Source organism: Eucalyptus grandis, chromosome 7 (genome assembly GCF_016545825.1).
Source record: "Eucalyptus grandis isolate ANBG69807.140 chromosome 7, ASM1654582v1, whole genome shotgun sequence".
NCBI classification, from domain to species: Eukaryota; Viridiplantae; Streptophyta; class Magnoliopsida; order Myrtales; family Myrtaceae; genus Eucalyptus; species Eucalyptus grandis.
This window is the reverse complement of record NC_052618.1, coordinates 502,679-569,326: the sequence shown is the minus strand read 5'-3', so window position 1 is coordinate 569,326 and position 66,648 is coordinate 502,679. Positions and strand designations below refer to the sequence as shown.

Here is a 66,648-nt window from a genome sequence, read left to right as displayed (position 1 = left end):
TTTCTGAAACAGAAATCCGTTTGATAATAGAACAAAATTTCTATTTCTAGCAATAGAAATTAATTAGATAACAACATAGGAAATCCTCAAATACAAAATAATAGTTGAAATAATACTAATACATTACAAAAGTTGAAAATACAATTTCATGGAATTTCCGGCATATTATTATCCCTTGCCATTTTATTAGCAATTATTTTCCTAAGCGTATTTATTTGGTTTCCCTCCTTGGTCAATGTATCGTTTGCAAGCTCATCCCGCATAGGTTCAGACAAGTACTGCGGAAGCATGAATATGGGTGCCATCAATGACGCTTATACAGCTTTGTCATTTTATCAAAAACTTGTATTATACAAGATTATCAACAAAATAAAATTAATGGTGTAAATGAATATATAAGAATTCTACCTTAAAGTAACGTTGTTGGTTAGGAACCAATTAGGGGAAGGTCGGTTTGTTTTGATTCTCGAATAGAATCAGTCCAGTTGCTCATCCCTAATTTCTTTATTGTTGCTCAATGAACCTTTAATAGCCCTTGCATAGCAAAGAGAGAAATTCTCTTGAATCTATTGCCTTTGAATTAAAATTCAAGATTGTGTAACAATCTAATTATTTTGATTTTGCAAGAATTTTGAATCCGTAAAAAAATAAGGTTAAATTTCTAGGCACGTTTTTTATTTATCTATTACGTAAGAACTTTTTCTTCAATTGGCCATGCGCGTGCCTTTTCTATGAGGAAATAACCCCATTGTTTTTAAGTAAGCATTTAAAAACTTTGGTCGTTTTTGAAAATTGGGAACCCATTCGATTGCCTTTCATCCTAAAGAGGAAGTTATCAAAAAAAAAAAAAAAAAACAAAAAAAAATGCAAAAAAAAAAAAAAAAAAAAGTAAAATAAGAAAAAGAAAATTAGCAATAATTTGTGAAGTTGTGGTTATGAGTGAATTAAGTTAGCAAGAAAGCGCAAGGTTCTTTTATATAGTTTGATTTCAGTTTCTATTTCTATTTCAGAAACCGATAAGTTAAAATTCAGCTTTTTGATTTCTTCAATTTCTCTATTTCTGGAATAGAAATCTGTTTCAAAAATAGAGAAATCAAATTGCGTTACCAAACGGATTTCTGTTCCAAACCTATTCCGGGGAACAGAGAAACAGAGAAATCGAGAAACAGAAATTTTGTCATGCACGCCCCTAGTGATACACTAATTATTCCTCTTCCTTCTTCGTCATCATCATCTCCTCTTTTCCTTTAAGACCCAACAATGGATGGAGATTTTTTTAGCACTCAACTGATTTTTTGAGATTTGAAAATTAATTTAAAATAAATACAGTACGAGTTCACCAATTTTCAATTTAAGATTTGTTGTGACATTAATTCAAAATTATGAGAAAATAATTTACCCTATAGTAATTAGGCTAGTGTAGAGTTTCTTTTGATGTACATGATTGTGAAAGGATTCCTGCATAATAATAAGTGAGGGAAAATGATTTAAAAAAAAAAAAAACCTAAACTTAGTGTATTGATGCAAACTTAATTAGAAATATTTTAATTTGATTAATTTAATTCGAATCCTTTTAATTGAAAATCATCGACGTAGATGCTAACTGTTCTACGTGATATAGTAATGCTAACAAGAACAAATTTTAAATTTTTTGAGTATTTTTCTTCTTTCTTTGTCATCGCCGTCTACTGGCAAGGGTGGTGGCCCTCGCCCAAGGCCTCTTCTTACATAGGCCACGACCATTCACATCTGCATTACCAAAAAATTATTTACATCAATGCCAACCGTATGAAGTCATGTTTCCTCTAGAGCAATCTATTTAATTTATTAAAGGGAGATTCTGGTGCAATCATTCACCTCATTGGGAAGCATGCGAATCTTATTCATTCGGTAGGTTTGCGCATGCTCGAATAAAGTCGAACATATGATCCCATGAGTTTCTGGACACTACTAATGCCTCGCATACTAAAAGGGGAATCCTGAATAATGAAACATTAATGCATTCCGTTCCTCGAGGAGGGAAATCGCACCCATATCTAAAAAATTTCAAGATTCGTAATTTGGAACAATTCAATTATAAGTCATGGTATATACGTGGAATAAAATGACTTAATCTTATAGGTTAAAATCACAAAAAAAAAAATCGCCCTTCCCTTACTCTATATTATGTATTATTTTTCCTTGGATTCTAAAAGTGAGAAGTGCAGATTTATTAAATTTTGTCGTACAAAGAAGTGATTTGTGTGCTGAGAAAATAATTCGGAATGTTGCATATTATTTAAAAAAAAAAAAATTAGAAAATAAAAACGTAAGCTCATAGAGGAATACGTGAATGGACTGGGCCAGGCCGAACCGATCAGTAGAAGATCGAAAGTAAAGGAAATAAAGCTTGAAAGTGGATCGTGAAATAAGGCTTTGGTTGTTTGGCGTTAAAAAAAAAAATTAAATATTTTCTTTAAAATGATAATTTATCTTGATCAAAATAATTATTCAATGAAATATATATTTATTATTGACGACGACATATGTATAAATATTTTTTGGACAATGTAAATTTTTTCGTTCATTCATTTTTGTAAGTGACATAAATGATTATTTTTAAAGAAATGATTTCCAATTATTCATTTTTCCACAAAACAAATTGAGTTTGAGATTAGGTAGATGGGCAAGTGGCATCGGAACCCCCTCTCCCTTATTTTGGTCAATCGACCCATTTTAATGATATAGAGATGTATACAAAACAAATCTACGTATTGCAAATTACATTGCCACACACACTTATGCCCAACAAAATGCTTCTATAGTGATCATTTTGGACATAAACATAATTAATTGAACAATGTTACAAAAAGGTCGGATTTGAACTTAGATGCCCGTACGTCAAAGGACAAAACAAGAAAATATTTTGGATCTTTACAATAAAATCAAAGAACATGAAGTACACTGAGATGACTAGTATGTTAAAATGGGGAAATACAAGAAGAGAATGATAGAGAGGGATTTTGGGAATACATCTTGCCTTTGGCTATACACGAATGGACAGCTAAAACAATGCACATAGACAAACTGCTGATCCCAAATAGGGTCGAAGCATTGATCAGAACCCCAATCGTTATGCACCAAACCACGCATGTTACACATTGGCATTTCCATCGTATTCTTGTTACCATTGCTTGTATGAGAGCTCGAAATGACCTTATGCCAAGCACATTTTCATGCTTGAGTAGTGTCGTAATCAACACGTTCTATTCTCTTGATTCGAACAAGAAAATTCTTCCAAAAGATCAAACAAATTTGTGTATGTACCTTTTGCCTACCACGAATGTCTATAGTCACCTCGATCTAGGTCGCAGTTCAATTTGAGTCATTTTGGATTGCATCATCATTCATATCCTATGACGAACAATCTATGATGGAGATGCTAATGTGAAGCATGCATGATTTCAATGCCCAAGAGAAAAAGGAATGAAATTCGAAACTATGAGTCACAAATTAGAATCAAACCCGACTTCTCAAAACACCAAATCACGCTTGCTACACATTAGCATTTCCATCGCATTCTTTTCGCCACGGCTCGCATGAGAGTTTGACATGACATTTAAGTAATTTCAAAATAGATTATAAGCAATGACAGAAAATGTTATTGAGACACTTATGTGAAGCATGCATGGTTTGATATGCCGAACGAGAGAGAGAGAGAGAGAACGTAATAAAAACAGCCGTCCAGAACTAAAAAATGTGTTCTCAATGGTCGAGAATGACGTCGCTATATCTTGAACGTTGTACTAGTAAGCGGTCGGCTGCTTAGACTATCTCGGATCGTTCTAAAAATTCACTACCATGTCCATAGGCTTCCCAGGTTGCTTCATCTCTCTATGAACATATATGAAGAAATCAACTGTTTTATATAATGGAGAGAACATAACAAAAAGGGCAAGAAGCATTCAAGGTGTGACATAAGGCAATAATGGCGATATTCCTGTCGTAAAAACATTGCCATGAAACCAAGATTATGTAGATTTTTTTATTGCTTGGATTCACGCGAAATGATTATTGAAAATGTGAACAAATTCGATTATGGTGGATCAGATCGTGGGAATTTCAAATGAATGAAATCAACGTAGTAAATTTGCAAAATATCGTGCTAACAATCGTGGACCACCCCAGGAATCTCAACAGCAAGTATTCTCAAGTTATTACTTCTTTTGCCAAATTGGTAATAACACAAAATGAAACCATCCAGATGGAAAAAGTATTACTTCAGGGAGATTGATATAATTAATAATTACAGCACTAGTATAATTAATAATGATTCACACCAAAATATATACGTATATATGTGTGTGTTTTAAATTTTGCCTTGAATTGTTATGTAAACTTTGCTAATTAGAGAAAATCTCATGTCTAATATTTTCATTGATATTTTTATGCACAAAGCTAATTATTTTGTTCATTTATTTATTTGACCTAAAATATTAATGTTCATGTCATATTCATTATTTGATTAAAACAAATCCACTTACTTGATTTAATATCGCATTTCGTCTTTCGAAGTGATAACGATATAAGTGATATTTTTTTATTCATTCATTTCTGGATATTTTATTTTAAAATTTTTTATTATTTATATTTTGTGAAGTAAATGGAGAGTAGATATTCATAAGAATTTGTCGGTTGCAAAGCCAGGCCTTTTGCCGGTTTGAAGTAGTAAATTCAGGCTGCGAAAATCCTCGAATTTTAATTATTTTATTTCCATTCAACCGTCGAAAATATGATATATAAAAAGTACTGAATCGAACATTCAAAATCAACATTTGCATGTTATAGCCAACAAAGATGCCGCTAACTGATACTTCTGATGACCGAAAAATGAGCGGTCGTGAAGATCTAATTTCTCGGGGACAACTGGCGTTGGTTTTATTAGAGACCAGTTCGCTCAACGAAATTGCCATATTCGGTCTCAAGAAAAATAAAATTGTTGCGGCTAAAATTTCGTTAAATTTAGGCACAAAATCGAGAGGATTGAATTCATTCAACACCCACAAAAGGAAGGGGCCGACGACACTTGTTAGCATCCCCTTGGCCCCCTCTTTGGACCGTTCTATTAATGGGGTTTTCGTTGGTGATGTACGTGAAAGGAGCGATTCGTTCCTCGATCACACGCTAACAAGTTACAACTCTCCTCTTTCTCTCTCTCTCTATCTATATCTCTCCCTCTCTCTCTCTCGCTGTGAGACGTTCGTACTCTTGACAGGAAGAAATGGAAGCCCTGAGGAGTCAACAGCTTTCATTTATGTTCGTCGCCGCGATGCTCGCCAACAATGCATGGAAGGTCGCGGTGGATCCGCGACCTTCCCTGAATCCCGCCTTCGCCGTCAACACGACGGCGTTGGCTTCTTCTCTCTCTGCCATTTCTTTGCTGTTCATTGGGCTCCTGTCGAGAAGACAAGTCTATACGTCAATTGCATATTGGCTCAATTGCACGGCCATACTTTCTTCCGCCCTCACTTTTTCCCACCTGGTAAAAGCCAACTTAGGGGATTCTGGGTACAAAATTGAAATTATCATCAAGGCCTGGGTGTGCCTGATGATTCTGTTTTTGGGGGCGGTAAATACTATTTGGAGGGTCTGATGATTCTGTCTTGGCTTTTTCTTTTGGTTTTTGCACTTAATGATGGCTATTTGAGTGGAATGGATGGGATGTGAAATCGTATATTGTAATTCCTATCATTTTGCAATGAAATGTTTTGTTCATCCGGTATGATATTTGTTTACTATTGTAGATTTTTATTGCATTGCAATGAACTAGACTAATTTCACTGTTTATTAAAATCGAGGCTCGTTCTCTACTTCAAGTGCGGAAGCAATGGATAGGTTAAGAAATAGCCAAAAACTCAAATAGGAGGTTGCAAACAACCTTCAATTCATTCCCATATTGTATATCAAGACAAGAAAAGGACTGGCTCATGAACTTCTTCCTCATATTGTAACCTGTTCTGAATAAAGGATGGCAGATTCTGTTGTGTCACCATGCTCATGTTGAATTTCATTTTGTTTTGTGTCATTGCATAAATAGCTCAAATTTTGACCCATGTGATATTAATATGATTTTCAACAAGATAGGTCGAAACATTTTCAGGTGTCAATTTGTAGTCATTCATGTTCATGTCATGCGGACTTTAAATTTCTCTCAGTAACTTGCAATTGCGGTGAATTGTGTTCAAGTTGTCTCTTCAATCCTTCCGAAATGCTACCCAAAACGTGTTAATAGAAGATTGATAGGACACAAATAGCAGGGATACTACTGATGGAGCACCTATATGGTGACATGCTGCTACAAAGGATAAGCACGCTGAAAACCAGCAAATTCAACAAGGATCAAACACCTTAGAGGATGATTTGAGCAGAGAAACTAGCCCATTCTTTGAAATTAATTACCAAAGGGGTGAAACCATGGCTTTTCACCATGATGGGTTTCCACTAGAACAACATCAAAATTATCGGGCATGATTTTATACTTTCTTCAAGGGTAACAAAAGGTAAAAGCTACTTAAGGAACCAATATGAAGATAACAAACAGTAGACTACTTCTGTTTTCAATATCACCCAAAGAAATCAGGAGACGTTTGATAATTTGAAGTAAATATGGAACGTTAAACTCAATGCAGCTAAACTGTCAATATGTAGATGAGGTAAAGAAGCAAGTTTTCCCAGCAAAAAGACCATAGACTTAGAACTATAGTTTCATTATGCAGTTAAATCTGAATTTGCGGTAGATGGAAAAGCTTATAGCATGAAAATCTAAATGAACCTGAAAGCGCAATAGTTACTCAAGGAGTGCAAGAATTCCTCGCTTGCATTTTCCGTTATCATCTTAGACATAGCATCAGGATTGGGATTGAGGATCTGCACAAGGAAAGCAGAAAGAGGTTGAATTCTGACAGTGTCACTCAATTATGCACACACCAAATTCACAATAACTACAACTGCTCAGCTAAATGAAATCGAGACCTCGTTTGTTTCATGGAAAATGAATAATATGGAAAACATTCCTACAAGTAATTGCTTATATTGCTTAAAATAATTAGTCATGACAACAATTTATGTCTAAACATTTCCATGGATGATAAAAATATTGTTTTGCACATTCACTTTTGTAAGAGATACAAGCAATCGATTTAGGAAAATATTATCGAAATTATTCATTTTATGCATCTCTAATGTAAAGAGGAGCAAGAGGAAATCATAGCCGTTAGGACATGTTATTAACATTGAAAGAACTACAAACTGTCACTTGTAACAGAACCTGAGGTATGCATCCGACGATCCGTTCGAGTTTGATATCGTTATCTCTACAATAAGATAGTAGATCAGATTCGTGAAACTCCACTCTGTCCAACAAAGTTTTCCCCTCACTGTCGTATATAGGTTGACCCTTCTCATCCAAAGCATTCAGATATAAGTTTATCCAAGAAATCTTCACTGCTCTAGGATTAATATCAAGACCATACACCTGCATTACAATCATAGACAAACTTCAGATCAGATTGTAAACTGAAACTTCTGAACAAAGAGGACCAAAAACTACGCTAACACATCACAAGGATATTTTGCAGCAACATCCACACATATAAACCAACTTCTTTTGCTTATAAAAGTTAATCTGGGATCCTAGAAGCTAGAACATCTACAAGTGCATTCTAAAATCCAAATATAACAAGAATAGCAAAAAGGAGAACTCTCTGTATGAAGTACGGTGGAAGAAAAGAAAATCACCTTCATGGGTGACCATTTTGCAGCAGTTGCAATAGTAATCCACCCCTTGCCACAGCCAAGCTCAGCAACAGTCTTATCTTTAAAGATCGAATCTCGATGTCTATTTAGTCCTTCATAAAAGGTGAATGACCAGTCTTCTGGGACGAAAATGCTAGGAATTATCATCATTGTCAGCTTCTTCCTTCCCTGATAACCTGCAAAAATTGTCTAGTGGAGCTGACTTCACAGAAAGATGATAAGTGGTAAACCACTCGGTGCTCCATGAAATCCTAATAATCTGGAAAAGCAACAAGTTACATATAAATACTTGGAGATCCATGAAATCCTAATTAGCCGGGAAAGTAACTGGTTATGTATGAATACTGCTCCTTGGGAATCAGAACTAGTTTCAATTCCATTGATGATCAGCATAAGTTCTAGGTAACTGACCACTCCTGTTATAGTACATCCTGAAAGCAAGACTTAGCCACAGAGATAGTAAAGTTTGGAAGGCTGATACATCAAGAAAATGCTACAATTTTACTTATTAGTTTGGAATGTATATGTACGGAGCTTCATGATAGATCCGATTTGGTTCCAATACTATGAAAATGTGATTACATTTGAGGTGAAGAAAGAGCAAAAGGAAAATTTATATGCTGAGGTACCAAAATATATCTCTCCCTTAAGTCATCAGTCTTCTATAAACTAAAATATCAAAGAAAGCTTCTCTGATCCTGCAGAAATTTTGGAAAATATATCTTCATTTTCGTCTTCTACTCATCAACTAGCACTGGGAAAGTGGAACCAGTACTGTGCTCGTTCAAAGGGAATGCTTACCCTGATCTGTTCCGTTTCCACCGTGGGTAGCTACAAAAGAGACATGGGTAAACGCCATTAGCCCGTTGCAGTACCATATGGTCTCTCACCCACACCTGGATGGGGATTTTGCCCAATTCACACATCAAAATTAGCTCACGGACCGCCATGAAATTGTCTCCACTTCTTTTCATGCTTACAGCTAGCTACCTATGGTTTAGTATATTTCAGGACGAATCGAAAGGGTGCTCATGTTCAACAGCCAAGAAAATGGCGTCCTCTCCAAAATCGACTATATTCATAAAAATTTCTGCTTCCGCCTTGGGCAGAAACGAGACACCATATCTAATGATCTAGCAGTTTGAACTGTTTTTGTCCAAGACAAGTCCGACTAAGTACACCGCTGAACATCTTTTTGTCCAGTCTTCAATCCTACTTCACCTTTTCTTTTCTCGTGAAAACAACAGACAATTAATCCATGCACCACACATAGTATTTCAAAGCTGACTTCATCCCTCCGCATCGTCTCCCTCCGAATCGAACCTCAACATAAAAGCGACAAAAAAAATAAAAAATCAACTTTGGAGCAATGCCGTCGCAGCTCATCGGTTCTTTCTTCTTCACATTCGCACAAGAAATCACGAAAAAAAAAAAAAAAAGCTCCAATCGACGAAAGCGATATTCCGATCATTTCAGCGCGATTCGCCGATTCAGATTACGATCCATTCATCGCATTCCGAGAAAGCTCCCTCATCGGAGGCTTCCGACACCGCGCCACACCGGCGGCTCCGAACACGAGACGACGAGAAGAGACTGAGAGTTTCACCTTGGTACTGGTCGAGGACGATCTCCTCGATCTGGAAGTGGAACCGGTCGAAGCACTGCTCGGAGGCGGGCGGCCGGGCGCCTTCGCCGCCGCTGGAGCTAGGACAGGAAGGCCCGCGCCCCGGCCCGGGTGGCCGGGTCCTCGAGGCGCTCCAGGACCTCCAGGAAGGCGGCGAAGGCGGCGTCCCCGGACCGCTCGCATTCCGCCAGGAACTCCTCCACCGAGCCGCACGCGCCGGCGCCGTCCGCCATTGTCGGACCTCGGAAGAACGGAGGTGGTGGTGGTGGTGGTGGTTCGGGTTCGGGATTTCGCTTCGGAGTTCGGGTCGGAGAAGGAAGGAAAGAAGAAGAAGCCGCGAACGACGTACTCGTGGAGTTGAACGGTTCCTTTGAGCGGGGTTCTAGGGAGACGACCCCCCGGGGCTTTCCACGTGGCGGGATGTCCGTTCGCCACTTGTTATTCCTAGTGGTACACTAGTTATTCCTCCTCCGCCGTCATCATCATCTCCTCTTTTCCTTTAAAGACCTAACAATGGATGGAGATTTTTTGAGCACTCAACTGATTTTTTGAGATGTGAAAATTAATTTAAAATAAATATAGTACAAGTTCACCAATTTTCAATTTAAGGTTTGTTGTGACATTAATCCAAAATTATAAGAAAAGAATTTACCCTATACTAATTAGGCTAGTGTAGAGTTTCTTTTGATATACATGATTGTGAAGGGATTCATGCATAATAATAAGTGAGGGAAAATTATTTAAAAAAAAATCCTAAATTTAGTGTATTGATGCCAACTAAATTATAAATATTTTAATTTGGGTAATTTGGTCCTATTTTAATTGAAAATCATAGACGTAGATGCTAACTATCCTACATAACATAGCAATGCTTAGATGAACAATTTTTAATTTTTTTTTTAGCATTTTTCTTCTTTCTTTGTCATTGCCGTCCTCTTCTTACTCTTCTCACGTTGGTCACGACTGTCCACATCCGTATTAGTGAAAAATTATTTACATCAATACCAACCGTATAAAGTCATGTTTTGTCTTGAGCAATCTATTAATTTATTAAAGGGAGATTCTTGTGCAATCATTCACCTCATTGGGAAGCATGTGAATCATATTCATTCAGTAGATTTGCACATGCTCGAATAAAGTCGAACATATGATCCGATGAGTTTCTGGACACTACTCTTGCCTCGCATACTAAAAGGGGAATCTTGAATAATTAAGCATTAATGCATTCCGTTCCTCGAGGACGAGAAATCGCACCCATCTCTCGGAAATTTCAAGATTCGTAATTTGGAACAATTCAATTTATAAGTCATAGGAATAAAATGACTTAATCTTACAGGTTAAAATCACAAAAAAAAAAAAAAAATTATCCTTTCCTTGCTCTGTTTTATGTATTATTTTTTCCCTGGATTTCTAAAAGTGAGAAGTGTAGATTTATAGAATTGCGTCGTACAAAGTAGTGCTTTGTGTGCTGAGAAAATCATTCAGAATGGCGCATATTATTTTTTTCTTAAATAAGTAAATTTAAAATTAAAAAAAAAAAAAAAACGTAAGCTCATAGAGGAATGTGTGAATGGGCCGGGCCGATCAGGAGGAGATCAAAAGTAAAAGGAAATAAAGCTTGAAAGTGGAACATGAAGTGAGGCTCCATTTGTTACGCCTAAAATAAACGATTTTTAAAATATTTTCTTTAAAATTGTCAATATATATATATATATATATATATTCTTTAAAATGATTGTCGAAATAATTATTCGATAAAAAATATATTTATTATTGATGACAATATATGTATAAGTATTTTCAGACAATGTAAATATTTTTGTTTGTTCATTTTTGTAAACAACGAAAATAATTATCTTTAGAGAAACGGTTTTTCCATGAAACAAATGGAGCTTGAGATTGGATAGATAAACAAGTAGCACAGGAACCCACTCTCCCTTATGTTGTGGTCATTTGACCCATTTCAGTGATATAGAGATGTATACATAACAAATGTACATAGTACAGATTACATTGCCACGCACATTTATGCCCATGAAACACTTCTATAGTGATCATTTTGGACATAAACATTTCTAATTGAGCAATGTTACAAAAAGGTCGAGGGCTTTTTTTTTTTTTATAGAAAATAGAGATTTGAATTGGATTTGAACTTAGACACCCGTATGCCAACGGACAAAACAAGAAAATATTTTCGATCTTTACAATAAAATCAAAGACCATGAAGTACATTGAGATAACTAGAATGTTAAAATAGGAAAATATAAGAAGAGAATGATAGAGAGAGGGATTTTGGGATTACTTTTTGCCTTTGGCAATACATGAATGGACAGCTAAAACAATGCACATAGACAAATTGTTGATCCAAAATAGGGTTGAAGCATTGATCAGAACCCCAATCGTTATGCACCAAACCACGCATGTTACACATTGGCATTTCCATCGTATTCTTCTTGCCATTGCTTGTATGAGAGCTCGAAATGACTTTATGCCAAGCACATTTTCATGCTCGAGTAGTGTCGTAATCAACACGTTCTATTCTCTTGATTCGAACAAGAAAATTCTTTTGAAATATCAAACAAATTTATGTATATACCTTTTGCCTGCCACGAATGTCTATAGTCACCTCGATCTAGGTCGCAGTTCAATTTGAGTCATTTTGGATTGCTTCATCGTTTATATCCTATGACAAATAAACTGTGACGGAAATGCTAACGTGAAGCATGCATGATTTCAATGCCCAAGAGAAAAAGGAATGAAATTCGAAACCAAGAGTCACGAATTAGAACTGAACCTGACTTCTCAAAACACCAAATTAAGCATGCTACATGTTAGCATTTTTGTCACATTCTTTTCGCCACGGCTCACATGAGAATTTGACATGACATTTAAGTAATTTCAAAACAGATCATAAGTAATGATAGAAAATGTTATCGAGATGCTTATGTGAAGCATGCTTGGTTTGATATGCCCAACGAAAGAGTGAGAGAGAGAGAGAGATCGGTTGCCAACCGATGGTTTTGAGCAATGCTCCAATCACTCTTTCCATGAGAAAACGTAGTATATCAGCCGTCCAGAACTGGAAAATGTGTTCTCAATGGTCGAGAATGACGTCGCTACATCTTGAACGTTGTACTAGTAAGCGATCGGCTGCTCAGACTATTTCGGATCGTTCGCAAAATTCACTGCCATCTCCATAGGCTTCCCGGGCTTCATCTCCATGAACTTATAGGAAGAAATCAACTGTTTTATATAGTGGAGAGAACAGAACAAAAAGGGCAAGGAGCATTCAAGGCATGATATAAGGCAACAATGCCGAGATTCCTGTCGTAAAAACATTGCCATGAAACCAAGATTATGTAGATTTTTCTATTGCTTGGATTCACGCGAAATGATTATTGAAAATATGAACAAATTTGAATTGAAACTGCTAACAAATAAACTTTTTCTTTTTTCCTAAATGATCAATTATGGTGGATCAGATCGTGCGAATGTCACAAGGAATGAAATCAACGTAGCAAATTTGCAAGATATCGTGCCAACAATCGTGGACCACCCCGGGAATCTCAACAGCAAGTTTTCTCAAGTTATTACTTCTTTTTCCAAATTGGTAATAACACGAAATGAAACCATCCGGATGGAAAAAGTATTACTTCAGGGAGATTGATATAATTAATAGTTACAGCACTAGTATAATTAATAATGAATCACACCAAATTATATACGTATATGTGTGTGTGTTTTAAATTTTTCCTTGAATTGTTATGTAAACTTCACTAATTAGAGAAAATCTCATGTCTAACGTTTTCATTGATATTTTTATGCACAAAGCTAATTATTTTGTTCATTTATTTATTTTACCTAAAATATTAATGTTCATGTCATATTCATTATTTGATTAAAATGAATCCACTTACTTGATTTAATATCACATTTCTTCTTTTGAAGTGATAACTTTTCTTAACATCAACGTGGAAGTGAAAACCCATAGAAGGATAAGATGAGTGGACATATTATATTTATGCTCTATCTTTTTCGCACAAAATGAATGATTTGAAGGATAATTTCCTCAAAATGATGACTTACAATACTTGAATTAATTAGCCAAAAAAATAATTTTTATTATAAACAACAATTTGAGTTTCAATATTTTGTAGATGATGAAATTTTTTTATTCATTCATTTTTGCAAAACCATATAAGTGATCTTTTTTAGGATTTTTTTTTAAATTATTCATTTTTGTAAAGTAAACGGACCCTTAAGTTTAGTAGATATTCAAAGTAGTGAAATCAGGCTGCGGAAATCCTAGAATTTTAATAATTTTAATTTCCATTCGATCGTCCAAAATATGATATAAAAAAAAATACTGAATCAAACATTCAAAATCAACCTCTGCATGTCATAGTCAACTGAGATGCCGCTAATTGATACTTCTGGTGACCGAAAAATGAGTGGTCATAAACAACAATTTTCTTTACATCAATGTGGAAGTGAAAACCCATAGAAGGATAAGATGAGTGGACACATTATATTTATGCTCTATCTTTTTCACGGAAAATGAATGATTTAAAGGATAATTTCCTCAAAATGATGACTTATAATACTTGAATTAATTAGCCAAAAAAATAATTTTTATTATAAACAACAATTTGAGTTTCAATATTTTGTAGATGATGAAATTTTTTTTATTCATTCATTTTTGCAAAAACCATATAAGCGATCTCTTTTAGGATTTTTTTTTAAATTATTCATTTTTTTGTAAAGTAAACGGACCCTTAAGTTTAGTAGATATTCATAAGAATTTGTGCGTTGTAAAGCCAGGCCTCTTTGCCGGTTCAAAGTAGTGAAATCAGGCTGCGGAAATCCTAGAATTTTAATAATTTTAATTTCCATTCAATCGTCCAAAATATGATATAAAAAAAATATACTGAATCGAACATTCAAAATCAACCTCTGCATGTCATAGTCAACTAAGATGCCGCTAACTAATACTTCTGGTGACCCAAAAATGAGTGGTCATGAAGATCTAATTTTTCTCGCGAATAACTGGCGTCGGTTTATCAGAGACCAGTTCGCTCAACGAAATTGCCATATTTGGTCTCAAGAAAAATAAAATTGTTGCGGCTAAAATTTCGTTAAATCAAGCACAAAATTGAGAGAAGCGAATTCAACACCCACAAACCAAGGGGCCGATGACACTTGTTAGCATCCCCTTGGCCCCCTCTTTGCACTTGATGATGGCTATTTGAGTGGAATGGATTGGATGTGAAATCCTATATTGTAATCCCTATCATTTTACAATGAAATGTTTTATTCATTCGATATGATGTTTGCTTACTATTGTATATTTTTATTGTATTGCAATGAACTAGTTTTACTGTTTATTAAAATCGAGGCTCATTGTTTGCTTCAAGTGGGGAAGCAATGAATAGGTTAAGAAATACCCAAAAACTCAAATAGGAGGTTGCAAACAACCTTCAATCCATTCCCATAAGAAGATTGTACATACATGTAGTTCATGTGGAAGAATATAGAACATGCTCAAATCCCAGAAGACAACTGCCATCTAAAATTCGCCATCAAAGCCTTCTCCGAAATCCTCAAGCTCCTCTCGCTAGCTAGCCCATGTTCGGTGCTCTCGACGCCTTCACCGCGTGATCTTCAGCTGTTATGGCGGTTTCCCCGGCCGGCTCCGAAGAGATGATGGTCAGCAAGTTCCTCTGCGGCTTCCGGTGGTTCCTCCGCCTCGCCGCGGCAGTGGCGTTCATCCACATCCAGGTGATTCCTTGGTCCCGATTCTCACGCGATCTGTAGAACAAATCAGAAGAGGTTGTTACTTTAGTACTAGATTTCCTATTCCTAGTAATGATGTAGATCGCGGAAGGTCTCGTAACTTCGAATGCCTTAATTATAGATGGCAGTTGTCTTCTGGGCTTTGCTTGTGAGAATAAGAACTTTCACTTCCCTATTTTAGACCAAAGGGGGTATATTGACTATCTCAAATAATTATCTCTATATAATTAAAATGGGCTTTGCTAATACAATAGTCTTTGAACTACTATGATAATAATAATTTGTTATAAGTCACAAATTATTCAAGGAGTATGCTCCACATTAATTTATAATTATTTGTTATTTAATTTTTTATTATTCAAACTAATTCATAATTATTCTAACAATAGATAAAAAAACTGTTATGCAATCTTTTTTTAATTAATATTCCCAAGGTTAATAACTTCAATTCATCCAAATTTTGTCAAGTAAAGCAATCTTTCTGGGTCAAGCACTCTCCATGGAAATTTGGGCCTCCATAGCTCTCGAATGGGCTTGGCCGTACTTTGTGTTCTCGCGGGCGTAGTCCCAAAGATATAATTAAACTCAAAGCATTCCTTCTTAAGTCCATTTAGCATTAGTCCCATTTAATTGTAATTAATGCGGGCGTAATATGTAAATGCAAATGATTTTTGTTTAGGAGTTAGGGCCGACTCCTAATTTTCTTACGTGGTACATGACTAAATAGAGTCGTCAAAATTTATATGTCAATAATAAGTGTGAAACTTGGTGGGTTTCGAATTTGTAGTGCTAGTGTGGTATCCCAAATTAACACCCTAAATTCGTAAGTTTGTAAATAAGTGTCGAGCTAGACCGATTTCGAATTTGTAACGTTGGTGTTGCATCCCGATTCAACACCTTTTAATTTGTAAGTTTGTAAAATAAATTCATTTTGAAAAATCTGGCAAGTATGAGAAAACTAAATAGATAGGAGACGTTCTAAAGTGAACAATACTTTGGGTTCATTGATCAATAGGTTATACTAAAAGCAATCGAGCAATGAGAGATTTGTAATGGCTGTGAGAGGTTCATAACATTCTTTAACCTTGACTTCCTAATAAGGTTCCAGTTCAACCTGAAGAAGCCGAAGATCGTGGGCTGTATTCATCAGAATTGGATACGATACTACCCTTCTAAAAGAGAAGGATAAGGATAAGGAATTGCCATTGTTGTACCATATAAGGATTTACAAAGAACTAATGTACTATGTCATTATCATCCTCTTGGTGAGCAATTTTAATTTCTCATATGCACGTGACTTTTATGAGACAAACGCTTATGCAAAATGGCCTTCAACAAAATGCAATCTGAACCCAAAATGACACAAAATGTACAGCAAATATTTAGCCATTCGAGACAACTTTCTCTATTAAACTCATGGGATCGGAAAGCAGAATGGCTTTCGTTCCTACGCTTGCTCTAGGGATAACTGTTGAGACCTGACTTTTTTGGGCTTTCGGCCCTAGTTAAATCGTGTGGCCCAAGCCTAATTTCACTGTTTGACCCATAGAGCCCACACTTAAATGGCAAATGACCTTAGGCCCATAAGAATCTCAGTCTGCGCGTGGGCTCAACAAAGACGATAAGAATTGATTGAAAAAAGAAGAAGCCCGAAACAGAACGAAAAATGAAATAGAAGGAAGCAAAATGAACATGTAATGGTTCATCAAGACAAATACGGCAAAATGACTGGATTCTGACTATCTATATCGAAACAGAACGAAGCAAGAACGAACATGGAAATTACAATCAAGACATGTTTAACAATCACCATACCTAAAACATTGTTGCACATTTCAACCAACCCACCAAGATAGAAGTACTTAATAGATTTAAACTAACTTAATATCAAGAAACTTCATTTACCTCGACACAATCGCAAATCACTAATTTACCATCATCACCTTCTAGCTCTTGAATTGAAGAGTTTAGCTCAGTAATTTTAGGATTGAATGTGAGAATGCAAGTGTTTTTAAGATTTCTAGAAAGGTTGAAAAGGGTTGTTTTGCCAAAGTAAGAGAGATTTTATAAAGAATTTTACCAAGATAGAAATGGGTATTCGAGTGCTAGGTGTAACTATGCATGACAATCACCAATTTGAGGTAGCACAGATGCAAGAAGAGAGTGACTCACTTAAAGGTAATCATGGCTTAATCTATGTGTCAAAATTAACGTTAAAATCTTGTTTTGAAGAAACACATGGCCATGCAAGAGTTCAAAGACATGTGGCACTTGTAAACTTTACTTCAAATTTGGCGAGCAACTATACTAAGTAAATATAATCCCTCTTCTTTCAACATCATTAACATAAGTAGATCACCGTTATTATTAACAGGAAAACATGCAAAATAAAAGGAGCTAATTTTGAACATTTGACCTGCATTGCAGAATCGTCTTGTAAACTAGTCTTCTTAAAAGCTTGCTGTCATGAAGGGTTCACAACACACATAGGGAGCAAAGCTCGCACTCTATTATCATATTGCAAACCAAATTACTAACATGAATTGAGCCGCTTTCATACATTACGAGATTATTCGGAGAGAATTTTGTCCATGATCTCACGTGGTCTGCACAATGTTTCCAATGGCTTTTCCCTGTGCATTGTCAGCCCTTCAACTTCAACCATGTCGACTTCCTGGTCGCCGATCCTCTTCCACTCAAAGCATTGGATTAGTGAACCCAAAGTCAGGCCCATCATTTTATGAGCTAACGATGCACCAGGGCATGCTCTCCTCCCCAATCCAAAAGGTATTGCCAACCTATTCACATTACCGTCACCGCTTTCAAATCTTTCAGGCTTGAAGCTTGTCGGTTCGGACCATTGTTCGGGGTCTCTGTGAATGGCCCAAGCATTGACTAGTACAATTGTGCCACGCGGCACACTGAAGCCTCCTATTATGCAATCATCGGACGAGCAATGTGGAAGGAGAAGTGGGGCCGGCGGATATAATCGAAGTGTCTCTGAGATAATATTCAGAAGATAAGGCAGTCTTGAAAGATCTGATTCATCAATTAAACGGTTCTGATCAATTTGGGAATCAACCTCTGCTTTAACTTTATCCAAGATAGTAGGATGGTTAAGCAAATTGGCGAGTGCCCACTCCATTGTGGATGCCGCTGTCTCAATTCCAGCAAACAGTATTGACTGCTCATTCAAAAATATTTCAAGTTAACGCCGTGAATTAAGCCTCACATATCAAGGCTGGTTAAAGGATATATCAAGATCATGAATATGATAATACTGGCGGTCAACACTTGCCACAGTAGTTTCAGATGTGTGTGCGCCGGTGTGAGGTTATGTATTTTGATTATAGCGGCATAATATCTATCGCACTACTTAATATCAATTATAGCATATGCAATATGAACCTTGTAGCATCAGAATATCCACTACTCCTTAAGTCAGAATTCCATCGAATATTAATTTGAATAACCTTAGTAATCAATCATGGGCGTAATAATGTATTTTCATTAATGATATTATTAAAATGCATGCGAATATTGATAAGCATGATATAGAAATAACTATATCATTCTATGTTTAAAAAGTATTGATTATAACGACAAAATAATAGTGTTAATTCAGAGTAAACATAGATTCACTATAAAACTATTCTAAAATATTGATTAAACTATTATAATTACACTAGGTATAATATTATTAATAAAATTTTAATTATGGAACATTAGATATTCACATACAATATTTGATCAAACAATCAATAATTACACTAGTCATAATAAACAAAAATTAAGTTGTATTGAAAGTATAAGAATGATTTTTTTACCTAAATAAACGATTTACTCATGGTTAGGGTTAAGTTTGGATACATTAGTCATAATAAACAAAAATTAACTTTTATGAAACAATCATTTTTACCAAATATTATATAATTATCATTAATATATAAATTATATTATTGTTATAGTGATCGGTTCAGTAATTTTCAATCTTTACCATTGGTAGAGCGAGAGCGTGAAGAGATACATGGACATTTCAGGGAAAAAGTACCGAAAAAGTCATAAATATATTATACGGATGCTAATTTAGTTTTAAATCTTTCAATTTGATCAATTTAATCCTAAGCTTTTTGACGATATGTTAATATAGTCATTCTAATCAAATTTGATTAGAAATCGCTGATGTGGACACTTACAATCCTATGTAGCATGACGAGCATTGATATAGACAATTTTCATAATTTTTTATTTTCTTTCTTTGCTTTTCATTGTGGCTCGCGAGGGGGTCATGACCCTCCGTCGAAGCCTTGCTAGCCACAGATAGGACAAGGGCCAAATTTGTAAAGAACAATGTCTATCGTGCCATGTAAGATGACCGACGTACATGTTAGCGATTTCTAACCAAAATTAGTTGAAATGATTATATTAGTAAATCTTCAAAATGTTTAAGTCTAAATTGGCCAAATTGAATGATTTATAATTAAATTGGCATATGTACAATAAATAAATGATTTTTTTTTTTTTTTGTAATTATCCCACATCTTGGGGAACAACTATTATAGCTTGGCTATAATTGTTATTAATAGGAAGTAAATTCTAAATAGTTATTATGTTTTGGCTATAGTAGAGATCACAACATATTATAGTAAACAAACATTGTAATGGTTGCGAAACTTGCAATAGACAATAATGTTAGACTGCAACCAAGTCAACTATAAGACTAATGTTAGGCATTTCAAATCGTTATAGCAAGTGACAATTTCGTCTATTGATGGGTATTTAAATAAGCGGATCACACTAACACTCAAGAAGTTCGTCACATTAAATAATTAGTGCCCTAATGGTGCTTGACAAGATATTTATAAAAAAAATTAGATTTAAGAGTTTATAGTAAAAAGTTATATATAAGGTAAGATGATGATGTGATCACGATGCTGATGATAAAAAAAATTCTTTAATGAAAAACACTTATTGCAAAACCTCCCACATCATTGATCCACAAAAAACCCACATATTATTATTACAATTATAATGATGATGATGATGATGATGATTATAGATATAAGAACATCAATGACAAACACCAATTGCAAAACCTCCCACATGTCTAATGCACGATAATCCATTTATATTTATATATATTTGCGCGCGCGCGTGTATGATTTTATTTGATTTTTGAAATGTCAATTGTGTGCGAATTAGCTAATATAGAATATATCGATTGTCTAACCAATCTTAGAAGAATGCTAATATTCCATCTCGTATGATGTCACCGTCGCCCACTTAATACTTTGCATAAGTACTCAAATATAAAACTCAATTCTTTAGTGAAGTACTCATGAAAACATTTTTCACTAATTTTAAATATAATAAAAGTCAAATTAGCAACCCTCACATGCATTTTTACCTAATTTAAAGAGAATTCTAAGAATTACTGAATAAGAGAAAAATTTGAAAGTTGGCTAGCATGGTAATTAAGTGGGTTTGTATAAAGAAAAAAGCATTGAGGTAAAAAATTTTAATCAAATAAATCCAATATACTTAAATTTTTAGTCACGAGATGATCATAATTTCAATTATTGAGTTAACTTGGATTGTGATTGCTCAAGCATGATTTATTAATGCTTTAAATTATGTAAATTGGGTATTCAACTCTTTATTTTGACAATTGTATTCATTTTGTTGATTGTTGAATATTTTCATTCAAGATTGCAAGTGTGAAAAATGTTTAATCATAGAGTTGTTGTTAATAAAAATCTAACATTTGTTTTGTCTTTAAACCCCTCTTTCTAAATTCTAAGTAAAGGTATTCTATGTCGATGATGATTATAATAACTACCTTTTTCTACTTTTATTTATTTATTGAATTCCACTTGGTGGGACCCACCAAATGGGATCCTAGGTTCTCCAAGAAGTGACGGTGCTGTCACCTTCTCATTTCCCAAAACTTAAGGGGGTCTTTGGCAAATTTTTGTTTCTGTACCTCGGAACATAATTTTTATTCTTTTGTTCCGGAGAACAAAAAAGAATAGAAACACATTTGTTTACACTTTTGTTCACTAGGAACAATTCTAAGAAACATTTTTTTTTCTTCTTTTTACTCTTTCTTTTCTTCTTCTTCTTCTTCTTCTTCTTTCTTTTGCCTGTCACCGGCCTTGGCCAACATCGGCCTCATCTGGCGACCTCGCTAGAGCATCGCCGGCCCCTAGAGAGGCTAAGTCATGGCGAGGCTCATCGGCCCGAGCCTTGTCGTGGCCGCGCGAGGCTCGGCCTTGCCAATGGCTGGGTGAGGTCAGCCTCCCCAACCGGCGTGAGGCCAAGCCTTGCCGAGCCGGGGGCAAGGCTCGACCTCAAGTCGCCTAGGCAAGGTCGAGCCTCGTTGGTGGCCTAGCAAGGCTTGCCTAGCTAACAGTGATCTCGCATGGCCACGGCGAGGCTCCAACGAGCTCACCGGACATCGGGCTGTTGCCGGCAACCGGGCCAAAGAGAAAAAGAAAAAGGAAAAAGAAAAAAATGAAAATATAATAAAAATATTAAAAAATTAAAAGAAACAAAAAATTATACAAATTTACCAAACGTGTTTATGTTCTTTTTCTATACTAGAAACATAAATTTTATACGATTACTAAATGTGTACATTCTTCTATTCAAAAATTGTTTTGGGAATAGAAATAATTTTTTCAATTTTTATTCTCGGGAATAATTTTTGAACACGATATTATCTTTTACCAAAAAAAATAACAATTTTTGGACACGTTACCAAATGCACCCTAAACGTGACAACTGTTGACTGACTAAAGAGGTTGACAGCGGGGTTGCAGTGGGTTTGGTTGGATGTGATCATTAACGCCGTCTTTGTGTGCTTAACATTTTACAAGATCATTAATGCCATCTTTGTGTGCTTAACATTTTTCAAGATCAAGTATAAAAAAGAACAAATCATGAAAGAAAAAGTAAGCGAAGCGAGACAGAGAATGAACACCTGCGCGAACCCCTTGATGATGTCGTCCGTGTAATACTCCGGATCTGACGCCTGCAACGAGAGGAGGTGCTCGATCATGCTCTTCTCCTTCTTCCTGTCGCACTCCACCTCCTTCTTCTTCGTCCTATGCTCGTCGACCAAGCCCTGCAGAATCCTGTCCATCGTCTTCCCGAGCTCGGCCGCCCTCTTCTCATACCCCTGGTAACCAACCCATCTGAGCACCGGCAGAAAATCCCCTGGATACGCCGTCCCCGCGTATTTGAAGACCTCCTCGATCATTTCCTGGAACGCTCTCGCTTCCTCCGCGTCGCTCACGTCCTCCCCGTAGTACCTCTTCCCCGCCGTGATCCTCATCATCACGTTGAACGTCAGCTCGGTGAAAGCGGACTTCATCTCCACCCTCGCGAAGCCGCCGGCCGGCCGCTCGACTGGCTTGAGCAGTCTCCGGAGGAGGCACCTCACCTCGTCTCTCCGGATGTCGAGCAACTCGTCGAGGCGGCGTGAGGAGAAGATCTCGGCAGCACCGATGCGGCGGAGGTTGCGCCAGTGGTCGCCGTAGGGAGCGGATCCGAGGGCGGTGTAGTTGTAGGTGATGTACTCGCCCAGGAGGAACCGGGGGCGGTTAGCAAGGACGACGTCGTTCTGGGTGAAGCATTCATCGGCGAGAGACCTGGAAGAGACGACGACGAAGCGACGGGTGCCGATGCTAAAGGAGATGATGGGGCCGTAGGTCCGGGAGAGGGCGAGGAGGGTGCAGTGGACGGGCTTCTTGAGATGGTGGAGGTGGCCGATAATGGGGAGAGAGGGGGGGCTTGGAGGGAGGTTTTGGTCGGGCTTCCTTGCGATTAACTTTCGAGTTAAGAAGATGATTACAAGGGAGATGATGAATAGCGGTAGCACGCTTTGCTCGTCCATGCTCGTTTGATTTTGGCTTAGTGTAAGATGATTTATGCGGGCAGATGTAGGATAAGAATGGGGAAAAAAACGGCCTTTTTCATCTCAGACGAACGAACGAACTCTGGCTATGGAGTATAGAATCTATCTATTTCCCGTCCATAAGATCGGCTCATTTATAGTGTGGCTGGACTTCCTTACCCTTTTTTTGGGGTATCGACGAATCAGAATCGAGACGCCTAAGATATGACGTTTGATTTTTAATTATTTATTTAATGTCTCTAATATGGGCTCATCAGCATGGCTGGATTTATATTTTATTATCTTTGATTGACATTGACACATTATAGGAGCTTCCGTGTCGTGTCGGACACCTCAAGCAACTCGAACATGTGCAGAGGGTGGAGGCAAGGGCAAGGGCAAGGGCAAGAGAGCGAAGGCAAGGCCACAAGTGATGGCGCCGTCACAATTGCAAGGAGGAGAGCCACGACTACAATGCCGCGATGGAGGATTGGAGGTGAGGCTACAGTTGCAAAGGAAGAAGGGCCGAAGGCGAGGATGCGAGTGATTGCGATAAGGCGAGAGAGCAAAGATCAAGATGAAGAGAATAAGGGGAGGAGGAGGTGCAAAGGAAGGAGGGCCGAAGGCGAGGCTGCGAGCAATTGCGATAAGGCGAGAGAGAGCAAAGATCAAGATGAAGAGAATCAAGCGAGGAGGAGGAAGAGGAGGCCGGGGAGGAGAGTTTTAGCAAGAAAAGTAGGTAAAATTTTAAAATGGGGATTCTAATTTAGGGGGTGGCATGTAAAATTTTAAAATAGGGATTCTGATGGAGGGGGTGAAATGTGGGGGATGACTTCAAGAAGAGTAAGACAAAATTCTAAAATGGGGATGCCGATGTAGAGGGTGGCGTGTGCGGGATTCCACTTTAATTTTCAAGGGAAATGACGGGGAGATGGCAGCCTTGACAGATGATTGGGCTGGCGGTCTTGGTTGCGTGATGTGGTGGGGAGAGAAACGCGGGAGGAAAATATTTGTGAGGGGACGGCAGTTTTTGTTTTTTCCTTGGGTGGGTGGGTGGGGGTTTTAAAAGATTAAAATATTGAATGTTAAATATGATAAATTTTAGTATGAAAAATCATAAATTTATATAAATAAATTGATTCTAATTTTTTGTTAGTAATTAATTTCATTGATCCAAGGAGAAAACTAGGCAGCGGGATTTTATTTTAAAAAATAAATAAGGCAAAAACGTGATTTCAAAAGATTAAAATATTGAATGTTAAATATGATAAATTTTGGTATAAAAAATCATAAATTTATATAAATAAGTTGATTCTAATTTTTTGTTAGTCATTAATTTGATTTATCCAAGGAGAAAACTAGGCAGTGGGATTTTATTTTTAAAAATAAATAAGTAAGGCTAAAAAGTGATTTAAAAAATTTAAAATATTGAATGTTAAATAATGATAAATTTTGGTCATTATAGAATATCATAAATTTATATCAATAAGTTGATTTTAATTTTTTGTTAGTTATTAATTTCATCAATAATATTATTAAAGTTAGAAACATATTCCCAAATATGGGTACGTATTAACTAGGAATGTGTCTTTCAAATTTCTTATGAATAGAAACATATTGTTTGGTCACAATGAATATTTATTTATGAATTTGAATCAAATAAATTAAAAATAAAATATTCAAAAATGAATGTAATGTGTCTCAACATATCGAAATTCTCTATTTTTGAAAAATGACGTAACAAATATGTCGTGTTGTGTTGTATTGTGTATTAGTGTCATGTGTCGATGCTACTTGGCTTGTGGCTTCCCAAGTATTACACGTACAACTGGCTCCGTGACAATCCTGTCTCATCATCTAATGTTATGAGATTAAATAATGAGGGATGACAATCTTCAGACAAGATATAAGTCTCTGTAAAATATTTCTAATGTTGGAAAATTAGCAACGAATAAAATGCTACCTCTAACAAGAGAAAAGATTGACAACTATCAAGGAGAAGCATAAAATGTTTCATCCCAAGATCAAAGGAAATTAATACCAAAAGCATAGTTCCTTCTTTTTCTATATAAAAATAGAACAATTTAAAAAAAATAAAACTATAGTTATGTATTTTTTTTTTAAATAAGCACTTATAAATATGTAAAAATAAAACTATCGAAAATTAACTATCTAAAACTGACCACTACAAAGTTTCAATTATTAGACGAACAAAATTTCAAAGATGTCAATAGCTCTTATTACATCATATGAAAGGATTCTCCATTAATAGCAACGATACTCGACTTTCAGTGAAATTGTAACTTCATCACTCATTAAAACTGCAAATGTACTAAAATCTCTCACCTGTTTTGTAGATCTCTTCATGAATTCGCCAGTCTCTTGTTGTGATGACACCTCACTGTCAATTCCAATTGAAAATCCTTTTTTATGCTTTCAGAATTATTCCGCACTTTCCTTTTGTGATTCTACGATATGTGAGGGATAAAATAAGGATAGCATAAGCATTGCATCTATAACATTGTGCACTTGTCTTTTCTTAAAGTGCATATTTATGAGCACCTTAGTCAATCCATTAAAGTCAGTCGACATATGTACAAGAGCAGCACTTACTACTAAACACAATATAGTTTTTGCCTCAATAACCTTCCGCTACAGCTATTGCAAAAGACGAACAAATGCAGCATCAAACAATTCAAATAATCTGTCAAAAAGTTTAACATTGCACAATGCAGGGGAACAAATGATATGGCTAATCTAGACTTGAATATAACAAGATGGTGCTCAAAGCAATATTTAGCAAAATTTGGAGAATTAAATATGAACACCGAAAGAGAACTCCCAATATATATATATATAATTAACTCTCCATATTACAACCAATTTTAGCTTTGAAAAAAGGCTTGTTGCTTCAGCAACGTGCAATTCACAACTTATTCGTGTACTTTGATTTTGGAAGTAAAAGCTACCACCCATACTAAAAGATGTTTTGATAGTTTCAGTCAAAAATATGCAATCTCTAAGCTATACATATCTCATCCACTCACGTTAGAGCCCAAAACAATCAAATTCCAAGAGAATACAATTTGCATTCCTCCACCTCCGCGCACAAAAAAAAAAAAAAAAAAAAAGTTATACTAAGAAACAAAGTTTCATATGTCAATAAAGCAAGATTCATATTTCCAAACTTCAACAATTGCATGAACTGTAATTCTGCATTACCTTCTTTAAATAGTTCATCTGAGTGATCACATAGTTAGCCAAAACCATGAAAACAAGACAAGATTCATATTTCCAAATCTTTGCGGATCAGACAAGCAAATTTGTGAAAAGGTGCTAGGCGGGCATCAAGCGAGCGTTGAGTGAAATGGGAGATTCGACCACTATTGATTCGATGGAAAAAGAACTCAGCTCGAGGGAAATGATAAGAAGTGATCGAACTTGGGAGAAAAGCTTAGAGAAATTCAAGGTCTTCATGATTTTAGGGTTTGCAATTCTGGCCGAATCCAAATTTGGGCTTTAGGTAATTTGGAGTTTGGTTCATGAAGGGGAGGAAGATGACATTATCAGTAAAGACTCAGTTTGACAATTTTGTGCTAAACGAACGTGATGGAAGCAAGATGGGATTAGATCTAGAGAAAAAGTAAGAGCAATCTGGGTTCTTCGTGGGTTTGTGGTTTGCGAAATTGGAGCTTTGGTTAATGAAGTGGAGGCAATGGCACTTCTTAAGTCTAAGTGAAGTCCTTTTTTTTTTTTTATTATAATTATTAAAGGAAACGATGCCATTTTATTTTCCAGTGACCACATTAGCACTAATCATGCCACGTAAGATGGCTGACGCTAACTAGGTAAGCCACATCATACTTTTTTGGGCGATAGGACATAATTGGATGATACGCAAAAAGTTTAGGATCGAATTAGCCAAATTGAAAGATTTAGAACTGAATTGGTACAAATGCAATAGGTTTAAGACTTTTTTGGTAATTTTCTTAGTATGGCTCATGGGGCATCATTGAGGTAATGGCAGCAGCATGGGCACGGTAGTTGCAGTGTGAAAGACACGGCAAGGTTGGGGTTCGGTCGTTTGTATCATGTATATCATGGTTGCATTGTGCCTCTTTTGTGCTACGTGAATTGGGCGTGTTTGGTAACGTTTCTGTTCAAAAATTGTTCAAGGGAACAGAAATAGAAAAAACTATTTTTGCTTCGGAGAACAATTTTTGAATAGAAGAAGGCGTTTGGTAAACTTGTTCCGGAAATAAAAAATGAACAGAAACACGTTTGGTAAATTTGTGTTGTTTTTTTGTTTATTTTAATTTTTAAATATTTTGATTTTTATTTTCTTTCTTTTTTCTTCTTTTGGCCGGTTGCCGCCTCGGCCATGGCTGGTGACCAGCCGACGAGGGCCGGCGGCCTCGCCCAACCACGACGAGGCTCACCGGCCCCCGCCAGGCCGGCGAGCTCGGGCGAGCCGGATGCTGGCAAGCCAAAGCTCGCCTAGCCAAGGCGACGCTCGGCCTTGCTGGGGGCCGGCAACGCTCCGGCAAGGTCACCGGCCCATGACGGCTGGTCGCCAGCCATGGCCGAGGCCGACGGCCAAAAGAAAAAGAGAAAGAAAAGAAGAAAAAAAAAAAAGAGAAGAAAAAGAAAGGAGAGAGAAAATTTGTTCTTAAAAATTGTTCCGAAACAAGAAACACGTTTTTTTTTTTTGTTTCTTATTTCTGTTCCAAATGTGTTCCTAGAAACAAAAAAATAGATTTGGAAAAAAAAAACATAAACAAACGCATTTCTGTTCTTTTTTTATTCACTGGAACAAAAAAATAGAAATTTTGTTCATAAATAGAATATAAAGAACGTTAACAAACAAGGCCTTGGTGTCCCTAAAGTGTACATAGGCTTAGGATTAGGCTTTGCTTATGAAAATAAGATATTTCACTTTCCTATTTTAGACCAAAGGGGGTATATTGACTATCTCATCTAATTATCACGATATAATTAAAATGAGTTTTGCTAACGCAATAATCTTTGGACTATTGTGATAATAACAAATTATTACAAGTCACAAATTATTGAAAGAGTATACTTCACAATAATTTATAATTATTTGTTATTTGATTTTTCGTTGTTAAGAATAATTTATAATTATTTTAATAATAGATTAAAAACTGTCACATAATCATTTTTTAATTAATATTCCCAAGGTTAATAACTTCAATTCATCCAAATTTTATCAAGTAAAGCAATCTTTCTGGATCAAGCACTCTCCATGGAAATTCTGGCCACCATAGCTCTCGAATGGGCTTGGCCGTACTTGGTGTTCCCGGGGGCATACTCCAAAAAATATAATTAAACTCAAAGCATTCCTTCTTAAGTCCATTTAGCATTAGTCTCATTTAATTATAATTAATGTAGGCGTAATATGTAAATGCAAATTAATCATATTTTTGTTTAGGAGTTAGGGCCGACTCCTAATTTTCTTATGTGGTACATGACTAAATGGAGTCATCAAATTTAGAAGTCAACAATAAGTGTGAAGCTTAGTGGGTTTCGAATTTGTAGTGCTAGTGTGGCATCCCAAATTAACACCCTAAATTTGTAAGTTTGTAAATAAGTGTCAAGCTAGACGATTTTGAATTTGTAACACTGGTATCGCATCTCGATTCAAAGTGTGAGAAAACTAAATCGATAGGAGACATTATAAAGTGAAGAATACTCTGGGCTCATTGATGAATAAGCGATACTAAAAGCAATCTAGCAATGAGAGATTTATAATGGCTGTGTGAGGTTCATAACATTCTTAACCTTGACTTCTTAATAAGGTTCCAGTTCAACCTGAAGAAGCCGAAGATTGTGGGCTGTATTCATTAGAATTGAATACGATACTATGCTTCTAGAGGAGAAGGATAAGGAATTGCCATTGTTGTACCATACAAGGATTTACAAAGAACTAATGTACTATGAGATGTATAATTTATCATCCTCTTGGTGAGCAATTTTAATTTCCTCATATGCACGTGACTTATATGAGACAAACGCTTATGCAAAATGGCCTTCAACAAAATGCAATCTGAACCCCAAATGACACAAAATGTACAGCAAATATTTAGCCATTCGAGACAACTTTCTCTATTAAACTCATGGGATCGGAAAGCAGAATGGCTGTTGTTCCTACGCTCGCTCTAGGGATAACTGTTGAGACCTGACTTTTTTGGGCTTTCGGCCCAAGTTAAATCGTGTGGCCCAAGCTTAATTTCACTGTTTGGCCCATAGAGCCCACACTTAATTGGCAAATGACCTTAGGCCCATAAGAATCTCAGTCTGCGCGTGGGCTCAACAAAGACGATAAGAATTGATTAGAAAAAAAAAAAAAAAGCCCATTTCGAGAGCCAGCTTGGTTGGAAAATTCTGCCAGCCCTTTCATCTCTCCAAAATGATTTTTTTTTTTCCTAAAAACCATTCCTCGTACCGTTTGAAATAATATCAATAAAATATTTTTTCATTATTGATGACAATTTGTATCTAAATATGTTTGTGAATGATAAAATAAATCATTTTTGAGAAAATATTTTACATAATATTTATTTTTTATGAAACAAATGTACTTAAAATGTTTTCATATGCCTACTTCATTTTCCAATTTGTAAGCCACCCATTAAATTCTCAATAACAAGAAGTGTTTGTTTGATGCTCATGTGCTGTGGATCTTTAATTAGAGTTCCAAGGGTTGTAAAACATAAGATTGTGCCAATTTAAAATCAAAATAAATGAAGATCCAATATCGAATCGTAGCTAATAAGGACAAAGGTTAGATCATAATTCATTCAGCATATAAGGGTCGATCATATACTTGGTGGGATCTCAAAAAGGATCCCTTTCCCACTAATTGGCCAGCCAAGCCCCTCAACTCTTTTGGAATTTACTATGTTTAGGCTCTTGTCAAATTTATTCTATCTTTACTACTCGACAAATGAAACTGGTTTGTTTTGACCAAAAAAAAAAATGTTACTTGGGGGATCCACCAAATTTTACATACGAGACCGATTAGATTCACTGGTTTGAATAGACTCATGGCACAAAACATCTGATCCAATACTTAATTAGTAACTTTTCAATTTTAGCCGGAGAAATCATACAGGTTTAAACCAACAACGAGCATCATCCTGAATCTTCATCGGTCAGAACCCTTTCTGTCAAGACCCCTAATATGCGTCTGCAGAGAAAATTACTCATGCTGAATGACTGAATAAACCCTGCCAAGAAATATGGAAACCCTAATATCTAGATCACCGCGAACTCCGTCCTTGAATTCATCATCTCGCTAACCATTTGACGATGCAGAATACTATTCTCTTCTTCCCTCCCCTTGAGTGCATGCATTGTCATCGTCTACCTCCATTAAGGCTAGTCACACGCTTATCCTCGTATCAAGATCATGGAGCTTGCATCTGTCAAGGTCATGATCATATATGTAAGCACGCGCGCGAGCACGAGCACACACACACACAAAAGAGAGGATTCTGGTTGTGGCGGATGATGTATCGATATCGGATCATTAACATCTGCTGGTTCAGTGATAGATTGGTAAATTACAATCAAGAGATGTTGATAACCGTACCAGGAAAAGTTACGACTAATCAGAAAATAAATAAATGCGTTCCAGAAAAAGAAACAAATAACGGGTAAGAACATTAAGAACATGAAGCGATGAAAGATGACCGAGGAGATTGTCTATTCCATGTTTGGTTGGTATCTTACAAGTACAACCTGCTAAGTTGAAAGAAAAGCTGTTCCAGAAATTTCTGTCAGCAAAGTAGAAGTAAACAACGTAGTGTAAAAATTACCATGATGCGTGTTAAGCTCTCGGAAATACATGCCATCAAATGGCAAGTTAATAAATAGTACAGATATAGATATAGATATAGATATAGATATGGTTAGATGCAAAGGCAAGTCAATAAAGATACCTGCGAACATTGAGTTTAATGATGTACGTGAAGATTTATGCATGTAAGAAGGGTGTATAAAGGATAAGAAACAGCCTAACATAGTAGGTAGGCCATTAACGGAAACTAACGGCATGACTTCCCTTCTTTGGCTCCAAGAATTTAAAAGTGCCAGAGAAAACCTTGGTGCTCCATCACTCTGTTTCTTTGCTGTTCTTGCCGCGAATTCTACTTTTCTTTTGGCCCAATTTGAGAGAGATAGACCATCAAAACCTCGGGAGCTAAGCAAGCGAGAGCAATAGCCTGCCCGAGTTCACCTTTTTTATTTTTGTTGAGTGTGGAATTATGGCGAACCGCGGGCTATCAGTGCAGGAGTTGCTTGGCCATTTCAAAGGTCGCCGCGCTGGCATTATCAGGGCCCTCACCACCGGTACTCTCTCTCTTTCGCACAAGGATCTTCGTGTGTTTAACTTTTCAATATTGATTTTTCTGACAAGGATCTTCTTTTTCTTTTCCTTTGGATCTTGATAGATGCTGAACTTTTTTACCAACAATGCGATCCAGGTTACTCTCTCTCTGAATGGATCTTGCTTTCTTCCTTCCTTTTCGAATATGTATACCTATGTTTTGACAGTCAATTGGTTCTCATTTATGGGTTTGCTTTGTTGTTTGTTTTTCTTTTCCATTCATTTCACGAAATCTCAGATGGATCGTGCTTCCCTATCTGTCTATATTCTGATTTCATGTTTAGGCGTGGGCCCAAAATATTTCATCATACTAAGAAATTCAAATGGAAGGTGATATCATCATATATTACTTGTGATCTTTTGGTGGCTGATCTACCAAACCGGCCATCTACATAGTCGGACAGAGGAAGTGCTTCGGAACATGCCGAGACATTGACTTTAGAGTCTTGATGTCATTGATGGATTATTGATAAGAGACACCACTTGATCGTTATTATTGTACAAGCCAGGGAATGTGGCATAGATGGCTCATATTATTGAGCGGTGATACTCGGATTCTCTCTTACTCTGTCTACACCTTATCTTATCTGTCTTGCATTGGTTTCATGTACCGATGTTCTGATCAAAACTCATGCTTGCAAATCTAGTCTAGTCTCCAGGGGTTTAATAGTTTATTGCTAATGTCCCATTGAAATAACTATGTGCAGGAAATGTATCTGATGATAATTGATGCCTGATTGTTTAGATTTGATCATAATTAGAGCTACTCTTCATTGATCTACCTCTTCCATCTTTTCCTTCTACCACACAGTGTTATATCTACAAATGTAAACCATACATGAACGCCAAATATCAGGTCAAAAGAGGATTTGAGTATTCTCTAGCCCATCCGGGTTTAACTGGAACTTCGAAATCAGCAGGGGCGTTGTGTAAGTTCAGATATGTTGCACATTGACAGTGCTGATGATTTGTGTTTTTCTACCTTCAGAGGAAGAGCCCATGAGTCTGTATGGGCTTCCAAATGGGACATGGGAACTTAGACTCCCCGAGGAGATGGTTCCCCCTGATCTTCCTGAGCCAACGTTGGGAGTTAACTTTGGGAAAGCTGAGACATCGTTGGACCAGTGGCTTCAGACTGTTGCAGCACACAGTGATTCTTGGTTGATTGCTGCGGCTTTCAGCATTGCCTCAAACTTTCGTTTCGGGAAGAAACAGAGGTATGAGTTGCCGAGTATTTTCATCGCAGAGCTTGTAGCTCTTGCCAGGGAATTATTCAAGAACTTATTTCTTGCATCTGATGATAATGTCGTATGTAACCAGCATGAGCTCTAATGGTTTTTAGTATTTTGTTTCTTTCCAGTGATATAACCTCATTGTTGGGTTGCTAGTCTCTTCATTACATTATCTCTTTACTTTCCTGTGCTGCTCTAGGTAATCTTTCTGAAGTCATTGCATTTTGGTGATGAGTTTAAATGGAAATTCACATGGATCATCTGAACTGTTGAACATATATCACTGTCCATTCCAGGAAAAGTGGTGCCTACCGTTTCTTAACAAAATCCATGGTTAAATTCTATTCACTGGGGGAATCTTTGCATGAACATTTGTTTGCCACAATTGACTCCGATTTGCTGTGATTGACTCTTTATCAATTTGCTCGTCTCACCTCAAATTAAAACATTAACGGGGGTGATGTGCCTACATAATTTGAGTTCAAGTCATGTCAGGGGATCGTCTTCAAGATTTCCAGTCTCATATTGAAATGATTCTTCCTTTTCCCTTTATAACTGTTCACGTGCCGGATGTGAGTATGTGCCAAAGCTATCTGTGATGAGGCATAGTTGAATTTAGTGAATGTACTCATTGAGTTGGATCTTTGGCTGATCTTTCTTTGTGAATTCTGACTGACAATCCAGTAGCCAAACTATGGCCCGGGGTGAAACCAATGAAAGCATACTATGGTAGTTTTCTTGTTGGACGGAACTTATGAGGTCCTTGAATGATCTGACTAAATGGAGTTGATTCTTGGACTGAAACTTGGCACTTGAAGGGAACCTCGTAGACGATATTGATTTGTGGCATCTGAAAAATTGCAGGGAGACGCTTTTCAAAAAGATAAATGATCTCCCGACGGTACTAGAAGTTGTTAAACAATTCTACCAAGAGTCCCCAGCCACCAGCAGAAGCAACAGCCAAGCCACATCTGGAGAGAGGATGGTAAAAATAATTCTCAAGCTCATATAGTTTCACTTAAACGTTCACTGATATGCTCTTTTAAATCGAATGAAAATTGATATTTGGATGCTGCCCTTCACACAGCATGCACGGCAATCCCAAGTCATAGCGCAGCCTCAAGAAGCGCAGGAGGATGAAGAAGATGATATACCCTGTGGATCTTGCGGGCTGATATGTGAAGGTGATGAGTTCTGGATCTTCTGCGATGTGTGCAAAATATGGTATCATGGAGCTTGTGTGGATATGACGCCCGAAATTGCTGGGCTTATGAAAAAGTACACATGCCCTAACTGCAGCCGCAAGAGGCCTCGAGTTTGATTGCTGGGAAGGGCCTTGTGCAAGCAAGAATTGCAATATTTCTTTGAGCAGTTCCAAAAGCAACCCTTAAGACTTTTGAGCTATTCCTCCTGTGGAATTCTAGTGACTTTGAGATTTTAATGACTGCTGTTCCTTTTGCTGGTTGCCGGGTAATATGCCTGAGGATGTTATCATTGTCCCCAAGGGCAAAAATTCATTTCAAGAATGGGTCAGTGATGTTCTTACAGACTGAACTTACTCTTCTTATCAACAAGACAGCAAGCAAGGACTTTCATCAACTGCAATAATTGATTGATCATCTTCTATTAATTTTCCTTGGAGGGTGGAGACTTCCTCCTTATTTCGCGTCCTTCGCTTGCAACTTATGTACTATTGTGCTTCTGATCCCTCCAGTATACTTAGATGGCAAAAAGTTTTTGCTAATGCGGATGGGATCACATGATCCGGAGGCAGCTTAGGTATTCCCCTGTGCAGATTATTTCTACCTTTTCGGTAACTGGTAAATAGGAAGATGTTGAGTAACCTAAGTGAACATTAGAGAGTGGAGCACGACTACTCCAATGGAGAAAAAGTACAATGACGTCTGAGTGTATTCCTGCACTTACTGTTTTCCATCGCGCAAGAGAGAGAGAGAGAGAGAGAGAGAGAGAGAGAGAGGAAGCTGTCAAGCTGGTATCTTTTTGTAACATAATTGAGAAATGGGAAACATAAGTTAAGTTGTTAGCAGGCATTTCAGAGTACCTAAAATCAAGGTTAATGTACCCTGAAAATTAACAAACATGTGCTTTAACGTGTGAAGAAGTTGTGCTCAACGTTCCCAAAGCGGAGATTACGTTTATAGGTAGTTTTTAGTGTGTACCCGCTCGATTCATGACCCGATTTGTGAAATGTTGTGGCAATCATATCGAAAATTTTTCATTAGATAAGTCTGATTGTTTAATGTTCTCTTTTGGTATGCATTTGTTTCACATAATACTTTTGATGGAGAAAAATGGCGGGTTTTCAGTCGTTTGGTGGTGTACTTAAAAAGTATGATGGGAAAGATTTTTTATATTCAAATTTTACATTAACTCTTTGTGATAGTTATATGTTTTTTTTCCCTAATATCAGATACTATGATGATTTTGAAAATCCTTATCTAAGAAATTACTAATATACAAAGTATAAATTTTATTTTATTTTATTTTATCAAAATAAAGCAATCTAAAAGAATGCCAAAAAATAGAAAACGCAAATAGTCAGCAAACTTAATCTCTCAGTCCTCATAACTTCATGCACGAATGGTCCTCCATTCCAAAAAAGTAATAAAAGAGCGATACCACAGTAAGCATTGAAACTGAAAAAAGAAAAGGAAAGAACAAAGAAATGTCATTGTAGGATTGAAGACGAGGGTATCCTAAATTGTTATTTCAACCACCTCCTTCTATACTATTGTCCAAAAATATGAGTCACGTAGCCGAGTATAAAATCTTATTATCAAATGATAATTTAGTCCGACAGACCTACAATAAATTGAGCGCTTACATGTGATTGAATCTAATATTGAGAATTAATTTGAAGAGAAGACGGAAAAACTTGAGCGGAGTTTGCTATGGAGAGAAGAAAATGCATTAAACGTAGTGCCGAAGAAGAGTGAAGGCTAGTAGGCTGGGGAGAGAGAGAGTAGATAGATTGAGGGAGTGTGCATATGAAAAGTGAACTTAGGAAAACCAATGGAGAATTCATGTTCTTAATTTTAGAGGTGATTGTTTTTCTTGATGGTAAAGCCTTCTTCCTTGATTTTCTACTTATAACAAAAACAAACACATGAAAGTTTAAAAAATCATGTTATAGAAATCACTATAAATGCTAAAAATATGCAATTTTTCGTAGTGTGTGAAGAAATGTTGATTGGGAGATTAGAGTTTTTGAGATCCTTTCTCATGTTAATTAAGAAGAACAACGATTAGGGCAGTGCAAATGTCTGTGTGTGTGTGTGTGTGTGAGAGAGAGAGAGAGAGAGAGAGAGAGAGAGAGGGTGTTGCGAGAGAGAAATCAATGTAACAAGACGAAAACTTCCAATCATAAAAGGGAAAAGAAAATGGTGACAAGTTGGCTAACACAAGAGTCTTAACGGAAGAAAACGGCCTTTCCCTCCAAAATTTTGAAAGCTCGAAAGGCAGAGTCTTTGTGATTGATTAGATGACCCTTTCTTTTTTTTTCTTTTTTTTTCCGGTTAATCCTTCGATGAGCTTTTTGATTCTGACTCTTGAGTTGAAAGGAACAACATTAGCGGAAACTAGAGGTGTCAAAATGGGTCTTAGACCCATATATGACCCATTTAAATTATAAATGGGTCACTTATTTTTGACAAAAAGTAGTTAAATGGGTTTACTTTGATAGGTGGATTTTAAGTGGATCCTAAATACGTTTGGATTTAAAACCCATTTTCACCTAGAACCTCACAATCTATTTCTTCTCTCCTTAACTTTACAATATATTATTTCCTTAACTTTACAAATATATATATTTATAAAAACTGAAATTATAATTATTTTTATTATAATTTTCTTTTTTTTTTTTTTTCTTTCTTTTTCCTCCGGTCATCATCATGGTGATTGCCGACGACCGGCTAAGTGAGCCTTGAGCTCGCCGAATCTAGCAAGGTGAAGGCCTCACCGACGCCCGGTGAGGCTCGAGCCTCGCCGATCTATCGAGACTCAAACTCGCCGGTGTCAAGCAAGGCTTGAGCCTCACCAAATCTGTGAGGGGTGAGCTTGAGCTCACCCGTGCCGTGAGCCTCGAGCTCACTTGGCAGGAGGCCTCCATCGATTTGGCGAGCCTCGAGCCTGCCCGATCCGACACTGAGCTTGAGGCTCGAGCCTTAAGCTCACCGTCATTGACCGAGCTCAAGGCTCGCCCGTGGCCGGCGGCTAGCCAAAGAAGAAGAACCAAAAAGAAAAAGAAAATATATTTAAAAATAAAAGTAATTAATTAATTAATTTTGAAAAATAAAAATAATTAAAATTCAATTTTTTAAAATTATTTTTTAAAATTATTAAAATTTCCATTAAATATGTATAAAACTAGTTTAACAATACCATTTTTAATATTATATATATAAAACTATTTTAACAATACCATTTTAAAAAAAATAAGCTTGAAAGTTTTTAGTAGTATAATTTAAAAAAAAACATAAAAATAAGTTTTCCTAAATTTGGTTAAATGTGAAAATATTTTATTAATATGAATCGGGTCGGGTATTGGTTGAAAATTTTACATTAAACTTAAATGGATCATAAATAAATTAATGGGTCAATATGAGTCGAGTAATTAATGACCCAACCCAAATCCGATCCGATCTGACACCTCTAACATAAACCCTCAAAAATCTTCTTTTTTTTTCTGGGTTCGTGGGTGGAACAGAGTGAGGGAGGGGGACGACCATGGCGGAAATCCCACAATCCACCATCGAAGACGTCTTCGACGACTTCGATGGCAGACGCTCTGGGATTCTCAAGGGATTCTCAACGCTCTTTTGGTCTGTTCTTTGTGCAGACTTTATAGACTGGTCTGAGCTCTCTCTCTCTCTCTCTCTCGCATGTGTACACCCCTGCATGTAATTCTTGGCTGACAAGAGTTTTGGTCTGTTCTTTGTGCAGACTTCATAGAATTCTACGATCAGTGTGATCCTGCTCTCTCTCTCTCTCTCTCTCTCTCTCTCTCTCTCTCTCTCTCTATATATATATAGCACATAGAGTGATGCACATGCCCTTCATTTTGTTTTTCGAGCCACAGTCATGGCTTACTCTGATGAGCTTCTTGAGTCGCTCAGCCATGAATCTTTGGTGTCTAATTTTCAAGGTGCAAATGCACGACCTTGCTCTGTTTTCGTCCCTAAGCCTTCTCTTGTGCTCTCGGAATTTTTACCGGATGCCAGCTTTAGGGAGTAATTTGTGGTTTCTATTTTCAACCGTCAGCATGAAGAAGAAAAAGAATCTTGGTCTGCCATTTTTAATAGGAAAAGGAACACAAAATGAATCTTCTTCATTGTTCAGTCCACGTGTTTATGTTTTCAGATGGTGGCTCTGGATATACTGTATCGTGTCGTGCTGCTTCAGAAAGGTTTGATAGGTAGTTTGATGTAATTTAGGTTGGAGTTCAGTCACTACGTCAAGATCAGTCGATTAGAAGGTTAGAATTAAGAACTGCAATTACAGGAAAGTCGAGGTTTATCTGCATATTAGCTTTCTATGCCGAGTAGTTCTATGGTGTTTCTGTCTGAAGAACTAAAGCTATATTCCAATATAATCTACTTCCAGCAATCAGAATTTCGGGCCCGTTTGCTTTGCAGTTTTTTAAGCTCGATGTTGACAGTTGTTGGTGAAGTTTTAGACTGGATGGGTGTTTTATGAACGAAAACCATTTTTGTATTGACTTTGTTGATGATTTATGTGTTTGAATTCAGAGAACAGCAAGCAGTGTTTGGTTGGGCTTCCAAATGGGACATGGCAAGTTAAGCCTCCTGCTAGGATGGTTTCTCCTGACCATCCTAGGCCAGTGTCAAGTCTTCCTTTTGGGAGGAATCGGATGTGAGGGCAGGTATGGGCGCCATCAATCGCAGCTCGCTGGGATTTGTGGTTGCTCGCATTTGCGTTGTATTTTGATGGACGCGGCTTACCAAAGAGGGACAGGTGAGACAACTAATTCCCCAGCATACCGGCCACTCTCAATCAGCTCGCTGAGCAAGTATTTGCCAATTAAGACTGGTGTTATTTTGTGCGTGGTCCACTATTGTCCCCGTAACAAGCCCTTGTATTCATATGCTCCACATATTTCTTACAGGGCCTGCCCATGACTTAGTTTTGCTCTTGATTATGAGAAAAAGCGAGTCATAGTGTGCTGTTGAGTTTGTCAAAGCAATTTATATTAACTGAAGGAGACAAACTTGATGATGTTGTTTCGTGACTAGAATGTTACTCTTGCTCCATTTGGTGAGCACTTTTGAGCATGACGTCTGAAGTTTATAGCAGCGAGTGAATCATTGCCTTTTCACGAGTAATATGTTGAGTAGTTTCAGTACCTTCTTTGAGATAGGTCTTAGCACTGTCTCTCCGTTTGGAATCTTTGGATTGAACTTCCTAACACGATTTTTTTTTTGTTGGTAAATTTAAAAAAAAAAAATTGGTAAATTCCTAACACAACTTTAGCCTAGGGTAAAATTGATAAAACCCATTTAGCTGGTGGAGATTGTTGAGGGCCACATTTTTTCCTTCAGTTTGAGCCAGAGATGACAGTTGACTCTGTACTAATTTTGAATCTTGAAAGCATTGATCCATTTCGGTACTTCTACATGCACGGAGGAGCTTTTCCAAAGGATAAATGAACTCGCTACAGTCTGCGAAACTGTGAAGGAGTTCGGCGCATCCAATGACCAATCTGCTGCAATGATGGTAAAACTCATCATATTAAAGAAACTGTGAAGGAGTTCGGTTTATGATCCTTTGACCCAATTCGTGACTTGGTTTTTTCCCTGTGTAAGCAGTTAAAGAAACCCGGGCAAAGTAAATCCTCTGGAACGCATGTGAATAGCTCTGTTGATGAATCCAGGGCACAAAAAGATGGGATTGGTGCTGCCATAGAAGATGGCCACAATGATGGAAGCAGCAGTTTTGCTCAAAGTAAATCTTCTGGAGCAAATGTGAACAGCTCTGATGATGATTCCAGGATACAAACAGATGAGTATAGTGCTGCTATAGGAGATGGCCATGATGAAGGAAGCAGAAATTATGAGCAAAGGAAATCCTCTGGAAACCATGTGAGCAGTTCTGATGATGATTCTGGGGACAGTTAGTGCTTCCGAATGTGTTAATTTGTAAAATCTACGTCCAGGTCCGCTGATTGCAATTGCTTGAGGGTTGGAGAAGCGGGAGCTATGGGACAAGAACAACGTTCTTACATTTGAAAGTATAAGGGGGATTCATAACTAGGCCAATCGAATCGAGGACTCACAGATTGTGTTTCCGCTGGCTACTACTTTCCATTTTTTCTTTGATCGGAGATTGTGCTATATTGTTGCTTCCAAGTAGTGCATATCATTGCTCACAAATTGAGCAAACAAGCATTCATAGTCATACAACCAGTGAATTTGCTTCCACTGAAGCTGCCAAGATTTAGTAAATTAAAAAGCCTTGATAACTTGCTCTGTCCCAAACATGCCTTTTTTGAGAATGTGTTAGTGCAAGGCCATCATTGAAGGTTGCCTCCTGTGCGGTTTTGCTAATGTCTCCATTAAAATTCATCAGCTGCAGGTGGCGGTATTAACAGGATGAGCTCTATCAGAATGCTCCACTCAGCTTATACACATCCATTCAAATACTACAACAGATGAAATCTCTTGGCACCCTGTAATTTGCACACCACGAAGGATGACATACTAAACAGCTACCCAGATTCCCAAAGGAAAGTCATTGAATGGTAAGAGTTAACTGGTCGTTTAAATGGCCCAAATTAACACCTTCACTACTGCTCATCTTCTCCTTCCCTACACATGTGATATATTAGTTAACCCTCATCTGGCGGCGCATACTGTATATGCATGTTAGTAAATAGAGTCTTGTATTTGAAAAAATCAATCTGGTATACGATATATCTACTTGGCTAATAACCCAGGCTTAATATGTTAACAGGCTCAATTTTGAACTCTCTTTGGTGATCTTCTATAGATGGTGTATTGGAGTTCTCTTGAACTTACTTGCAATCATGTAGATTTATATAATTGGAATCATGTATTTAGTATGTTACAAAGAAGTCTACATTTTTAGTTGATTCACAATTCAATCACTAAAGCTCATAATTAGGTCCTTAAACTTTTGGTGGACTTCCCAACATTTATTCGACTCAGCAAACAAATGAACTCACATTTTACAGCACTATATTGGTCTTCTATAACGGGAAAAATAATTTAACAATGTCACAACTTTTGTACAAATCTCACTTTAAAGTCATAACTTATTATGCAAAAGTTTAAAAGAACATTTACTTAAGTGAAGTCAGAGATTTCCTTCACCTGAAAATTCTACGTGCCATTGATTTAATATAAAATGGTCCAACCCGAGTTGTCAGAAAAATAATGTCATTAAAAGTGCATAGGAAGATGTCGTTTGAACCCCTTCTTTGCTACCAAATGGATGATTTGGGGCTAAATTAAGTCCAATAACAAGCCTAGACCACATTTTCATTTGCAAATTACAAAATTAAAAGTTGATGAGATGTTGCTTTTGAAATTTGCAATATTTTCTTTGAGCAGTTCCAAAAGCAACACATTGGCAACTGAGCTATTTCTCCTGGAGAGTCAAGTGACTTCCACATCCTAATGACTGCTGTTGTTTCTGGGTAATATGCCTGAGGAATTTATCACTGTCCCTAAGGGCTAAAATTCATTTCCATCGGTGATCTTCTTACAGACTCAGCTTACTTGCTCTTCTCATCAACAAGACACCAAGCAAGGACTTTCGTGAACTGCAATGATCGATTGATCATCTTCTTTTCTATTTCCTCGGAGGGTGAAAACTTCCCCAATATTCCGCGGCCTTCGCTTACAATTTACGCACTATCTTGCTGCAAATGCCTCCATGTTGAGTAACCCAAATGAACATCACAGAGTAGGCATGACTCCTCCAATGGAGAAAAAGTACAATGATGTACGAGTGTATTCTTCATGCACTTACTGGTTTCCATAGCAGAGAGAGAGAGAGAGGAAGTTGTCAAGCTGGTATCTTTTGGCAAAAGGGAAAATTTTAAATGAGAAGAAGTTCTCTCAATTTTCTCAATTTTCAAATAGAAATGAAGAGTGAAAATTGTCTCAAATAGGAATTTAAAATGTTCGCATTCTCTTAAATAACAATCCGAAATAGATCTTTTTTCAAATAAGAGCCTGGAATGGTTATATCATTTTCAAAGAAAGACTGGGTTAAAGGTATTGTCATCCTTTACTTTTTCTCATTTTATTTCATTTTTCCTTTTTCTATTTTTTTAAAAAAAGAAAAAAAAGAAGGCTACAACTCAAAAAATAAAATTATTTAATGCATGTGGAAGGGCTCAGCTTATCTCTTTTTTTTTTTTTTTTTTTCAATTTGTGTTTTCTTCTCTTTCCTTTTTTAAGTTTCTTTTTTATGGAAAAATTAGAAAAAGAAAAAAGGGAAGGAAATAACAAAAGTTAAAGGACAAAAATTGTCTTTGAGGTCTGGTTATTCTTTGAGACTAACATGGCTACTTTATATCCATATTTGAGACAATATTCACTTCAAGAATTTATTTGAGAAATTAAAAGCACTTCAAGCTTTATTATGAATTTTCTCTTTGTTGACACCTAAATTTTGGCGACCAAATCATTTATTTATAGAAAAATTAGGGATTAATTTTTAAGCCCTAAAAAAAATTAAAATTACATAGCATATAATTTTTGGTCATCAGAGCAAATAAAAGGAAAAATAAGGGAGGATTTATTGGATTAATTATGAATGGAAGATGGCAATTACGATTAGTCACCCATGCTTTGACAAATATTCAAATGTTGGTAAATGTGGAAGCAAATTCTCGGTCAACGATCAAGAGCCAAGAAAGAAAGTAGGAAATTTGATAAAAATGAAGAAATCAAACCGTTCAAGGAAAAATCAAGCTGATCACGAAATCACATCACGATTTAAGATAACAGAGAAAGGAAATTTGAGAATTACCATGGATGGGGTGCTCGGAACCACTATAAAAGGGGTTGACTCGTGAAGGGGGCTGATAATAATCGTGAAAAGAGCTGAAAAAAAAGAACAAAAGAAAATGAAACTTTTTTGTTTTGGTCGTAGGATATGATAAAGTAAAATATTAAATTATTTGGATAATAAAGACGGACATATCTAATCCTATAAAGTGTTTGGCGCACTTTAGGATAAGATTAAAAAATAAATATGATATTATTCAAATTATAAAATTATAAAATAGAAAATTCAATTAATTAAAGGTCATGGAAAAACCTAGATCTAGGAATTGTGGCCACCTCCGCAATGGCCACTATTGAAAACGGCAAGTGATATCTTCTCTTTTTGTTAAGTTATTTATTTTCTTCCGTAAAAAAGTTATTTCTTTTCTTCCGTAAAAAAAAATTTCTTTTCTTTCCTTATCCAATCTCGAGCTTATCCTACCACCTGTCCCGGATTTTTTATCCGGCATTTTATTGGATATATCTAGATTTGTTTGATTTGGTGGACATTTCCAAACATGAGATAGGATAACAAGTTATTTGATCCGGGACTCAAATCCACGCTATCAAACGTTAAGAGAAAAATTCAAAAGAAAAGAAGGGCTTGTCAGAGAAAAGAAAGAAACGTAAAAAGTCAGCAGCATAGTACAGAAGAGAAAGGGAGTGAGTGGACGTGAGGGGGAAAAAAGAAGAAGAAAAAGATCTTCTTCTTCAGCATCCTCCTCTGCAGGTGCCCGAGCTCCGCCCGTCCGTTCGTCGCCGGCTTTCCTTCCGCCGGAGCGTCGCTCGCCGCTGCGCTACCGTGCCGCCGCCGCTGCAATTCTCGCCCGCGCCTCCGCCTCCCTCTGCCTGAGCGCCGCGCGCCTTCCGCCTGCTGCCGAGCCCCCTCTGACCGATCGCCGCTCGTCGCCCCACTGCAGCCGCCACAGCAACCGCCTCTCCGCCAGCGCCCGACGCCTGCTGACCCGACGCCTTCGCCCGCCCGCTCGTCGCCCCGCTGCCTCGCCTCCGCCTGCAACCCGCGAGCGCCACCGCCGTTTCTGCAACCCGTGACCCGCAGCACCTCCGCCCGTCGCCGACGACCGCGCCTCCGCGCCGCCCGCCACCGCACCAGCAGCCCGCGCCTTCTCCGCCCGCGACCTGCTCGCCCGTCGCCGCTGCTGGTCCGCCCACCGGTCACCGCGTCGCGCCTACTCCGGTTGCGCTGCTGATCCTCGCCGAGTCCCTATCTTAGGTAGTTTTTTTTTTTTAAATTAAGTTTTGTTATTATTTCTTAAGTTGGAACATTGGGTGTCGATGTTAATTATTTGAATATTTTAGACATTATCCATGGGGTATTATTGCCCAAATGTCATTATAATAATTTTTTTAATTATATTGATTTTTTTTTTTGCAGTTTGATTGTGCCGTAATTCTTAAATCATTATAATTATTAATGTGATCCGTATATTTCGAATCAAATTTTTAATTATTTTAAATTTTTATATATTGTGATATTTAGAGTTAAAATAATCGTTAATTTAATTAGTAAGATAACAGATTTTTTTAATTATTTTAATCCTTTATTTAGTGGTTTGGATATGATGTCTATTTGGTAATTGTTTATCTTGGAAAAAGACAAAAAAATAAAAAATAAAAATAAAAAATCGAATCTTGCATTGAAATATGTTGGTTTTGTAAATTAGAATTGTTTTATTATTTTAGATTGTGAGTTAGGATATGTAGGACTTCATTATCTAGCTTGAATAGGATTGCGCATAGATTAGAGTTGGATCAGAATAACATTTTTTTTTTTTTTTATAGATAGGGTTTTAGATAATTTCTGCATTTTTTTTAATAATCTCATTTTGCATGTCAAATAGGCCACATGTTAGAAATTGTTTGTTAGTAAAATTACGTCACTTAGTTTATGTGCATGTTTTATAGTAAAGTTCTAATTCCAAGAAAAGAGAAAAATCCAAAAAAATAATAATTGTCTGCTTTGTGTGTTTAATTCTTTTAGTGCAATTTATTTGATTGTTGAGCATCCGTGTAATCACCCCATTTGCATAAGAGTGATTTAGGTTAAAGTAAATACAAAATGCATGTAAATACATTTTTGAAAATAAAAGGAATAGTATCGAAAGGGTATTAAAGAAATCTAATAATATAATGTAATCAAGTCATCGTGTCCAAAGTCTCAAAGTTTCTAGTTCGTAAGAGTAAAATAATTCTCATGTTATTTTACTTAGGTGTCTAATCGACAAACTATAAATTAATTAGTAGTGACTCTTAAATAAAATTAAAAAAAAATTGAACTTAAATTGCGAATTGGTATGGGTTTGGGAGAGCCCGAGCTAAGTTTATACTTAATAGTCTATTAGCTAAACTCTAGGTGGTTTACTCGAGATTAGGTCGCGATACTCTTTTGTAAAACAATGCAGAAATAGATCACAGGTGTTATAGGCATCTTAGTACTTATAAAGTCAAAGTCAATTTACTCTGAAAATGAACAAGCATGTGATATAACATGTGAAACAGTTGTGCTTAATATTCCCAAAGCATAAATAGTTTTTAGTGTGTACCGTCGGTTCATAACCCGATCAGTTAAATGTTGTGGCAACCATATTGAATTTTTTCCATTAGATAAGTTTGATTGTTTAATACTCTCTTTTGGTGGGTGTTTATTTTATAGAAAACTTCTAATGAAAGAAAATATTTTTCATGAAATCATTTGCAAGGAAAATGGTAGATTTTATGCTGTTTGGTGGCATACTTGGAAGTAGTAAGACCAAAAAAAAAAAAAATTCAATGTTTAGATTTTATATTAAAAATTTATTCTCTCCATAATAATTATATTCCGTTCCTAATATAAGATTCTAAGATGATATCAAAAGCCTCGTTTAAGAAGTTATTAATAAATGAAGTACAATTTTTTTTTCAAAATAAGGTAATATAAAAAATAACAAAATGCAAATAATTAGCAAACTTAATCTCTCACTCCTCATAACTTCACATAAGAATGGCCCTCCATTCCAAAAAAAAAAAAAAAAAAAGCAAAGATTGATACACAGTATGTATCCATACAAAAAGGGGAAAGATAAAAGAAATATCATTGTATAATTGAAGATAAGAAGATCCAAAATTAGCATTTCAACAAACACATTCTATCATGTCCTCCAAAAATACGAGTCATTAGCCAAGTGAAAAATTATATAACCAATTGATAATTTAGTCCAACGGACACAAATTGAGCACTCACATGTGATTGAATATAATTTTCGAAATTAACTTGAAAGAGAACCAATTTTTCTTTTTAGAATGCAGACATCATTTCCCTCAATTTTAAGTGTGATTGTTTTCCTTAACCGTAAAATACTTCTCGTTCATCATCCACTCTCAACATGAGCACCTTTTCATGTTAATCAAGAAAATGGCAATGAGAGAACTGCAGATTTTGAGAGAGAGAGAGAGAGAGAATTCACTTGTAATATCTAATAAAAATAAAATAAGGAAAAAGAAAGAAAATGGTGGTGACAAGTTGGCCCACACACAACAGTCATAACAGAAGAAACCGGCCTTTCCCTCTAAAATTTTGAAGCTAGAGAGGATGGCGGGGAGGCAGGCGGGGCCTCTGCGATCGATTCCAAGACCGATTCTTTCCCGGGTTTAATCCTTCGATGATGAGCTTATGATTTCCGGCTCTGAGCTCTGACGAACATCACCAAGACAACCCTGAACAATCTTCTCCTTCTTTGTTTGTGTTCTTGGTTTGTCGGTCGAACGGAGTGAGAAAGCCACCATCATGAAGGGAACCGCATATCACGCCCTCAAAGCGCTCGACATCTTCCAAGACTTCGATGGCAGACGCTCTGGAATTATCAAGGCTCTACCTACCGGTCTGCTCTCTCTCTTCCCTCTCTCTCTCTCTCTTTCTCATTTGTGTACCGCTGCATGTAAGTTTTGGCTGATATGAGTCTTGGTCTGTTCTTCGCTTTTGGGAACCTGCAGACTTCAGAGAATTTTACCAACAGTGTGATCCTGGTCTGTCCCTCCCTCTCTCTCTCTACTAGCACATACCGTGATGCACATCCACTTCATTTTATTTTTCGAGCAACGATCATGCGCTTACCCTGATGGGCTTCTTGAGTCCCGTGAGAACTTATAGAATCAAGAATACAGAAGATGAAGATGAAGAATGACAGTAGATGATCTGCGAAGAAGTTTTCGATTCTGTATTTCCATTCAATTGAACAAAAGAAGATGTTCTCCATAATCATCAACCGATTACAATACCTCTCTGTATATATGCGGAAAACAGAGGACTAACAACTAGAAAAACAAACTAACTAACTTTCGCTAACAAACTTTACAGCTAAGCAAAACAGAACAGCAATCTTGAGACTTTGGTAATCCGCAGCAATCTTGAGACTCAGCAATCTTGAGATTTTGGTAATCCGTGTCTTTGACATCTGTATGATCTCCACCGTTGATGAAACTCATTATCCATGAGTTATCAATTTCTTCAACTCTTTTGCTTCTTGACTGCCTTCCGGTGATCCACATCTATAATTGTCGAGGACTTCACCTCCCGTGATTGACTTCTCAATATTGCAGACTTGGCTTCGATCTTGATTCTCTAACATTCCCCTCAAATTGGGAAGAGTAAAAGATTCGATTCCCAATTTGGTTCGGAGAGTAAGATGAGATAAGCGGGATAGAGACTTGGTAAATATATCAGCTAATTGTAGATGAGTAGAAATATACCGAATACGAATAGATCCGAAGAGACTTTCTCACGGACAAAGTGAAAGTCAACTTCAATGTGCTTGGTTCGAGCATGTAATATTGGATTGGCGGTGAGAGAAATTGCTGATTTGTTGTCACAATATATAGTAGTAGGTGGCTGAAGAGAAATCCCTATATCTCGTAGCACAAATGTGATCCAGTGAGTTCGGTAGTGGTCGAAGCAAGTGCACGATACTCGCCGCTTGAAGATCTAGAAACAAGTGGGTTGCTTCTTGGCCGACCAGGGATAGTAGATTGGATCCAAGAAACGTGCAAAAACCCGTTGTGGAACGTCGTGTTGTTGGACAACCAGCCCAATCCGCATCGAGAAACCATAGAGATGTGCGAACTTTGAGAATGGAGATAGATTCCAAGATGTATAGTACCTTTGACATATCTAAGTACTCTTTTTAATCGATGGAAATCTCCAACGGTAGGGGCTTTGCATCTTTTGACGAGAAGATTAGTAGCAAATGCCGATCTGGTCGAGTAATGGTTAAGTATTGAAGAGCACCAACCAAGCTTCGTATTCCATAGGATCCGTAAGTAGATTTGCGGTGTCGGCCATGGAGATTGATCGAAGAGGCGAGAGGTGTTGAGACCGGTTTACGATCGGCCATATAAGCTCGTTTCAACAAGTCAATAGCATATTTAGTTTGACACGAAAGAGAGTCCAGAAGTTCGTTTGGCCTCAATACCCAAAAAATAGTGAAGATACCCAAGATCTTTCATATGAAACCGAAGACTAAGTTTCCGAATAAGATCGGTTAAGAGATGTGGTGAACTCCCGAGTCAAGATGATATCATCAACATATAGGAGCAAGAGAACGTATGTGAATTTGTATGTAGAACAAATAACGATGGATCGGGCGTGCTGCGAAAGAAACCATTTTCGATTAAAAACTTGCTGAATTTATCAAACCAAGCTCTTGGTGCTTGTCGAAGACCATATAGAGACTTGTGGAGTAAACAGACATGGTTTGGCCGATGAGGACTGATAAAGCCGTGGTGGCTGTTCCATGTACACTTTGTCTCGTTCAAATCTCCATGAAGAAAAGCATTCTTAACATCAAGCTGGTGTATTGGCCGGTGTCTTATCATAGCAAGAGATAACACTATTCGAATTGTTGTGTGTTTCACAACTGGACCGAAAGTCTCGGTGAAGTCTAGTCCTTCTTCTTGGTGAAAGCCTTTGGCGACTAGACGAGCTTTGAGTCCGTCAAGACTGCCATTTGGTGTGAGTTTGGTCTTATAGACCCATCTGCACCTATTACATGCATCTGTTAGTTCTAGGAATCAATGTCCATGTTTGATTTTCAGCAAGTGCATCCATCTCTTCTTTCATAGCCCTATACCAGGCTTGATTAGCTAAAGCGACTTGATAGACTTTGGTTCCATAGGAACCGGATAATCAGCTAAATAAGCATACTTTGGATTTGGTTTTTGAATTCCGGACTTTAGTCGAGTTTGCATATGATGAGTATTACTTGTACCTTGAGAGGATGACGAATGGAATTGGAGTTGGAGTGCCTTTCATTAGAACTTCCTTCAGCTCGTAGATCATTGTGTGAGGATAAGGAACTGGTAGTATTTTGTTCTTGAGAAATAGAACAATGTTGAGGCACACATCTATAAATTGTCCTTCATCATTGTCTCATCTTGCATATTCCTTGAGGAAATGATCTGAGATTGCTTTGTCTGTGACAAGGATGATAGGTACAGCAATCATGGAAATCGGGATGGATCGGTGTGTGGCCGACCGATGAGTGGATCTAGTAGCTGGTGACTCGGTGCTTGATGACTCAAGGAAATGTAGGCCTTCACTCCATAGTTTGTATAAGTTTGTATAATGTCCATATTCATTGATCAGCTTCTTTGTAAAAGGATAGGAATACTCATCAAAGACAACGTGCCTCCGATGTATACACGATTATTAGTTGGGACCAAACATCGATACCCTTTGTGCTGAGTGCTATAACCCAAGAAGATACGGGGAAGAGATCGAGGATCAAGTTTATGACTTGCATATGGTCTTAAGCAAGGATAGCATGCACAGCCAAATACTCTTAAATGATCATACCTTGGCTGTCTATGATGAAGTTTGCTATAGGGTGTGTTCATCTCGCAACTTTGGTGTGGGAAGAATGTTGATGATGTAATTAGCCGTCACAAATGCATCCACCCAAAATCTCGGTGGAACTTTTGAGTGATAGAGCATAGCTAATCCAAGTTCAACGATGTGTCGATGCTTTCTTTCGAGACTCCATTACGTTCGGGTGTGAGGACATGATATGAACTGTCTTATTCCATGATGACTCAGAAATTTTTGAAATCTAAAGCTTACGAACTCTCCACCTCCATCACTCGGAAGATTTTAATCGATGATTATACTTGTCGTTCAACTAGCTTCTGAAATTGAACAAATATATCATAAAACTCAGATTTCAACTTCATGGGATATAGCCAGAAAAGATCGAGAAAAATTGTCAACAAAAATCACATAATATCTAAACTTTTGAAAGGAACAGACTGGTGATGGTCCCCATATGTCACAATGAATTCTTTCTAATGGGGAACTTGATACGAATCCGAAAAAGGAAATGATAGAGCTGAACTTTTGGCTATTTGACAGCTGCAAACAACTTGAGATGAAGAAGCAAATTGTATAAGCTTCTGTTTTTGTAGATGCTTAACTACTTGAGCATTTGTATGAGCCAAACGCTGATGCCATATGTCTTCACCGACTGTCTTTTGTCGCCGAGTAAAGAAGGCTTCGTGGTTTGTGGATTAGCTTGATAAAGACCCCTAATTTTCCTTCCGAGCTTCACGGTTGTGTTGGTATTGTTGTCCTTTACATAAACACCAGTTTTGTCAAAAATAAAAGAACAAGGGAAGTCATCTCGTGAGTTTAGATACTGAAAGGAGGTTCTTCTTTATCTCTCGGGACAATTAGAACATCGTTAAGAGGTAATGTATTGTTCTTTGTTTTGAGCCGTGTTGCCAATGTGAGTTACGGTAAACATGATCCATTGCCTATCATAACGGTATCATGTCCTTGATATTTAGAAAAAGTATGGAGCATACCGGGATCAGCACTAATGTGAGCCGTAGCTCAGTCGAGATACCACTCACTTTGCCCGTTGAGTCTTCAATATGCATTGCTGTCAAGGCTGCTGGAATATCTTCGTTTGATAAGAATTGTCAAACCGATACCAAGCGGCGAAGAAGAGCATCATGTCCGAGACTTTTACATATTTGACACTCTAGTCGAATGCTACTTGTTTCTTTTTCATTCTGCAAATTTTTACTTGAGTTTGCGAAGGATAAGTCTTGACATTTTGGTACCTCGTGAGTAAGTAGTATAGGGCCTAAACCCTTGGTTTGTTGTAGGGATAACATTTCTCTGTCTAGGGTGTTGATTTCCTTGCCCCGGGACCGAAGATATCTGTTCTGTAATTCCGATATCTCTCAAAACCACGACCCCTATTGTTACCGCCCGCACGACCATAGCTTCGACCACCTCTCGTATCCTCCTCTTTCGGATATAAATCCGAAGCTTGAGAAAAGTAGTTTTCATTTGTGGCATCTTTAGACCGAACACGAAACTGTCTTTGTCCAAAATACGCCAAATTCGGATTGAACCGACTCTAGAAAAGTTTTTGAGTCTCAATTCAAACCTTTCTAATTGAGCAATAACCTCATCATACTGGTGAGGCTTTAAACAATATATGGTTGTCCGAAAGTTCTCATACTGGACCTAAACCTTCCAATACACCAAACATCTTGGTTATATCATCCACAGTTTGCCTATTGCATTCAACGATCACATATGGATTTATATTCCCCGAGATAATCGGCAAGGGTTTGTTCATGCTTATGACATGTTTGCAGTTTCCCCTTAATTCAAACTCTCTAGCAATTGATTTACATGTAAACCTTTTCGAAGAGTTTGCCATACTTCTGATGTTTCTAATCCAATGATTAGGCTCAAAATATTTTCGCAACAGCTCAGAGATCCATGATGAAATCAACTGATCTGTTCTAATCCGTCCGGTATACTCGGGATTAATAAGATCGGTTTCACAACCTTCATCCTCTGTTTGCAGCATTCGAGAGGGTGAAGGAATATCTCCATTAACAAAACCAAATAAATCTTGGCTTTTCAAAAACCTTTGGATCTGAGCTTGCCACAATAAGAAGTTGTCCTCAAAGCAAGTTTGATTGTGACGAAGTTTGTGATATTCACATGTATCGGAAAAGGATATTTTGGAGTTCTAATCGCCATTAATATGATTCTTTGAAGAAGATGATAACAAAAGTAGTGCTTATGAGCTCTAAACCCGTATGTGTTTACCTTGAACCGAGGGCTTCGGTGTTCGTCTACTTCTTCGGCTTGATTCACGATCTGGTTACTTGATAGATTCTATTCGCGACGGTTTGATCTTCCCGCTCCGATACCATGAGAACTTATAGAATCAAGAATACAGAAGATGAAGATGAAGAATGACATAGATGATCTCGCGAAGAAGTTTTCGATTCTGTATTTCCATTCAATTGAACAAAAGAAGATGTTCTCCATAATCATCAACCGATTACAATACCTCTCTCGTATATATGCGGAAAACAGAGGACTAACAACTAGAAAAACAAACTAACTAACTTTCGCTAACAAACTTTACAGCTAAGCAAAAACGAACAGCAATCTTGAGACTTTGGTAATCCGCAGCAATCTTGAGACTCAGCAATCTTGAGATTTTGGTAATCCGTGTCTTTGACATCTGTATGATCTCCACCGTTGATGAAACTCATTATCCATGAGTTATCAATTTCTTCAACTTTTTTTGCTTCTTGACCGCCTTACTGGTGATCCACATCTATAATTGTCGAGGACTTCACCTCCCGTGATTGACTTCTCAATATTGCAGACTTGGCTTCTGATCTTGATTCTCTAACATCCCGCAGCCCTGAATTCATTTCTATCCCTCAGCATTGTGCTTGGGTGTTGAGTTTTCAAGGTGTCAATGCACGACCTCACTCTGTTTTCCTCCCTAAGTCTTTTGTGGCAATTTCGGAATTTTGGGTTGTTCATACGAAATTCTTTTGGCTTTTTTCACAAATCACCTGCTTCAAGTTTTAGGGAGTAATCTTTCGTTTCTATTATCAAACCTCACCGTGCAGACAATAAGAATCTTGATCTGCCATTTTCGTTTGGAAAAAAAAGAAAACATAATGAATCTTCTTCGTTATTCAGTCCAAGTGTAAATGTTCTGGGATGGTGGCTCTGGACTGATCTTATCATCCCGTGCTATCTCAGAAAGTTTTAATAAGTAGCTTTATGCAGAGATTGGAGGCTGATGATTATCCTGTCACTTCATCGATATTAGTCGGCTAGTTAGAATGACGAACTGCAATTTCAGGGAAGTCGAGGGTTATCTGCATATATGCTCACTAGGTCAAGTAGTTCTATGGTATTTCTGTCTGAAGAACTAAAGCTATATCCCAAATACAATCAACTTCCAACAATTGGAATTTCGGCTCTGTTTGCTTTGCAGTTTTTTAAGCTCGATGTTGACAGTTGTTAGTGAAGTCTTAGACTGGATAGGTGTTTTATGAACGAAAACCAATCATGTATCGACTTCGTTGATGATTCATGTGTTGTGAATTCAGAGGAAGGTGAGCAGTGTTTAGTTGGGCTTCCAAATGGGACATGGGAAGTTAAGCCTCCTGCTAGGATGGTTTCTCCTGACCATCCTAGGCCAGTTTCAGGCTTTCATTTTGGGAGGAATCGGATGCCAGGGCAGGTATGGGCGGCAACAATCACAGCTCGCTGTGATTTGTGGTTGCTCACATTTGCGTTGTATTTTGATGGACGCAGCTTACCGAAGAGGGACAGATGAGACAACTAATTCCCTAGCATATCCGCCGCTTTCAATTAGCTAGTTGACCAAGTATTTGCCAATTAAGACTGGCGTTATTGCACGCGTGGTCAACGATAATTTAGAATGAATGCAGGAAGACTTCTCTTAGCTTTATCTATATTGTGAATCTCAAGGTTGAGTAGTGATGCCAGAACCAAATGCCCCAGGATGACGTCCATTTTGCATAGAGAGATCTCGTCGTAATTACAAATGTCCCTCTCCACATGACGCTCTTATGGTGATTTACTTGCGGTTGATATGGTGCTTCATGTGATTGTTCAAAATAAGTTTTAGTGCATTGTCTTTGCCATAATTGATTTGTATTAGTTGGCTTCCCTTCTTAAGCTTGTCATCCGTTTATTGTTTGATTTACCATAGTAGTGTTTAAAGTTCTTCCTGCTCCACTGTTGTCCCCATAACAAGCCCTTGTATTCATATGCTCCATATATTTCTCTCAGGGCCTGCCCATGACTTAGTTTTGCTCTTGATTTTGAGACAAAGTGAGTCATAGTGTGCCATTGAGTTTGGCAATGCATTTTATATTGAGTGAAGGTGATGTACTCGATGATGTTGTTTGGTGACTGAAATGTTATTCTTGCATCATGTAGTGAGCACTTTTGAGCATGACGTCTGAAGTTTATAATAGTGAGTTAATCATCGCCTTTTGAAGAGTAATATGTTAAGTTTTAGTACCTTCTTTGAGATAGGTCTCAGCACTGTCTCTCCGTTTAGTATCTTTAGATTGAACTTCCTAACACAACTTTAGCCTGGGGTGAAATTGATAAAACCCATTAGCTGGTGGAGATTGTTTAGGGCCAAATGCGTTCCTTCAGTTTGGGCAACAGATGACCGTTGACTCTGTACTAATTTTGAACATTGTAAGCATTGATCCATTTCAGTACTTCTGCTTGCAGGAAGGAGCTTTTTTCCAAAGGATAAATGAACTCCCTACAGTCTGCGAAACTGTGATGGAGTTCAGTGCATCCCAAGATCAATCTGCCATGATGATGGTAAAACTTGTCATGTTAACTGTTGGTTTATGAATGATCCTTTGACCTGATGCGTGACTTTTTTTTTTTTTTTTGGGCCTATGCAAGCAGTTAAAGAAACCTGAGTCTTGCTCAACTGTCAACATGCCCTCTCCACATAAAGATGAGAGTGGTGCTGCTATGGAAGATGGCCACAATGATGGAAGCAGCAGTTATGTCAAAATAAATCCTCTAAAACGTATGTGAATAGCTTCAGTGATGATTCCAGGGCACTAAAAGATGAGAGCGGTGCTGCTATAGAAGATGGCCACAATGATGGAAGCAGCAGTTATGGGCAAAGTAAATTTTTTGTAATGTATGTGAATAGCTCTGTTGATGATTCCAGGGGACTAAAAGATGATAGTGGTGCTGCTATAGAAGATGGCCACAATGATGGAAGCAGCAGTTCTGGGCAAAGTAAATCCTCTGGAATGCATGTGAATAGCTCTGTTGATGAATCCGGGGCACAAAAAGATGGGATTGGTGCTGCCATAGAAGGTGGCCACAATGATAGAAGCAGCAGTTATGCTCAAAGTAAATCTTCTCGAACATATGTGAACAGCTCTGATGATGATGCCAGGACACAAACAGATGAGAGTGGTGCTGCTATAGGAGATGGCCCTGATGAAGGAAGCAGCAATTATGGGCAAAGGAAATCCTCTGGGACGCATGTGAGCAGTTCTGATGATGATTCCAGGGACAGTTTGTGCTTCCGAATGGGTTAATTTGTAAAATCTACGTACAGGTCCGCTGATTGCAATTGCTTAAGGGCTGGAGAAGCAGGAGATATTGGACAAGAGCATCGTTCTTACAGTTGAAAAGTATAAGGGAGATTCATAAATCAGGCCAATCAAATCGAGGAATCACATATGGTCTTTCTGGTGACTACTACTTTCGACTTTTTTTTGTTTTCTTTCAAACAATCCATTTGGAGATTGTGCTATAACGTTGCTTCCAAGTAGAGCATATCATTGCTCACAAATTGAGCAAAGAAGCATTCATAGTCATACAACCGGTGAATTTTTTCGACTGAAGTTGCTAGAGTTAGGAAGTTACAAGCCTTGAAATCTAGCTGTCCCTAAAATGCTTTTCTTGAGAATGTGTTAGTGCGAGCCCTTCGTTGAGGGTTACCTCCTGTGTGGTTTTGCTAATGTCTCCATTAAAATTCCTCAGCTGCAGTGTGGTTTTAACAAGATGAGACGTATCAGAATCTTCTACTCACCCTGTACACATTCAATCAAGTACCGCAACGGATGAGATCCCTTGGCACATTCTATTTGCACACCATACAGGATAAGATATTTAACAGCCACACGGATTCCCAAAGGAACGGTGTCATTGAATGTTAAGAGAGTCAACTTGGTCGTTTTAAAGGCCAAATAATACCTCCACTACGGCTCATCTTCTCCTCCACTTCACATTTGATATTTCAGTCTTGCCACTGAGAGCCCTCTCCATCTGCAACTGCAACTTTGAGCATATTAGTCTACTTTTCTTCCTCATCCACCACTTCACCTAAGCATGCCATCCTCTTCCGTTGCTCTTCGTCTAAAAATCTTCTTGAAGATTGCAATTAACATACGTGGTCGCTTGCAAATTGCCAGAGGTAAATGCCAGTGCAACTGGGCAAATGATGCTTTTATCGTCGACTCTATTACACTCGCTTCCTCCTATATGTCGCCTTCACTGAATATCACAAAGTCAGAACATTCACATTTGGAGTGAACTGGATGGTAAAAAGGACATTATATAGCTATACAGTTCACATCTGTTTAGGAATAAAAGGGAGGGCTAGAAGCCGGTGTGTTCACATGTAGAATAAGCCTCTACCTAGCAGTGATAATGACTACATAGGTCTCAGTGCATTGTCATTCCCCTCCTAAGCATGGACATCTCTAGAGTCAACTAAAACCCTATGATGTGACATACAGAGAGTGCAAGCGGATTTAGAGTCATGCCCTAGAATGTTAAATCCTCTCTTGCTTTGGAAATTATTAGCTGATGAGTTCCGTACGGGATAAGTAGCCAGCTTGAGACCATTCCTAGGAAAATTTTATGCTAAATATGATTTCATAGTTTGAGTTAACCCCGACCTTAAGCTGGCGGTGAATATGTATATTTGTAATATAGAGTCTTGTGTTTGAAAAAAATAAATCTAGAGTAAGGCAATCAATATACCTACTTGGTTGATAACTCGGGCTTAACATGTTAACAGGCTCAGCCTTGAACTTTCTCTTGGTGATCTTCTGTAGATGGTGTATTGAAGTTCTCATGCGCTTATTTGCAATCATGTGAATTTATATCATTGGAATCATGTATTTAGTATGGTATAAAGAAGTTTTCATTTTTAGTTGACTCAAGATATTCAATAGCTAAAGCTCATTATTGTGTGCTCAAACTTTTGGTGGGACTTCCTGCCATTTATTCGACTCGGCATAAGGAATGAACCCACATTTTTTATGAGCACTGCATTGGTCTTTAATGGGGAAAATGACAACAATGATGTTATAAGTTTCGTGGAACTTTCACTTTAAGGTCTTAACTTCTCATATAATCACTTAAGCATCGTAACTTTTAAAAATCATTCATTTAAGTGATGTATTGCCTAAAAATTCTATGTGACATTGTTTTGATATAAATTCATCCGACTTGACTTGTCAGGTAAATAATGTCATTAAAAAATATAGAAAGACGTCGTGAACCCTTTTCTTCATTAAAAAAACAATGGAGATAGCAGAACTGGGAGGAACGGTTCACGATCTTCTCGATAAAAATGGGCTCTTCCCCGAGACAAAGGTGGATATTATTCGTATTATGGGCTCAAAAGTCTAATCAGAACAGCGTGGACATGATTGAATCTCAAAATACCGACGCACCAGTATCGATTATTCAGTTGATGACGCCATGGAGAGAGGAAAAGGCATAGCAGTGCGGAGGATGACAGCCAGAATTGAGAAGAAATGCAAATTCCGGGGCACACTCAAAAAGGAATCGGGCTTGCGGAAAAAGCTGAGGAGGCGTTTGGGGTAATTTGTTGTCGAAGAAAGTTATGTGAGTAAATATATTTTTCTTAATTGTGATGCTTCAGTGTTCGATTGAAATTTGTGGTACCAAAATACATGCTATACAAAAATTATGACTCTTTTGGTGTCATTTTCCCTATCTAAATGTGTTAAGTATGAGTTACATTCACCAAATAATTTAGCGCATAGTTTTCAGCTGGAATTAATTTCGTTTGAAAGAGTCCGATAAAAACACCGTCCAATGTCCAAATGCCTTCGATGGAGGAAAACATATAAAGAAAATAATCGCAACATAGTTCTTACTTCAATCACGTCTTGTGTGTGTGTGTGTGTGTGTGTGTGTGTGTGTGTGTGTATAATGCATTTGCATTTCAACATATAATTAGTCTCAAGAATATATTTTACGTATATATTAGGCAAGTTTAGAAAAAGCTTTGACAAAAAGGAGATCGTGAACATGAATAAGCGGCTATTTTGCGTTTCAGCTTTGTTTGCTTTGTTATCCCTACACACTTGTGAAAAAAAGAGAGAAAGAAATCATATAACCATGGAAAGTTTAAAAACCCTAATTTCACTTACATTTTGAAAGGTATTAATTTATTAACATTAGATAAAGAAGGATAAGTGAAAAAGATTCACATTCTACATCCACAAGATCTACGATATCAACTGAATGTATCGCAACATTAGATAAAGAAGGATAAGTGAAATTAGGGTTTTTAAACTTTCCATGGTTATAAGAATGTCCATTTCCTTTCTCAAATTGCATGTATGTGGAAAAAAGGAATAAAAAGAATTGGTGAAGCGGAGTACTAAGTGATTTTAAGAATTTCTAAGTTCCAACCATGGTGCGTCCGACTTCTTCGATCAAATAAAAAAAGAATAGATAACTTCTACCTTTGTACATCGAGCAGGATCAATATTTTCTCCATTGAGTGTAAATTACAGGTTTCACATTGCGAGACATCATATTTTCACAGAAATGATGAACAATTGAAGTCCAAAGTATCGCAACTGAGTGCATTACACTAGCAGAGATGAAGTTCACTTTCGAGTACATTTCTTTACCATGAGCAGCGCATTCGTAATGGTACATATAGAAATAAAAAACGACTGAAAGTTGAAGAAAGGATTAATGAGATTGAACTGCAATTGCATGAAAAAGAGAAGAAGAGCCTAGCCACGAAAGGATAACTTCGTTTCTGACTGCTCCACAAAATTGATATATAGGCTTTTAGATAAATTAATTTGTTCAATATCCAATCAAATTCTTTAACAAGACAGTTTTGTAGATTGGCCTCAATACCTTACATTATACAATTGCTTTATGATACGATTATACTGTAAAATAAAGTGTGTGAGTTAAATTGCTTGTGGGGATGATGAGGGAAGAAAAGAATATGCAACCTCACGTGTATGCATAGATATCAAAAGGGTATCGGAGCGATGCTTGGCTAAGGCTGTTTTACGATATTAATCTACTTAAGTGATGAAAAAGAGTGCCCAGGGAAGTTTGAAAGAGTGAATTACGTTCAGCAGCAAGAAAGAGTACTCCCTATGGCGGATTTCCTAACCTAGCATTATTCTAGTGTTGTCAGTAGCATGCAATTCTCACTATCTAGTCCGTGGACAATTATTATAGTTGCAACTTCCACACGCACACACGAGAGAGACAGTAACCTCGAACATTAGATTAAATTATCTTGATTAGTGCACATGCAAGCCATGAGCTGAAATATTATTGCATTCGGTCCATATTTATGTTATCACCATCGGTACTAACCTTGGAAATGACATTCCCTTGAGCTCTTCACAATGACGGAATTCACCGGCCACATGAATTTTCACTGCAACAAAACAAGATGGAGTTCCACACAGCTTTTATGGAGTGAGCATCAATAAAACCCTTCTCGCTTGAAATGCAATGAGAGCGCAAATTTTGTGGTGTGATTAAACTAACCAGGCTGAAACAAGAGGCATTATAGTGAGAGGAATCATGTTAAATGAAACGGAATTCTAATAAAAACCCTCGAACTAAACCCAAACCCTAACTAGCTAGTACAAGTTCAATAACAATGTTACATCCATAAGTATCAGAAACCAGTATCGATCAAAAGCTTAATTATATCATCAGAGTAGTTACTAAAGGTCGAAGTCTATCAATCAGAGCTTGATTAACAGTAATAATTGAGTCTCGAATATTTCTGCAGACCATTAACTAATTATGCACTACTGAAGGGAGGATTGTTGTTGTCGCTGTACTCTCTGTTTGCATCTGGGACTGGATTCCACTCCCACAGTCTGTCAGAAAAGGGAGTCTGAAGCGGGCTCGGAAGCTTGTTCAGCGTCAGATTTTGAGACAATGATGATGACGATGATGATTGTGGAAGCAGCAACCCTTGGAACTGTGAATACTGAGATGGGTAATACTGTTGTAACTGTGGGTGTTGTTGCTGCTGATTAAACGAAGCTGCAGTGGCTTGTGGGTAGTTAACTAGTCTATGGAGATCATCCGCAGGATTCGTTGAAGATGAACTGGGAAACAAGTGGGGAAAAACCAAAGAGACGCTGCTCGGAGTAGCTGCCTGCTTCGACGAGTGGAGTTGGTGGTGGAAATTAGCCATCCCCTCTTCTTCCATTAGCGCGAGCTGCGCTGTGGCCGAGATCGGAGGAATTGGGTAGTATGCATTACTGACATTTTGTTTTGAGAGGCCGAGTGTTGTTGTGACATCAGAGCTGCTGCTTCCATCGGCTTGATCGTTGTTTTGAGCTGAGTGCGATGATAATTGTCCCCCTCCTGCGCCTCCCATGAACGCTTGGAATCTGTCGAAAGCATTCGCGTGCAATTGGAGACTCTGGCCACTAATGCTCATGTTGTGGTGATTCTTATTCTGATCGGATGACGAGATAATTCCTGTCGATCTCGAAGAGGAAGAAGAAGATGCTCTCGTCGGAAGCGTACGAGGGAGTGATGGGTGGTCTTCAACTCCAGATCTCTTGTACACTCGACATAACGATATTTCGGCCTGCAAAATATCGAAAAAGGAAAACAAACGAACATAAAGGAAGAACATGAGTGTTCACGGGTTAGAGATGAGAGAAGTTATTGTAGTAAGAGACCACGAGAGCAGCCAATTTAAAGGTGAGATAGGAAGGACTGCTGCGCAAATTTTTCTCCGACATTCACTGCAAAGAAGGATATTGAATCTGCAAGAGGTCTTAATGAGTTGGTGAACTGATTTAAAGGTGATGAGTTCCTTCTTGAAATTTGTGCAGAAATTTTGAATACCCTATTTACACTATCGGAAAAGGCATATTGCATAATCAATAATTCGGAATCCTATGAGTCCTGGTGCTAGGGTTAAGTAGAGATATTCTAACTTCATAAAAGATTGTTCAATTTCACTTCTTTGGCTAAGTGAAAAAGGAGTCATTTAGCTGAAAATGAAAAGGAGGGCAAAGAAGAAGTGATCGAATCTTTAGCTAGAGACTTTGCTTTCTTGCATGGTCAAAAGACATAAATACTTTAAAGCTTCGGAAACATCTCTTTTGTGTTATATGATTGATCTGATTGTGAAGAACCAAAAGAGAATGGAGATGGTTGACACCTTTTGATAGCGTTCGGTCTCGTGCTGCGGCAAGCGGTACTCGTTCATAATCCAGCTGGTTCGGATCCCTTTGGGAGCCTTCCCGGAGTAGAAGACAAGGGTTTTCTTCAGCCCGATCGAACGGGAGTTCTCACCTCGAATCATCCGGTCAGCTCCGTCGCCTTCCAATAGCCTGATGTGGTCACGCGGTTCGGCCGATCGCCATTCCGGTACTTCCGGTCTCGGGGCACGTAGAAAAACCACTCTTTCTCTCCAATTGCAGCTAAGGCTAATTTGGAAAAACAGAACCCATAAAAGGGTCAACGCGAGCTTTTGGACGAAACTGATAAGATTAAGCATCGGATCTTGATGCTTTTGTATGAAAAGAGAAGAACTGCTTGAATCAAAAATACCTTATAAAGAAAGATATCAATTGACTGAGTAGCGTAAATAAATACCAGGAAGCTCCCAAGGGTCGTAGCGATAAAGATCGAGGAAGGTAATGAGTTCCACGTTGAAGCGCTTGCCCTCGATCTTACGGCGAAGGTAGAACTCCACGAGCTCTTCCTCGGTGGGGTGGAAGCGGAATCCGGGCATCACCATGTCATGCTCATGATCGTCTTTGGCGGTGTTGTTGTTGGTGTCGCTGGCGTCTTCGTGGCTCATGATTGCAGCAATTGCCATAAAAATCACTAAAAGCTTTCTATATAGCTAAGAGGAAGGAGCTCGCTGAGTAACCATTCCTCATCACCATCATCAGCATCTCTTGTTTGGCGAAGTTTCCACTCTAATTTATACATGGCCCAAGTGTACGGATCTTAGGGTGATATATGAAGAAAGAGGCATTGGCAAGATAAGAGAGTGGTTAAAATCCTAGTACAAATGAAAATGGTAATCTCTCTCTCTCCCTGTGCAGATCGTTTGACTCTCTCTAAGAAGAAAAGAAGAAGTAGGAGAAGGACAGAGAGGAGAGAGGAGAGAGAGAGAGAGAGGGGGAGAGAGAAAGAGAGAGAAGAAGAAGAAGTAGGAGAAGGACAGAGGAGAGAGAGAGAGAGAGAGAGAGAGAGAGAGAGAGAGAATGGAGTAAAAGAGAAAGATCTACATAGCTTTCAGGCCCTACGCGTTAATAAGAGCGTTTAAGATGAGAAAATGACATCTCAAAGAGAGAGGACGGTATGACCTCATCTCCTTAGCGGTAGCCTTGGACCTTTCTTCCTCATTCCCACTACTACCATATCACACTCCACACCATCCATTTATAATATTGGACTACTTAATTCTTTTTTTTTTTTAAAGAATAGACGATAAGCTAACACAATTAAGCTGGTGATTTATATATGGCTTTCTGTTAATAAAATCACACATCAAACAGTCAATTTGCCCACAATTTAATAAGATGTGTTTGTTTGATAACTAAAAGTGAAACAGGAGAGAATATAGAATTATAAGTGTCATTATTGGCGGGATATCAATCGAGTGATATGTAATGAGTTAAGTGCCAACAAGTGGATATTTTAAGTTGGTTGTACATCCGATACCAAAGTTAACTTTTTTTTTGGAAGTAATGTGCTGAGCTCTATAAAATATAATAAAATTATGCTATTAAAACCCATTTAATTCGTTTTGGTCCATTTCCATACAATACAAATTTAGTGATATATACCCAACCTGACTCATATATTAAAACACTTTCATATTTAATCTAACCTAGGAAAACATATATACAAATTGAGGTAAAAGCATGGAGTTAATGAGTGGAAGATCGAGTGTAGGTGAGAGAGAATCATAGAGATAGGCTAGGTCAAAGTAAGTTGTGAACATATTTAACACCTATATTATTTTTGATTTTATCATTCTAAACTCATTTATGACCTACTTACTAAATATAATTAATACATATAACAATACAACCTATCAAATATGGGTTTAAAATGGGCATATGATCCATTTTGTCCGGTTTATTATACCCTAGCGAGAGATAACTAGGTGTGCTTGAGCCAGACCTAATGTCAAGCTTAACTTGTTGTCCAATTGAGCCAATCCTTTATGAAATTGATGCTTAATTTTGTTGGTCAAGTTAACCCTAGGTCGGGATTTCTAACTTAATAGCCGTGTCCAAAATTCACCTAGCATTGCCCTTTGAGCCTTTTGGCTCATGTGAAACGGGGCGAATTGATCTCAGGCTCATGATTAGGTTTAGCTCTAACCTTGAGTTTTGCTTTGATGGGTGACAATTGTGAGGGTAATTATCACTTTGACTAATTTAGTTCTAAATCTTTTGAAAATTTGTTAATTCCGTCCTTTAGGTCAATTTTAGTTGAAAATTGCTAATGTGAACATTGGTCATTCTATGTGGTACGGTCAACACTAATGTATACAATTTTTGTAATTTTTTTTTTAAAATAAACTTTTTATTTTTTTTTGATTTTTTTTGAATTCTTTTTCTTTTTCTCTTTTCTCTTTACTTTTTATTTCATTATGCCGACAAGGGTCACCAACAACCTTGCCAATTGTGAAGGCCTCACCCTGGGGAAGGGACGTCTTGCCCACGACTGGCGGACTGCAAATGCCTTCCCCAGTCTAATGAGGGCCTTTGCACTCTCGGATAGCTACCAAGGCTGCAAGGCTTTCATAGCCTTGCTAGCTACCGGCGCTTGCGAACGAGGAGGTTGCAATGGCCTTGCCCAATGCCTTCGCACCTCGCCTATGGTGAGACCTATTTAAAAATAATAATAGATTTAATTTTAAAAAAAATTACAATAATTGTTTACGTCAGCATTGGTAGTGTCACACAAGATGACTGACATCCATATTAGCAATTTCTTGCCAAAATTTGCTGGAATGAATGAATTGATATATTGTAAAAAAATTTAGGACTAAATTAGTCAAATTGAAGAATTTAGAATTGAATTTACACAAGTGCAATAGGTTTATGACTTTTTTTTTATATATAATTTTCCAAAGAATTGAATGGTTGTCTTAGCAAAAATGCAAATGTATATTCAGCAAAAAGATATACAATCAATTTTGAAACAATTAATCAAAAATATTTATCAGAAAAAAAAAAACAAACAAAAAAACAAACAAACGAATGAACGAACAAACAAACAAAACTTTAATAACCTGGAGGATATGGTTCCAAAGTCTATGAACATTTGAAGCATTTTGCTTCATTAGATGAGAATCCGATGAAAAACTCAAGTTCAAGTTTTCTCTGACATGGGAGATAATAGAAATGGTTAATACCTTAAAAAAAACTTCAAAGCAGTACACATGTGACAAATTTATCCAAATTTAATTTTTTAATCATGAAAATCCCAAACCAAAGATACCTATGATAAATTTACCCCAACCGACCATTAAAAAAAAAAAAAAAACCAAACCGATATACTTATGACAAATTTACCCCAAACTAATTTATTTAACCCCCAAAAACCCTAAACTTGTACATTTGTGACAAAGATACCCTCCGTTAAATTGGATTAATATAAAAAAAATCACAAAAAAATTGTATAACTGTGACAAACAAAGAGTAAAATCACAAATTAGTATACTAATAATTGTTGTGTGTCATTTAATTTAGTAATTTGACAGTAAAATTAACGAAAACTAACATAGGGTAAATTTGTCACAAGTAAATTTGTCACAAGTTTACCTGTTTAGGGTAAATTTGTCAAAAATGTATCAATTTGGGGGTTTTTTTGTGGTCAAAAAATTAATTTGAGATAAATTTGGCATAATTGTACTAGTTTTGGGTTTTATTTTAGGGTATTAATCCTAATAGAAATAATATCAACATTTGATATGCAATATATTATCTGATAGGTTTAAAATTCTAGAATAATTCATTTTTTTATATAACAAGGATATTTAGGTTTTACACATAGGCTAGATTTCTAGCACACGAATAGTGCCAGAAATCTAAGTAATCATAATTTGAAGAGTTACAATAGGAGTGAGCTGTTCCCGATTTTAGTTCGATTCGTCTAGAACCGGAAACTACCCTCGAGTACAGGTTCCACATTTTTTGGAACCTGAAACCTACCTGTCAGAACTAAGAACCTAGAACCTACCCTATCACAGATTTCGGGGTCGGTTCCAAGTTCCAATAGGTTTTTTTTTTTTGGCACCTAATCAATGAATTAGACCACAAGATGAAATAGGCAACTAGTAATATTCTTAGCCAATTTAGAAACTACCGGACTTCCTTTCTTGCGTACTTCATGCACCACTTCAACTTACTTGGATGATTTGGTGGAAATGTAATCCTTAAGGTTGCAAACAACATCAGCATCATTTACAAATGACATTGCAATGAAGTCTACGCCTTCATCAATTCCAAAGTTTATGTCGGCCTAGTCCTGCAAATCAACCATATAATATGGTGAAGTAACAAACTTGAAAGGAATTCGTGGATTTTTTGTATTTGAAATCATCAAGGGCGAGTGGCGTCCGGTGGCTGAGTGGCGAGCGGCATCTAGAGGCCGAGCGGTGGGGGCAAGCGGGGGTGACGGCATCGAGGGAGGCAAGGGCGGGGTGAATGGGGGACGAGTGGCGTCCAGTGGAGGGACGAGTGGCATCCGATGGTGACATCCAAGGTGAGCAGTGTCTGGCGGTGGCGTTGAGGGTGAGTGGCGTTCGACGGCGACATCAAGGGCAAGCGACCTCAGGGATGAGGCAAAGGCAGAGGCAAAGGCAAAGAACAACGAGAGAGGAGAACTGAGGCCGGACGGCGTCAAGGGCGAGCGGCATTTGGCGGCGACATTAAGGGCAAGTGGCATTCGGCGGCAACGTCGAGGAAGAGCAGCGTCAAGGACGGGGCAAAGGCAGAGGCAGAGGCAGAGGCAAAGAATGACGGGAGATGAGAACTATGGGTAAAGATTTGGGGGTTTTTAGGAACTAAGAACCGCCGGTTCCCAGAAAAAGGGAACTAGAAACCAGAACTGGCCTTGTTAGAACCGGACCCTCCGATTTGGTTCGTCGGTTTCCGGTTCTACTCGGGAACCGTGCTCACCCCTAGTTAGAGATACAATTTACGTTTGAATTATTATTTCTCCTTCATTTAGTAGTACCACAACAATTCTCCATGGCCATTTCATGGAACTTTCAAGAAAAATATGAGGTTAAAATCACCTTCTAAGACAATTAGGATTTACTATTTTTTGAAAAAAAAAATTGTGATTAAAATGATCGAGGCATTATATAATGGATTGGAAAGAAAACATAGGATCTAGAGTTATTTTCAATTTGACAGGGTTTGCTAGGTTTTTGAACTATATGCTTATTGTGTTGTCTTTGTGAGACAGATTATGTGCCTCTTAATCTTCACCTACATGTATATTGAGAGTCTTTCTTTGCAGTTTAAGCGTGCATAACTTTACTTGTGTAAATATTGGAGATTAAACATGCATTGGTTTATTAAGTGATTTTGCCAGTAGGTGAGTAACCCTTTAATCAAGTGGACCACATTTTAAAGCAAATAAATCTGACACACTATTTAGTAAATTAATTTTGCAAATT

General features: G+C 37.5%; 4 protein-coding genes across 4 annotated transcripts; 1 reads left to right on the top strand and 3 right to left on the bottom strand.

Moving 5' to 3' along the window:
* Nucleotides 1–6,451: 6,451 nt before the first annotated feature.
* LOC104452452 (methionine S-methyltransferase-like) lies at nt 6,452–9,627 on the bottom strand. Its single transcript, XM_039316564.1, has 6 exons — nt 9,622–9,627; nt 9,401–9,481; nt 8,596–8,625; nt 7,777–7,970; nt 7,307–7,513; nt 6,452–6,906 (listed from the first exon to the last, which is right to left on the bottom strand). The coding sequence occupies exons 4-6, from the start codon at nt 7,942–7,944 to the stop codon at nt 6,802–6,804; spliced, it is 480 nt and encodes a 159-aa protein (XP_039172498.1). The 5' UTR covers nt 7,945–7,970; nt 8,596–8,625; nt 9,401–9,481; nt 9,622–9,627; the 3' UTR covers nt 6,452–6,801.
* Nucleotides 9,628–17,552: 7,925 nt separating this feature from the next.
* LOC104452449 (cytochrome P450 81Q32) lies at nt 17,553–23,211 on the bottom strand. Its single transcript, XM_010066910.3, has 2 exons — nt 22,194–23,211; nt 17,553–18,395 (listed from the first exon to the last, which is right to left on the bottom strand). The coding sequence occupies exons 1-2, from the start codon at nt 23,106–23,108 to the stop codon at nt 17,781–17,783; spliced, it is 1,530 nt and encodes a 509-aa protein (XP_010065212.2). The 5' UTR covers nt 23,109–23,211; the 3' UTR covers nt 17,553–17,780.
* Nucleotides 23,212–31,396: 8,185 nt separating this feature from the next.
* On the top strand, nt 31,397–34,071 carry LOC104454733 (PHD finger protein ALFIN-LIKE 3-like). The gene is made up of 5 exons (XM_039316936.1): nt 31,397–31,481; nt 31,583–31,615; nt 32,507–32,735; nt 33,615–33,735; nt 33,838–34,071. The coding sequence occupies exons 1-5, from the start codon at nt 31,397–31,399 to the stop codon at nt 34,069–34,071; spliced, it is 702 nt and encodes a 233-aa protein (XP_039172870.1).
* A 25,435-nt stretch (nt 34,072–59,506) lies between these two features.
* On the bottom strand, nt 59,507–62,165 carry LOC104452448 (NAC domain-containing protein 35). Its single transcript, XM_010066909.3, is given in 4 exon segments — nt 59,507–60,567; nt 61,150–61,307; nt 61,310–61,417; nt 61,587–62,165. Coding segments are annotated over 4 exon segments (1,296 nt in total). The 5' UTR covers nt 61,813–62,165; the 3' UTR covers nt 59,507–59,763.
* Nucleotides 62,166–66,648: the final 4,483 nt, after the last annotated feature.

Excerpts from the sequence above, each read along its gene's own strand:
- LOC104454733 (XM_039316936.1), top strand. The coding sequence starts at position 31,397 with ATGGCGAACCGCGGGCTATCAGTGCAGGAGTTGCTTGGCCATTTCAAA. Across the intron at positions 31,616-32,506 it reads TTACCAACAATGCGATCCAG|AGGAAGAGCCCATGAGTCTG; the intron begins GTTACTCTCTCT and ends TTCTACCTTCAG. Across the intron at positions 33,736-33,837 it reads CCACATCTGGAGAGAGGATG|CATGCACGGCAATCCCAAGT; the intron begins GTAAAAATAATT and ends CCCTTCACACAG.
- LOC104452452 (XM_039316564.1), bottom strand. The coding sequence starts at position 7,944 with ATGATGATAATTCCTAGCATTTTCGTCCCAGAAGACTGGTCATTCACC. Across the intron at positions 7,514-7,776 it reads CAAAATGGTCACCCATGAAG|GTGTATGGTCTTGATATTAA; the intron begins GTGATTTTCTTT and ends ATTGTAATGCAG. Across the intron at positions 6,907-7,306 it reads TCGTCGGATGCATACCTCAG|ATCCTCAATCCCAATCCTGA; the intron begins GTTCTGTTACAA and ends TTCCTTGTGCAG.
- LOC104452449 (XM_010066910.3), bottom strand. The coding sequence starts at position 23,108 with ATGGACGAGCAAAGCGTGCTACCGCTATTCATCATCTCCCTTGTAATC. Across the intron at positions 18,396-22,193 it reads TCATCAAGGGGTTCGCGCAG|TCAATACTGTTTGCTGGAAT; the intron begins GTGTTCATTCTC and ends TTGAATGAGCAG.